A 72,089-nucleotide genomic window follows, 5' to 3' on the forward strand; every position below is an offset into this window, starting at 1 on the left:
TTAACGGACCGAACCACAACTCCCAGCAGCCCCGGTTCAGGCGCAGCGGGAGCAACGTCAACAACGCGCCCTGCGGCGCATTAAGAAAAGGGCACGCCTCCCGTCCAGCAGGACGCGCGCGGGCGGCGCCGGGCTGAGCCTGGGCAGAGGGCGGGCCATCTGTGACCATCAGGGGTCAGCAGAGGTCGGGTCGGGCCACCCCCCTTGGCTGCAAGATGGGGAAGCGTAAATTAAACTCCAGAGAAGGGGAAGGTAAGAAGGCCAAGGTGCCTCGAAAATCGGAGAACATTATTTCATATTTAACTTCTGCTGTGGGGGCATTAAACGATCAACTTGCAAATGTAGAGAAGGAATTGGGACTTGACTTACTTACAGACGCTGTGCCCACACAGAATGTAGAAACGTCTCCAACTACTGCACCCTCCACTCCCCTAGTACCAGACATTATTGTAGTTAACCCGCTCCAGTGTGCCCAGGACAACCCGGTCTCTGTAGACACTTCTCAGAGAGCCAGCCCGAGGGTGGCAAGGACACGCGATGAAAACACAAAAATGACTAATAAAGGTACCAAAAGGAAGAAACCCCCTAACCAGACCAAAGGGAGTGTGGCTACTACATCGAACCTTGGCCTCCCAACAAATGTTTTGGAGTTGATGGAGGAACTAATTGAATCTCATTTGGAGCCTGTGCTTGTGAACATTGGCAAGGATATAGTGGACTCCTTGAATCTGTGTGTCGCAAATATAGTTAAGAAATGCCAAAACATTGACAAATTCTTGAAGGATCTAAGGGCTCATCTTACAGGTCCCAATGAAGATAGTGCCATATGTGTAAACCATATTAGGGCGTCTAATCGGGATATAGACTCGGAACCCCCCTTGGGTGAGGACATGCAGACTAACTCAGAAAGACCTAGACATCAAGAAAAGAAAATAAATTCTACCCCAGGGGTTCAACGACATACCTTACCCGTTGAGGTTACACAACCAAGGTCCCCAGGCAAAGATCGACACACTCCTGAACTGCGCACCTCAAAATTACCCACATTACATCTTCCGCCGCAAGCTGCTCCTTTAGTGGTAATTCTGTCTGGAATTCCATCCCTGAAAAATGGTGTCGTGGAAAATGAGAATGAACTTCTGGACAGAACTAAAAGGTGGTGCTCACAGTTTAGCAGTGGGAGCATTGATATTTCCTCGAGTATCATTACGGCCAGAAGGGTTGAGTGGGTGGGGAAACGGAAAAAGACCATCCCAGGAGATTGTGTAGTTGTTAACTTTCAAAGAGCAAATATTGTGACACTTTGTTATGGGATGGCTCAGAGCTTGATGGCCACGGCATTAGGCCACTTCCTCTGGGTTACTTCTATCCTCCAACTTCCTTCCCACAACCCATAGCACGTCTGCCATTAGTCCCTTTGACCCATTGTTCTACTTTGAATGATAACAACACAAAATGCTATTCGTATCAATCGGACCAGGCCTCTCTGAGGGCACTAAAAATGGTCACGACCGGTAAAATTGGTGTAGGATCCAATTCAGAACTAATACTGACAAATAGATTTTCTGCTTTATCGAGTCTGGACATAAATGATTGACAACTACCTACTTAAATTGTTAACACGCCCAATATTGTTAATAATAACCAATTGCAACCCCACTCCTCGTACAAAATAATTAGCTGGAACGTAGCGGGGCTGGGTAAGAAAGTAAAAGATGATAGATGGTTACACTTTGTGGCACAACATGAGATTATTGCTCTACAAGAGACTTGGGACACAAGTGATCTCTTTTATTTAGATGGTTATTGTAGTTTCCAAGTTAAGGCTATTCCTGGCCTGGGAGGGAGACCTAACGGTGGTCTATGTATTCTAACTTCACTTAGACTCCCAGGCTCCTTTACCAAATTGGGGATTACTTCAGCAAATTTACAAGGAGTAGAATGGAGTCGTCCTAAATATCCAAAGATTTTAATTTTGAACTTCTTTAACGCGCCAGAGAAGGACACACAAAATATACACCTGAATACACTGGCATCCTTTTTAGAAGATTATAAGTCAACACAAAACGCTTTATTCGATATAATCCTAATGGGAGATTTTAATATACACCCCTGCGCCTGGGATTGTCTAGTTAAACACCACATAGGCCCAGCTAGCTTAATCTCCACTCACTTCGAACAGTCGCCTCATGGTGAGTTGCTGGAAGAACTCCTTGCACACATTAATCTACATGAAGTTGAGGGAAGTGGAGGAGAGGAAAGGGCTCCGACCTTTATAGGTAGAGAGGCAGAGACTGTAATTGATTATATTTTCGTCTCCCCTGGCATAGTTCAGGTGTGTCCCTCTGTTGAGGTCGCAATTTCAGCCTTCAGCGACCACAACCCTCTGATTCTGTCCTTACATAAGGGGGAGGACGCAGACAACCAGAGGGAAAATGAGGAATCTAACTCTGACAAATTTACTCCTAGAGACCAGGGGAGGAGGCTTAATTAGGCCAAGGTGGTCCCAGACACTTTTATGCAAGAGCTAGAGCACGAAGTAAAAGAGGACATGGTAATATGCCTAGATAACTTGGCGGATGGGAAGGAGGTCATAAATTCTTTCACCACTATCTGCGATCAAATCAGACTTGACCTGAAGTGTAACAAGAAGAGGCATGGTCCAGACCAACCAAGGTGGTTTGATGAGACGTGTTCAAAAGCCTATAAAGAACTAATATATGCATTAAAACAAAAACCCAGAAATCGGGAGCTGGTGGCTGTACTTAGAAAAAATTACAAACTTGCCATGGCTAATCGTAAAAAATGCATAAAAAATGAGGCATGGGAAAATCTTATGTCAATTGACGTACTTAAAGATAGTTCTAAATTCTGGGCTGTAATCAACCACCCTTACTTTTCTGGTACAAATAACTTGGTGCTGGACTGTGTGATCCCCGATGAGACATGGGTCGCCCACTTCAGTAAAATATACAATAGCGTGGAGGATTATATTTCAATGGTTGACCCCACAGAAAACGGAGTAGCCTCCCTCTCGCGCTTTAAGGAAGTGGAGGTACAAAGGGCTATTGTAGAGATGACAAAAAATAAGGCTCCGGGCCCAGACGGTGTGCCCGCAGACCTTTATAGGACCCCCTTGGAGTTTTGGACCAAGATACTTACAAATGTCTTCAACTCCACAATTACTTCGGGGTTCCCTTTGTCTTGGGCTACATCATCTATAATACCCGTCTTTAAAAAAGGCTTAAGAACTGACCCTGCCTGTTACAGGCCGATCTCTCTGATTGACTCTGCCGTTAAAATCTTGGGCAGAGTCATTCTGCAGAGACTCAGTGAACACCTGGAAGAGAGGAGGGTCCTTTCTGAATTACAATACGGGTTCAGGGCCAAAAGGGGTACTCTCGACCAATGCCTTAACCTCCACATGTTAATTAGCAAATACACCTTGGCTAAGGAGGGTCTGTTATGTATGGCCTTTATGGACTTATCATCGGCCTTTGATTTGGTCAATTGTACCAAACTCTGGGCGATTTTAATCAACATAGGGATAGACCCGCCTTTGGTGAACTATTTAGCGGCACTGCATCAAGATCTGCGTGCCTCTATTAGAACCAATAGAGAGGGTGGAACTACTAGCTTTTTTAGATCAAAATGAGGAGTAAGGCAGGGGTGCATCTTGGCACCCCTCCTATTCACCTTACATATAAATTCCCTCAAATCAGCCTTGAAGGGGTCCACATCCGACGTCCCACATGTGGGGGAGTACATGGTGCCGGTACTCCTCTACGCGGATGACGCTGTACTGCTGGCCCGCACCGGGGTAGGGCTGCAGAGACTCTTGGACGATTTTGGGGTATTTATGTCCTCCCTGGATCTACAGATAAATAACTAAAAATCGCACGTCATGGTTGCAGGGAAACACCCAAAAACTGTAAAGATAAGAAAGTTTCTATGCAACGGCGAAGAAATCTCCAGGGTCCCGGTTTTTACCTACTTGGGCGTCTTATTTGACGAAAGGGGTACTTGGAGGCCACAATTAAATGCTAAAGGCTTAGCTGTCACCAGATCAACTTCTGCTCTACTGAACTTTGCAAAACGATTGGGATCGTGCCCAGTAGAAGCACTGCTGACAGTTTACAAATCAAAAAGCCTTTCAATAGCAAGGTATGGTGCTTCCCTATGGGGTTATCTTCCACAAAGCAAACTCCAGGTGGCGGAAAATAAGTTCCTTAGATCCTTGCTAGTGGTCCCCCAATCAACTCCAGTACTTTCAGTCCATACAGAGCTGGGCCTTGGGTTCATCAGTGACCAATTACAGCTGGCACCTCTGACCTGTTGGGCCAAGACCTGGCTGAACCCCGAAATTACCTTAAACCATTCTATCCTCAAAGACTGTATGGCACTGGAAAAATTCAACAAAATCCCATGGTTGGTTACATTAAAAACACTCTTTGTAAACTGGGGAGGCCAGAACTATACTTCGCCCCGAGTACCATCAAGAAGGGTGATGTACTGTGGATTAAGAATAACTTTTTGGGACGTGTGGAGATGGAACGGGAGGAAGCAGAGGTCAAAAAACCGGGAGTTAGAGCTAATTACATACTTCAGACTACCCCGAAACTGGAACCCTACCTGATCATTGTGACCCGGCCCTTCCATCGTAACCTCCTTGTGAGATTTAGACTTAATATCATCCAGTATTCCTTGGGGCATTATCGAGTATGGGGAAAATCAGATCCATCTATCCCCTGTAGCTGTGATAATTTCTCGGAACAGACACTGATGCACTTTATTATGTTTTGTGGCCATTATGAAGAATGTAGGAAACAGTTTTTATGACCTATTCTGAGAGAAGCAGGGTTTACACAAGTCCGACCCGCTCTCCGTTACCTACAGCTCTTGAGTAGCATCAGACTAATATTTGGGGTCGCAAGTTTCTTGGTTGCTGCTATGCGTATTAAGTCTAAAAAACTGAAGGTAAATGTTCCCTGATATGTATTAATAATTACTATCCATTAGTTCTACTGATAAAATGCCCCATCCTATGTAAATATATGAAATTGTTCTCCTAAATGCTCTTTTTAATGTAAATTGTTTTTATATATGAATTGTTTTTAACACATGAATTGTCTTTTTTACATATGTGATGGAATTGCTTTTATGATTTTAATTAATCGAATAAAGCTTGTATTGACTTGACTTGACTAAGTTGTTAACTGTGTGCCAAAATCTGGCACTGTTGTTAATTTTTACATCATATAAAAGTGTGGCCCATATCTTCTCTGCAGATTCCTGTTTCAATTGCCAGATGTATTAATTTTTTCTATGCTTTAGCTCCCTCAGTTCTTTCTGTATGCCAACGTCCTGGCCCATCCAGTGCAGTTTGCAGATCATTCTATTAAATTCACTTTTTATTTGCCTTAACTTGCAGCTTTGACTTGTTGAAAGATTTAGTCTTTGATCATGTATATGCCAGCAGGGTGTGTGTTCTCCATTTTTATTGGCATGTTTTGCTTGTGTTGATCTTGAGATTGAACTAGCTAAGCACAAGTTTTTTATAACGTTCTCCCAGTTGTTGATTCCATTACCTTCTTGCTGTTTGTGAGCTTCCCAGCAAATTTTTGCATCATCCAAGTGTTTTTGGCGGTCAGCCGTTTCTCATTTAATCCTCTTGAAATTTGATGTTATTTTAAGTTTTGAGATTCAGTTGGGGATGTTAATGCAGGTCCATGGGCCATAAGTGTAAGCTCCTGTGTCATATGATCACTGCACTCTTGCGTCCTGATGTTGAAATCAATAACTAGTGTGAAAAGTTAAAGAGACAGGAAGATGTAGTCTATCGCTGTATGTGCCGTTGAGTTGTGGTAAGTAGCTGATTGAGGGCGGTCTCCAGGGAATATGCTGTTTGATGCTATCAGGCCTAGATTTGTTAGCTCCGCCAGTGGGTCTTTAGATGCCTTGGTTTGTTTACCCCATTAACACTCTTCTTGGGGTGGAATCCCACAATCAAAAGGATGATCTTCGGCTAGCTGATCGCTCCCAGTGTTCCCCGAGAGTAGCATATTAACGTCTTCTTAAACAATATAATTCGATGTCTCCTCTCCAGTAATAAGCCTCGTTAGTTCCGACACTAGAAATTTTGCACCGGATTTCTTTCCACTCGGAGATAGATAGGTATTAACCAGAATTAACTGTTGTTTGTTTTGTCTTGGGCCTGCTATCTCCATCTGTATTACGTTAATTCTGTTATTTGAAAGATTCTTCTTCAATCATTCTTTAGCTGTCATAACTGATTTTATTGAGGCATATATGGTGAGGCCTCCTTTCAGGTGTCCGAACTTAGAGCTTCAGCTGGCTGGAAGATGATACGACTTATAGCCTTGTAAATGGAAAGGATCTGCTAGCCAAGTTTCTTGGAGTAGGATTAAGTCAAACTGCTGGAAGTACATTAATATGTCTACGTTCATAGATTTTGATCCTAGGCCGTTTACATTCCACAAGCAAAACTTTAGACGTGGGGCATTCTTTAGATGTTCTGTAGTCTGTCATTGGCTAGAGTGTCTACTATTAATGGCTTTAGCTACCTAAGATGAGTCTTTTGATGTATCCATCTCGCAATTATCCCCAACCATCGAGATGACTTTGTGGATTCTACAGTGGTGGCATGGGTACCTTTTAGCACAGATTTTGTAGGTGGGCCTGCCCCTGAGCTTCTTGCAAAGTTTTCATTACGGTCATGATAATTTCGCAGTAATGGCTCCGGGTAACCAGTTTGGTGAAAGAGTTTTATGCAGATCCCCCAAGCTTCTAACTGATGGACTTCCTTTAATATTTTTTCCACTATTTCCCAGGTGGTTTAAGTGTTTTTCGTTATTTCTTGCTCTGATAGATGTATGAGTCATACAAATTCTACGGAATCCAGATATTGTGTAACAATTCCTGCTGAATTACTAATGGAGGTTAGCAATTGGAGAATATTACTTCTATTTAGAATATCTCCCGCCCTTTAGACTTAAACTCTGGGATAAATAGGATTGTTTTTTAATCGTTCCACCAGAAAAAATTCCAGGGTGTTGCAGTTCTAGAGACTAGTTTGTCCCCCTGAAACTTTTGGCTTGATTGAAACTCATATCCTGTCTGATTTACTTTGTGCATTTCATGATTTATGTCGACTGATTCTAATTCAGCTGGTGTTGTAAATGTGTTTTCTACTTCAGACTCCTGGGTATCGGTTTACCTGATTTTTGCCATTTCCATATGCCCCCCCTCGTTGATCTATCAGGCTTTTAAATGCTGGGAGTTTGGTTTCAGTGAAGATTTTCTTACCTGTGTTTCCGTTATAGATAATTTTCCCTGTTTTTCCCTATTTGTTTTGCTTACGTTGGATGCTAAAGAATTTTTGGCCTGTGGAGTCTTTTTTTTTTGCAAAGCTGTCTTGTTTGAATACGAGGATGGATTTCCAGCATCTACGGTTCCCCTTGGGCAGGGTTCTTTGCTAATTATCGGCTTCGCTTGCGGAGTTGGTGTATCGTTAATTTTGGTTTTTTTCCATTACGTGGGCTTGGTCAGTATTTGGAAGAAGATTTTTATGGAGGAGATTTTGTTCCTCCCTTTTCTCTTCATCTAGTGTTGTTGTTTAGATGTATTCCATTTGAAGAACTGTGCATCCCCTTCATCTGAGTTATTTTGCTGCTCAGCTTGGCTGCACAAATGCTGCTTTTCTAGTAGCGTTTTGTCGAGGGGCCCTGTTTGCACCGACCCCGTGGGCGTGCTCCCCCAAAAATCGCCTTTATTCCGGAGTGATTCTTCTTTTGTAGACCAAAAAGTGTCTCCTTGTTTAGTGAGTAATGTGTTTAGCTCTTCTCTTTGTGTTTTTGATTCATCTTGATGCAAAACTTCCTCTGTTAAATTGAAATGAGGTTCCCTTTCTAGTGAGCTGCCTTCTCCATCTCCTATGCCTTCAATTTTTTGAGATTCATTGTGTTTGTTGCTATTGCTTTCATAATATCGGTATAGAACGTCTCCCATTACTACCAGCAGTGTGGCTAGTTTGTCTATAATTATGTAAAAGGCGCAGCTTCGGGGGCTTATTGATGTTTAGGATTGAACCCTATTGATCAGATTGTTCAGTACGATAGTTTATTGTCAATACTTGTGACGTGCATTGCTAGGCAATTGAGAACGGTTAACGGTTAACTGGATATCCATCTTATTCAAGTGATATTCCGTGGCTTTTGTTGATAATTGCATGGTGTTAAGTAGGGATTTCCATCATTTATTCTCTTCTATAGGTAAGTCCTTGGTCTTGTCCTTGGAGGAGTTCCCGGTATCTTGATGTTTTTTTGTCACCATTACCTATTGAATACGTGGTAACAATTTTTTCCCATTTCTCAAATGTGAGAGAAGATAGATTGCTTTTTTGGTAACTGGGAATCTCGTCTTGTTCCGCTCCAATCGTCTCTGCTCTGCTGTTTGGGCGGGAAAATTGATTTCTATCCTTCGGCTCTTGGACGTCGGCGCTAATGGTTGATGGGGCGTTTCTCGGATACTGGCTGTTTTGTGTTTTTATATCCAAACTAATATGAAAAAAGATCATTCTCCTGGGGACTTTTGAGGGTCCATTACGTTCTCAGTAGTTGTCGATAGGACAGCTAACATCCTGAAAAAGTATCAAAGATGAAATCTGTTGCTCTTACGTCTGAGTTTATCTCCTCTGCTTCTTGCTTTAATTGAATGGAAGGCTGGGTCATTATGACATGCTTCCATTGGGAGACTTGACGCTTCTGGGAAGTTGGTGATAAATAAGTTTCCTAATATTTGCTTCGCATCATTGTTCCCATTTTCGAACATTTTCATAATAGAGTCCTTCCACGACTTACGAAATTTGTTGTTAGTTACCTGTGTTGGATCTGTATCTTGATCTAGGGCTTGATCGTGGCTAGTAATTCCCCATTCAACTCCTTCTACTCCATCTGTGTTTAAGGCTAGGCACTGCTGATTTCCATTGTCGTTTCTCTGGATGGCCTCTGCTGGTCGGCCTATTAAGGCTGTTGTCTTTTTCCCTTTTTGAGGGATTTTTTTCTGGGTCTAGTGGGGAGGGGAGTCCCCTTTGTGTTTTGTTGGAGAAGTTTAGCACTGCCTGTGCGTCTTTTACATAGGAAAATTTAGAGTAGATTTTGGGTTGGAACAGTGTTTTGGGTGCTTTTGCTGCACCATTGATTTCGCTATTCAAATCTACTAGCACTTCACGCTCCCAGTTGGCCATTGAATCTGTTGCTACCGCTCCAGCTTTTTCATGGCTGCTAATGGATGCGTTAGATGGTTCTTTGAGGTTCCTATTTTTCTTTTTTTGATTGTTTATAACACTTGTGAAGCTCCCGCATTCTTTCCCTGACCTCATTTCTATCCGGCTATCTCTGTTTCTTTGTTACGGCTGTTTGTTGGTGCTCGGTTGAGTAAATTAGTTTTTGGATACCTTCCGTTTTGATTGGAGGATTTTGGAGCCTCTGCTTTTCGTTTGGCCTTGAGCTGCTGATGGCTGGTGGAGCTTTTCGAGTGAGCAGGGCTCACTGGCAGCCCACAGGCTGCACCCAACCTAGTCAGGGCACACACTCCATAACCACCCCTTACTGTTGGTTGCGCTCACTGTGTTTACTATTAGAATATTTATTCAACTGTTGTGGCTGATTGTCCAATCAACTATTCCAGCATTTTTCAGTAATCACAATATTGAACTCTGGTCTCCTATCTCTTGCCTCTCTGTCACTGAACACTTTGGCTGTCTGTCTTGGCGGTCCCTTGTGGGTCCTGGGCTGGCTCACTGGTGGGCAGCTGGCTGGTTGGACTGTGAAGGGTAGGTTGTGCTAATGGGGGGGAGGGTGGAGGAAGGGGGAACGAAATGCTGGCTCAGCGTTGCTCACCTCTCGTCTTTCCACCTCCACCTCTTTGCCTCTCAGTCACGCCTCTCCGTCTGTTGAGCCAACCTCACCTGACTTCACCAGCCTGGCTTGTCTCCTGTCACTTGTCCAGAATCACTTGGGCAGCCGCCAGCAGTGGTGTGTCTGCTCCTCACTGCTCCATAGCACTGAGCCCCGCACGATTGCCCACTGTGCCCTCTGCACCAACTATGCATCAACCACACCCCAGCGAACACAGGCTCGGTGCACAAGGGAAGCAGGGAAGCGGTGGCAATGTTGGCAGCAGTGGGGAGGTGGGCTGGCTGTGGGCAGGGGCGGATTGGCAAGGCGGGCATTCGGGAATGGGCCGAAGGGCCGGTGCCTCAGTGCTCTCTGTGGGCCGTTTTTTTCTCCCCTGTCCCAGTCCACAGAGAGTGGACTAGGAAAGGGGAGAAAAGAAACGGCCCACAGAGTGCATGTAGACAGACAGAGAAAATGAAAGCAGCCTCGCTGTGAGGCGCTCTCCTTCACCCCTGCCCTGCCAAGCAATCAAGCTGAGGCTTGTTGTTGTTTAGATGTATTCCATTTGAAGAACTGTGCATCCCCTTCATCTGAGTTATGTTGCTGCTCAGCTTGGCTGCACAAATGCTGCTTTTCTAGTAGCGTTTTGTCGAGGGGCCCTGTTTGCACCGACCCCGTGGGCGTGCTCCCCCAAAAATCGCCTTTATTCCGGAGTGATTCTTCTTTTGTAGACCAAAAAGTGTCTCCTTGTTTAGTGAGTAATGTGTTTAGCTCTTCTCTTTGTGTTTTTGATTCATCTTGATGCAAAACTTCCTCTGTTAAATTGAAATGAGGTTCCCTTTCTAGTGAGCTGCCTTCTCCATCTCCTATGCCTTCAATTTTTTGAGATTCATTGTGTTTGTTGCTATTGCTTTCATAATATCGGTATAGAACGTCTCCCATTACTACCAGCAGTGTGGCTAGTTTGTCTATAATTATGTAAAAGGCGCAGCTTCGGGGGCTTTTTGATGTTTAGGATTGAACCCTATTGATCAGATTGTTCAGTACGATAGTTTATTGTCAATACTTGTGACGTGCATTGCTAGGCAATTGAGAACGGTTAACGGTTAACTGGATATCCATCTTATTCAAGTGATATTCCGTGGCTTTTGTTGATAATTGCATGGTGTTAAGTAGGGATTTCCATCATTTATTCTCTTCTATAGGTAAGTCCTTGGTCTTGTCCTTGGAGGAGTTCCCGCTATCTTGATGTTTTTTTGTCACCATTACCTATTGAATATGTGGTAACAATTTTTTCCCATTTCTCAAATGTGAGAGAAGATAGATTGCTTTTTTGGTAACTGGGAATCTCGTCTTGTTCCGCTCCAATCGTCTCTGCTCTGCTGTTTGGGCGGGAAAATTGATTTCTATCCTTCGGCTCTTGGACGTCGGCGCTAATGGTTGATGGGTCGTTTCTCGGATACTGGCTGTTTTGTGTTTTTATATCCAAACTAATATGAAAAAAGATCATTCTCCTGGGGACTTTTGAGGGTCCATTACGTTCTCAGTAGTTGTCGATAGGACAGCTAACATCATAATGTTCTGTTTAAATCCTGAAAAAGTATCAAAGATGAAATCTGTTGCTCTTACGTCTGAGTTTATCTCCTCTGCTTCTTGCTTTAATTGAATGGGAGGCTGGGTCATTATGACATGGCTCCATTGGGAGACTTGACGCTTCTGGGAAGTTGGTAATAAATACGTTCTCAGTAGTTGTCGATAGGACAGCTAACATCATAATGTTCTGTTTAAATCCTGAAAAAGTATCAAAGATGAAATCTGTTGCTCTTACGTCTGAGTTTATCTCCTCTGCTTCTTGCTTTAATTGAATGGAAGGCTGGGTCATTATGACATGCTTCCATTGGGAGACTTGACGCTTCTGGGAAGTTGGTGATAAATAAGTTTCCTAATATTTGCTTCGCATCATTGTTCCCATTTTCGAACATTTTCATAATAGAGTCCTTCCACGACTTACGAAATTTGTTGTTAGTTACCTGTGTTGGATCTGTATCTTGATCTAGGGCTTGATCGTGGCTAGTAATTCCCCATTCAACTCCTTCTACTCCATCTGTGTTTAAGGCTAGGCACTGCTGATTTCCATTGTCGTTTCTCTGGATGGCCTCTGCTGGTCGGCCTATTAAGGCTGTTGTCTTTTTCCCTTTTTGAGGGATTTTTTTCTGGGTCTAGTGGGGAGGGGAGTCCCCTTTGTGTTTTGTTGGAGAAGTTTAGCACTGCCTGTGCGTCTTTTACATAGGAAAATTTAGAGTAGATTTTGGGTTGGAACAGTGTTTTGGGTGCTTTTGCTGCACCATTGATTTCGCTATTCAAATCTACTAGCACTTCACGCTCCCAGTTGGCCATTGAATCTGTTGCTACCGCTCCAGCTTTTTCATGGCTGCTAATGGATGCGTTAGATGGTTCTTTGAGGTTCCTATTTTTCTTTTTTTGATTGTTTATAACACTTGTGAAGCTCCCGCATTCTTTCCCTGACCTCATTTCTATCCGGCTATCTCTGTTTCTTTGTTACGGCTGTTTGTTGGTGCTCGTTTGAGTAAATGAGTTTTTGGATACCTTCCGTTTTGATTGGAGGATTTTGGAGCCTCTGCTTTGGGTTTGGCCTTGAGCTGCTGATGGCTGGTGGAGCTTTTCGAGTGAGCAGGGCTCACTGGCAGCCCACAGGCTGCACCCAACCTAGTCAGGGCCTCCACCTTGGGGGTGCCCAGGAGTGGACGCCTCACAGGGAAAGCCAGGATGGGTTCCACAGCGGTATTCGTACAAGCGCCTTGAGACCCTTGCGGGTGAGTAGTGCGCTATACAAGTATCAATTTACATTACATTTACCCCAGCTAACACAGGCTCGGTGCACAAGGGAAGCAGGGAAGCGGCGGCGATGTTGGTAGCAGTGGGGAGGTGGGCTGGCTGTGGGGAGTGTGGTAGGGCCGCAGGAGACTGCGGAAATAGGATGGCGGCTTTGGCTTTGGTTGTGGTTGTACTTGCCGCTCGTCAGTTCCTCAGGTGCTGCGGTCACTTTGGTTGTGTGCTGTACTTGCCGGCCATGGCTGGTGGATGGGGTCCTCCGTGCCTCCGGTGTCGCCGTCCCGGCAGCCTCCTCCAAGATTCGCGTGTCAGCGGTAAAACCAAGACTCCGCCCTTGCCTTCTCCACCAGTCTGCTTTCACCTATATATCCTAAACATTTCATATACTAATGAATTCCTCTTATTTTAAAAGCATAGTCATGCATGGACAGGGTCCACTGAGAGTCATCTTACAAACCTGTGTGATTGTAAGTTAAATGATAGCTGGAGGATTTTTACTGGCCGCAAAAGAGAAGAAGTCACGGTATACTTTTGAAACCGTGAAAAAGTGGCTAGAATTTACAGAAAATTCTTATCCTAAAAACGGGAGATATAAGAAAAAAGAAAAAGAAAATGTAAGATGGTAATCGTCATTTCACCGAATTGAGAAAAATGGAAGCAGTCCATATATACATGATTCTAAAAGTTACCTTTGAATAGAGAAATACCCTAGTACTTTTCTAATAAATCTTGATCTTTTATCGATAAACTGAGGGAGGTGTTACCTTACATAACGGAATAGCTGAAAAGCGAAGCAATGTTTACATGAGTACAATGGGCCTCAAATGTTATAATCGGATACATAAAAACACGTATTTATTATGCACATGGTTTGGAGGCAACGGTATACACCTGTCAGATTCAATGACTCGAGGGAACTGATGATGAAGCTTCTATTCAGTAGAAACTTCATAAGCATATGGCACTATATAGCAGAGAAACAGAATAAAATAAAAAAAAGAAGGAGGGTAAGGAAGGGGACTAAAGAGAGGATTAGCATAACGCTGCTGATAGATGCGCCAATAATAGATGGTAAATTAAATCATCCCTATGGTCCGACCAAATTACCTGATATGTTTAGGATGAAGGTTCAGAAAAAAAGGAACCCCCTGTGAAGGGTTCAGAGACCTAGTTTGTGTATATGGTAACTGCTAAATTTTAACAGTGTCTGCCATAATGGGAAAGAAAAATGTCTTTCTAGAGTCCCCTCACTCACCGGGGTTTCCCCACGGTGACATGCTTCATCATTGGGGCTTCCCAGTTCTCTACAAAAAGGGGCGTGCTGCGACTAGCGGACTACGCAGGAGCACTATTATTGTGACAGGCTATGTGTGGTGCAAAGTGTGGTGATAGTGGAGTGGGTGTGTGATTAAAAATACCGTGCTAGTGGGCCTCAACAATTTATTCTGCTCCTAGTTTGGTATATTAAAAAGGGGTGACACTTTTATCTGGCCTTAAGTTAGGGCTAGATCAGTGTTCTGTGGTCGACATGTTTCAAGCTCCCCCAAGCTTTTAATCAGGACCATACAGGGTCCAGCCCTGTATTTTCCACTCCTATATTTAAATAAATAAATTTGTCTCAATACAATTTCTTTTACGCTGTTACTTAATAAACATGCGTGTTGCATACATACGATTTTATGTCTTATTGGCGTATATGTATAGGTGCTAATTTGCACTTCATGGTCTCAGGCGAGGGCAGGATCACCTCGTAGAAACATTGTTCCTATCGGTAAACCCGCTCGGTATTACCTACTCGATCCTCACCCGACCGGATGAAGGTTCCCATAAAGGTGAACGCTGGATTTAGTTATCGGCAATCTAGCCACAGAATCGTACATATTGTCCTGCAATGAAGGAGGCATATATTGGCATTAGGAAGATGTTATCCCCTTACAATAGAGAACTGACCTAGATGTAGTCAATAAGGGCAATTCTATTGCTTACCTTTTAAATATTTAAAGCCAACGTCTCAAACGTGGAATGTCTCCCTTCGTCTTTGAGGGTATTGTTTAAATGCACATGCGGGGGGAGGGGCACAGAATGAATGGAAGTAATTCATGTGTCGTATTTTGACGATGGCTGGGTTAGCGCTTAGCTTTGCTACACGTTTCCCGCTTAAATTAGCTATACATAGAAACGCCATTTTGTATGTAGTGGCGGCCATCTTAGATCATGAGCGGCCTCGTGGCCAGCGTGCCCTTTAGTCCTTTGTCCGTTCCACTGACCACTCGAGTCTGCCCAGCAACAGGCTATTTTTAGTATTGGTCAAGCTCACACATGCGCAGTTCACACTGACCAGTCACTCCTTAGGAATGTGCCGCAAACTGACCAGTGGGTTTGAAACCCTCCAATGAGCTGGCAGTATTCCAAAACATGCCCTTATATGTACATAATGTTCTGTAACTTTGTGCCGCGTGTTCATTTTATTACCTGTAGAATTGTATAAAAGAGGGGGTCACACCGATGTTCGGTGTGATACCTCTTGCATTACCGAAGGGTGCTGTATGAGTGTACCACCACCCCATGGGGTCTTAATAAACTTGTTCTTTGACTTTTACAGTTTCCGTGCCAACCGTTCTTCCAATGTATGTGGGTTATCTTCGGAACATGTAGGCCTTGGGAACCCGATACAACAAATTGGCGTCCACGAAGGGACTCATCGGCGACTCGGATGCCCGAAGGAGAGGTCGTGACGAAGGTTGGGACACTCGCCATGGACGGGCGCTGCCACTAAGTGACCCGAGTCTTGGCTCCCACGGTGTTTTTTCCTTTCCTTCCGATCTGACCTTCCAGGTGGCGCCGGTCTCCGACTGAGTTTCGATCGTCTGTGTTGCTGGATAAAGTGCCGTTTGGCTGATTCGATTAAAAGACCTTGGCAGTTGGAATCTGGACCTTTGAGATTTTGGGTAAGATTTGTGATCGGTAAGGTAGTCTGCGGACGCTTACTGGAGTTCTATGATTTGTGATCGGTGAGGTAGTCCTCGGACACTTGCCGAAATTTTGTGACCTATGACTTTGATTTGAGTTAGCTAACATTTGTGAATTTGTGAATTTGTGAACTTTGAATCTATATGTGTAGTGCACTTCACATAGGCAGGCATGTAGAGATGTTTCTCTAACTTTGTTTTTTTCCTCTGAGCGGCACATTTGTGTGAAGTACTGTAAGTGCCTTTTTATACGGTGTCACGCTTTCGTGATACTCTTTGAACATGCCTGTTTTTAGCACGCTTCGAGGGATGTGCTGTCTTGGAAATGGTACCACAATTAGGTTAGCGGAATCAAAGCCGGCTCCCCCAGAGGGAACACCAAATCGCGAAATGTATATTAAACATGGCCTTCCCCCTATAATGTACAGTAAACTCCGGCACAAGGACACCAAGTCGGATCCTGAATTGCAATGGCCACTACATGGGTCGTTCGATTTGCAAAAAGTACAGTTTGTGGAGCAATGTCTGTTTCAACGCAGGTCTAGACAAAACATGTTTGATTGTGTGCGAATGTGGGAGAAAGCGGTGTGTGAGCGAATGAAACGTGAAGTTGCCTTGGCGGACAAAGAGCAGCGAAGGCTGCTCGGGATAAGGCTTTACAGCTTGAGGAAAAAGAGGCTCAGGAGAAAAGAGAGAGGGAGGAACGGGAACGTAAATTGCAAACGACGGGTCAATTCCCTATTCGTCGACCGCTTTATCCTGTCCTTAATAATGAAATTGATGATTTTTCGTTGCTAGATCGGTCACCACCACCGTATGTTTCGCCGACGGCTCCAGCTGAAGATTCGGGTGATGATGGGCAGGATAAGTCGGAAAAGAAGGGTATAACTGCTCTTAGGTTTACTGCGGAGAGGTCCGCGCAGTTACGTAGTTGGGCTCGTAAAGTGAATAAGAATTGTGTTTCTCAGGCTGAGGTGGTTGCGGAGAGGAGTAGGTGGACGGATCATGAATTACTGTATTTTCTGTCTAATTTGGCGGATGAAGTTGTTGCCGCGTATCGTCAACTTTCAGATGTGTTTGAACCTAAAGCTGTGTCAGTATATCGGGAGAATTTGGATAAAGGTGTATTTGATCTTACAGATGTTGATGACCTTTTCAAGCAACTGCTCCAGCTGCGAGATGAAACAACCAGATTACGGGAAGAGCGGAAAAAAGAAGCAAAAGGAGTCTGAGTCGGAGAATAGCGAGCAGATTAAGGAGTGTTCTCTCCGGGGTTCAGATAAGAATTCTGCAATGCATGTTATGCCTATGCGTGAAGCTGCGCCTTTGTATGTTCCACCGAAAGGGGAAGGTACAGATGATGATAGAAGATCGAAAGATGCGAAGGGGTATTTTGTATATAATTGGGTGTATACGCCTTGGAACAGAGCGGATGTTATGGCACTGAAAAATTCTTTACCTGATCTCCGTAAGAATCCGGCAGCATTCTACGAGGGGGTGGAAGGGGCTATTTCATCTTGTGTGATGACTCTGGTTGATATAGATTTGTTCTTTGGGTTAATACTTCCGCCTGATATGTGGAGACAAATTCGTAAGAATAATGATGAAACAGTGCTAGGGGGTACATGGAAAGAGATTAATGAAGCTGATTTAGAAAGGAAACCAGCATGCAAACCTTGTCAGTTGATTTTAGATCTTCCAGCAGCTATTTTGACTAAATTAAAAACGCTCGTTCCTTCTAAAAAGATCGATTGGACTATGTTAGCTTCGTGCAAACAAAAGCCTGATGAAACGGTTTCAGATTTCTTTACACGCTTCGAGGAGGCATTCCATGATTACAGTGGTCAATCTTTAACAGACGATACGGGCCGGCATTTGTTTGTAGATAAGTATGTGACTAATCTCCTACCGGAGATTGCAAAACGATTGAAAACGAGTGAAAGTTCCTGGGCCACGGCGACCCCTGCGTCTTTGTTAACGATGGCTCAGTATTATGAGCGGCAGGAGATAGAGGCTAAAGAAAGTGTTGATAAGAAAGCGAAAGAATTGAAGACGAAGGTGATGTTGGCACAGGTCCGTGGGACTCAGTATAGAGGGAGTGATAGAGGAAGACGAGGTGGAGGTACTACGTCGTATGGTCGTACGGATATAGCGGAGGATCAGTGTGCCTACTGTAAGGAGTTTGGGCATTGGGCTGATGATTGTCCGGTACTTCGTGAGCAGCGTAGTCAGCGTGGTCGAGGAGGTGGTAGGTCGAGAGGAGGTTATACGGGAGCAAGAGGTGGCGGAAGTGATCGTGGAAGGGTTGAGGGCAGGGGCCCTGGCCAGGATGAACGAAATACTTTCGATAGACGAAACCAATATCAGATATCGGAAAGTGAGAATGTGGAACACCAGGATTATGTACATGCATAGGACTGCGTAGGATGGGGTGCGGAACCAATTGAAGTGCCTGTAGATCAGGAGGGTCCATATGTAACAGCGGGTATTTTGGGTTCTACTGATCAATTCCTAGTTGACACCGGAGCTACCCGTAGCGCTTTGTCTAAAAGGTTGGTTCCGAGGGCTCCCCTGTCTGGCGAAATGATTACATGTGTAGGGTTTGATGGCACACCCTCCCCTAGCCCATTGTCAAAACCCCTAGCACTTTGTCTCGACAAATTTTTTAGTTTTGGTCAATTTTTGTTATCGCCCTACACCCCAGATAATATCCTGGGCATTGATTTGCTTAAATATTTTCGAGCAACGATACGATGCGCTCCGGAGGGAGTGCGTGTCATTCTCAATGACAACTATCCTGACCCAAATAGGTTCTATACTATACAAGATATTTCAGCTTTGGCCTCTCTCCCGCACACGTTATGGGCGACCTCAGACACGGATGTGGGAGAGATGCGCATTCCACCTATTCACATTACTGTTAAGGAAGGGGCTTCTCTGCCACGTGTGCCACAGTACAAGATTTCGAAGGAAGGAGAAATTGCCCTGACACTCATTGTCCAAGATCTGATTGCGGCTGGGGTGGTGGAAGAGGTTTCTTACAATGTTTGTAATAGTCCTATTCTGCCGATTCTGAAGAGAGATACTGACGACAAAATTTATCGGTTTATTATTGACTTGAGAGAGATCAACAAAATTGTCGTTCCTCAATACCCGGTGGTGTCTGATATTACAACATTGCTTACGATGGTACCACCAACGGCTACGACCTTTAGCGTAATTGATTTGAAGAATGCTTTCTTTTCTATTCCTGTCCATCCCGATAGTAGATACCTATTTGGCTTTACGTAAAATAATAAATCGTATAGATTTTGTCGTGTTCCTCAAGGATACTCTGAGAGCCCGAGTATCTACAGCCAGGCTCTGAAAAGACAGCTTGACTCTTTTGTGTTGCAGTCGGGGGTTGTCCTTATCCAATATGTGGATGAACTCCTGCTTGCTGCTGACTCTTATGCACAATGTGAAGAAAGTACGATTGCGCTGCTTTCTTTTCTGGCACAGAATAATCATAAAGTTTCCAAGAAAAAGCCTCAATATTGTAGACCCAAGGTGACCTACCTCAGTCATCTTTTGTCTAAGGAGGGGCGTGCATTGACATCAGATCGAATTCAAGCAATTTTAGACACACCAGTCCCCCGCACGCAGAGAGATGTACGTGCCTTCATAGGGTTGACGTCCTTTTGTAGACAATGGATCATGGGTTTTTCACACATTATAAAGCCCTTGCTAGCGTTACTGTCTAAAGCTACACCAATGCCCCTTGAATGGACAGATGAATGTCAGAATGCTTTTGAACAGTTGAGACAGGCCCTTTGTTCTGCACCCGTGTTAGGCACACCAGACTACACGAAACTTTTTACATTGTACGTGCACGAGAACGATGGGTGCGCGTTGTCAGTGTTAGTACAAGTTCATGGGGACAAGCAGAGACCATGTGCGTATTTCTCTGCCATTCTTGATCCTGTAGCGCGAGGATTGCCTGGGTGTTTCCGAGCGGTAGCAGCCACAGCAGTAGCCATATGGCAGAGTGAGGGAATAGTGTTATCACATAAACTGTTGGTGTTAGTTCCTCATGCAGTAGATGCCCTGTTAAACCAAACAAAAACCCAATATCTCACGAGTGCACGGTTAACAGGATATGAGCTTACACTGTTGGCGCCACACATTACACTGAAAAGATGTGCTACTTTGAACCCTGCCACTTTATTGCCCTATCCGGTCGAGGAGGGTCAGGAAAATAAACATCACAACTGTGTTTTCCTGACCGAGGAACAGACAAAGGGTCGTATTGACTTACACGATATGCCACTTCCAGATGTGGATGGGGAACTGTGGGTTGATGGATCGTGTTTGAGGCTGCCAGATGGCACGACTTCCGCAGCTTATGCGATCACCACACTTAAGACAGTGGTGGAAACAGCTAGAATACCACAGAAATCGGCTCAGGCAGCAGAGCTGATAGCCTTAACAAGAGCCTGCGAATTGAGCGCTGGTTTATGTGTGAACATATACACAGACAGCCGGTATGCCTTCGGAGTAGCGCATGACTTTGGGCTACTCTGGAGAGAACGTGGGTTTCTGACTTCTCATGGAGAACACATTATGCACGGAGAACTGGTGCGTGATCTCCTAAATGCGTTGCTTTGTCCAAAGAAGGTAGCGATCATAAAATGTAGTGCCCACAAGAAGATCACTGATAAAGTGGGTCAGGGAAATGCCTTTGCGGATAGCATAGCAAGACAAACGGCTATGTTTCGAACTGACTCCCCCATGTACGTGACAAAGTCTCAAGCTGAACGATGGAATGATGCTAGAGCTGAGATATTAGATATTCAAAAATCAGCAACTGAAGCTGAACTTGCGGCATGGGCAGTAGATGGGGTGCTAGACGATGAAGGATGTTGGAGAAGCAAAGACATGGAGAAATGGAAGTTGCCTGCAGCTTACTTGCAGGTGATGGTCCAAATGGCACATGGGTTGGCACACGTGGGGGCTCTTGCAATGACTCAACTGTTGACACGAGTTTGGGAGCATCCCGAGATTGCCAATACTGCTAAGAGAGTAGTGCAGACCTGTCTGATATGTTTGCAGCACAACCCTGGAAAGGGGACCCATACTCCGAAAGGAGGGTTCGTTCCACCTTCTGCACCATTCGAGGTACTCCAAATGGATTATATCCAGCTTGAGCGTTGTAATAACCTGAAGTATGTTTTAGTGGTGGTATGTGCTTTTAGCAAATGGGTTGAGGCTTTCCCCACGAAAGACAATACTGCTTTGACAACAGCTAAGGTTTTGCTCAAGGAGTACTTCCCTCGATTTGGAATTTGCAAATATCTGTGGAGCGACAATGGGCCTCATTTTGTCGGGAAAATTGTGGAATATGTGTTGAAGGGGTTAGGGATTCAGCAGAAGTTCCATGCTGTGTTCCACCCTCAGTCGGCAGGTCTTGTTGAGCGGTACAATGCCACGTTGAAATTAAAACTGGCTAAGATCGTGGCGTCCACGTCATTAAAATGGCCGGATGCCTTACCGCTAGCATTACTCTCCCTCAGATCAATACCCCATTCTCAAACGGGCCTCACACCATATGAAGTGGTGTTCGGAAGGCCGATGAATATCTGGGGGGTGCCTAAGCCGCGATTGATACATGATGTGCCTTGTGTAATGATGAACGACTATTTGGCACGATTAACAAATGATTTGCTTTCTATTCATCAACAGGTTTGAGAAGCGCTCCCTGACAACTCTACTGGAGAGGGCCATGATCTTCGTCCTGGGGATTTTGTGATGATTCGGTCGTTTGAGAGGACGAATAGCTTAGAACCGAGGTGGCGTGGCCCTGAGCAAGTCCTTCTCGCCACTCGGACAGCTGTACGAGTGACCAACAGGAAGCGGTGGATACATTCAACCCACTGCCGTCGTGTTTCTCCTGATCTGGCAAATCCTGTTGTGTTGACCGATTATAAAGAGATTTTGAAAAAAGAGAAGAGCCCAGCTGTGACGTCGGCCGAAGTTGAGGGAGCCTTCCCGGACCACACTGCTTCTGGACGAGAGCGTTATAATCTACGGCCACGATAAAGAAGAGTTTCTTTTTGTGTTTTTTTTTTAATGACTGGTTGGTTACCGCTCCAGGTTTGTGAAACGGAAACCGGGAATTCCAAGGGGGGGGGATCAGTTCTGCCAGTGTAGCGACACCCGTCTTGGCCCGGAGAAGAAAACAACGGCTACCTCGGAGTTCAGCACCATATTTTTCTTTTTAGGTATACACGCATGTGTATTTGAGACTTTGTGACCAATTCGAACTATTTGAGACTCTGCAAAAACTTTTCTGAACTATGGCATCATCAGCATCACGAGATAAGCGACTCTTGGGTGCCATTCTCTTTGTCTTGACTATTGTGGTGATTGCTGTAATAGCCTGGGTAGTTGAACTTGTGGTGCCTGCACGTGAACATTTGCTGCCGACTACCCCGGCTCCATCTGAACATTTTCATTTCACCCTGCCCTATCACGAAGAATGGCACCGACAGACTTATCTGAACAATAGCTTTATTCAGATCCTACATCATACGCACAATATGACAAATACCTCAAATTGCTGGGTGTGTGGGATGTTGCCTGGGCACCAGAAGAAAGGGGGTACTCCACTCATTCCTCTCCCGTTTTCGCATAATGGATCCTGCAATGCATTTTACACTCTCCTCTTTACTTTGAGATGGCCCACAAAAGGGGGAGTGCTTTTCCGTTTGAATAAATTGTGTCATCATGACCGGGATGGGTATCCACAAGCTGAGGGTACTCGATTTGAATGGGAGGAATACCCCCCTGATAATGTGTCTGCTTCACGAATTTACAGCAACCAGCGAAATGTCAATGTATCGAATGCACATGTCATTAATGTTATTGCCACTAAAGCAGACCTATGTATACGTAATAAAGGTGTAATTTCTGTTGGGAAAAGTGAATGCAACACCACACTCACGTTTGATAGTCCTACTGGCATATCGTTTGTGACATCCCGAAATACTTACTTCATCTGTGGAACGAAGGGTTATCACCAGCTTCCTTTGGGATGGTCAGGCACTTGCTACGTGTCTTTTGTATTACCGCCTGTATTCATTGCCCCACCAATGTATCACAATAACTACATTCTATATCATGACTTTGTTTTAAGCCGTGATAAACGCTCTGTTGTTTTGGATGATATAGATCAAACGGACACTACTTTGCAGCAGTATGTGGACTTTAATTTGGGTCTGTTCTCCTTCGTTGGGGCAGCTTTGAACAGTCGAAAGATCCGACGACTAACTCGTGTTGTTGAGGCTGTGGCTAATGATACTGCCATAGCACTTGGAAATATCACTGAAGAAGTACAGATTTCTAGAATTGTTGCGCTCCAGAACCGGATGGTTCTAGATGTAGTGTTAGCTGACCGTGGGGGGGCATGTAGAATCATCGGAAGTAGCTGTTGTGTCTATATACCCGACAATTCACCATCTGTATATGATGCTATCACTAAACTACATAAGATAGCCGCTGAAATACATCCGGATAATGGTACCTGGACTTTGTCAGGATGGTTCTGGTCAATACTCACCACCTGGGGATGGAAACTGTTAACGATTCTATGTATCATTGTGGGAATTCTGTTCTTCATTTGCTTATGTATCCAATGTGGCCCAGCTTTATGTTCTATGTGCTTATCAGTTTGTGTACCATCGAGACGAGCTCTTGCTCATGACAAAATGATGCTTCATAAAGAAGTAACACAAATAATGCTAATTGATAGAGAAGATGAACACCCCGATTATGTCCACTATGAGGTAGCTTCAACTTAACGCTAAAAGGGTCGTCTGTCGTATTTTGACGATGGCTGGGTTAGCGCTTAGCTTTGCTACACGTTTCCCGCTTAAATTAGCTATACATAGAAACGCCATTTTGTATGTAGTGGCGGCCATCTTAGATCATGAGCGGCCTCGTGGCCAGCGTGCCCTTTAGTCCTTTGTCCGTTCCACTGACCACTCGAGTCTGCCCAGCAACAGGCTATTTTTAGTATTGGTCAAGCTCACACATGCGCAGTTCACACTGACCAGTCACTCCTTAGGAATGTGCCGCAAACTGACCAGTGGGTTTGAAACCCTCCAATGAGCTGGCAGTATTCCAAAACATGCCCTTATATGTACATAATGTTCTGTAACTTTGTGCCGCGTGTTCGTTTTATTACCTGTAGAATTGTATAAAAGAGGGGGACACACCGATGTTCGGTGTGATACCTCTTGCATTACCGAAGGGTGCTGTATGAGTGTACCACCACCCCATGGGGTCTTAATAAACTTGTTCTTTAACTTTTACAGTTTCCGTGCCAACCGTTCTTCCAATGTATGTGGGTTATCTTCGGAACATGTAGGCCTTGGGAACCCGATACAAGAAATTGGCGACCACGAAGGGACTCATCGGCGACTCGGATGCCCGAAGGAGAGGTCGTGACGAAGGTTGGGACACTCGCCATGGACGATTGAGCGGCGGCCTGGCTGCTTCCACTGCACTGTGGTGATGCTAAAGTCAGTGGTACACCCTGTTGTTGCGTCTCGCGTGACGTGTGCTGTCTTGAAGGAATGGCGGAGGGATTTGCGCCCATACCACCACCCTGTGTGTCACCAGCCGTCAATGCACCGGACACGATTTTTAAAATAACAACAACAGAGGTATTTGCGCCTAGAGAGATTTTTGGGCCACAAGTCGGAAATGTAATTGAGTGCGGTGTTGGACGTATGCAGCTACAAAGATTTTTGAGATCGTTCCATGCCGATTAAAATATTGGATGGAGATTGACCGAGCAATCAAACTGACCGTCCCTTAAGATTGAAAAGCCAGGCGAGTGTCAGGTTCGTGGAATGCTGATGACTTCATAGATAAGAAATTACTTCATTTCTCATGGTAATTGCGGAGCTGCCAAGCGCTTAGACCTCGGAGATCAGATTGCTTGATAAAGGTAAAGTCATACATGCCTCCCTCCGGGTGAGGGACACGGACACCCCTGCAGGCGTCAGTGCATACTTGCCTCGTCGCCGCGCGCTCTTGGTGGGAACGCGGCCTCGCGTTTCTGCCTTCTCAAGCATCACCAGTCCGCCTTTGCCATTACATACTTTATTTAACCTTTGCAGCAATGTTTTCTTAGCACAGCTGAGCAGTTCAACTAAACTGCTTTCCCATGACTATTTTCTGGTGTTATTTACTGTTTTAAAAAAATTACCTGCTAGAAGCATTTTGAGGTCGTGAACAAACATATTAATGTAGAGCCGCTTCGTTAATTAGGGCAATAAGGCACAACACGGCGAGTTTTTTTTGGTCATCGAGTATTGTAACATGTTTTTTGAAGGGCGTTGAAAAAGTAATATTATGTGCACCCTAACATATTGACCTGCTGAACTCACCTTGCTCTGTATGGTCGAGAGGGCGCTGCTATTTTCAGGATCGTCCTTGTCCAATGGCCGCCCTCCTCTGTCATGAGTGTTGCCACGAGCTGCAGCTGATGACTCTTCCAGCAGACGGTCACACTGTGCCTCAATTGGCAACTCACATGTAGCCATTTAGGGCCCTGGGTGCCATGCTCTGCTCCCGCTTACTCACACTGACACTCTCCAACACTCACTCTCTCACTAACTAACTCTCCCACTCACTCACTAACTGACTCTCCCACTCACTCACTGTCACTAACAGACTCTCACTGACCGACTCGCCCACTCTCACTCACTCACTGTCCAGACTCTCACTGACCGACTCACCCACTCTCTCTCACTCACTTACTGACTCTCGCACTCACTGACTGACTCCCCCACTCACTGACTGACTCCCCCACTCATTCTCACGCACTGACTCACTCACTCTCAACACATATTGCATTACAAATGCAATAATTGTCACATTTGCAACATTTTAAGCTATTGGCATTGTAAATGACAATGCTATTAATGTATCTATTTTCAAAACCAACACATAAATACAAAATTTGTCATTTACAATGCCAATAGCTCAAACTTTCCTAATGCGAAACCTATTGCATTGCAAATGCTTGTTAATTAACGTTGGGGTGAAAGTATTACAGTTATGTTACTTTTTCTCTTTTTTGTAGTAGTTGCAAAACAAACACTGCCCATCAAAACAGACCTCTTACATTTAGACATGAATACAAGAAATATATTTACAACAGACAAGATCCGATATATCAGTGAATTATATACAGTGCACAGAGATGTCTGACTTTATTGCCCAGTGAGAAGTCTTCTGAATGTATCTCTAAGCACGAAAAAAACACTGTTTAATTGAAGAAATGGTTTGGTCCAATGATGGACCTGATTCCAATTCAGCTTAACTGAGAACTTCTCGCCTACAAGCCAACACATTTCGGCCTTCCTGTTGGCACAAGTTTGATTAAGGTCTTCGTCAGGGGGGATGTGTTTTCAAGGACTTGTGCACCTTACTTTTTCTTGCAAAGGTACCCGGGATCCTTAAGGGGAAATGTCTCGGTGATGCTGTGGTTGTGCTCTCGCTGAGTCACGGCAAGTCATCTTTGTTGTTCAACTGTACGCCGGGGTCCGCTTCTCCTCACGGCGTTTCCGGAGTTGCTCCCGATGTCCGTGAAGCTTTTAATTAGTTATAAAGCATCACTCATACCAGTGTAGCACTTTGCATCACACACAAATTACACAGAGACAATCAATCATGTGTGTATAATTTAGCATACAGGAAATGTTATATAAGACAGAAGACTTCAGGGTGTAGGAGTCGCAAGTTATGCATATTGGTAGGCATCATTGCTAAAGAGTGCTGGGGCCCCAGTAGTACAAACTCAGAATTGAAAATGTAACACCATAGTTGGGGGTTCGGTCAAGTAAAAGAAATCCAATTCTATCCAGATGAACCCTTTTTGCAACATTAATATCTTCTCTCATCTATACTTTGCAGTGTGTATGCAGTTCTTTGATGATAGTTCTAAATTCACTGTTCTATATTAAGATTCTAACTTATAAGTTGCAAATAACAGAAAAACAGTAACCCACTGACCTATTTACATTGTATGCTCTTTGGGATCTGCTAGGTACACTTTCTTTGCTGCCGGCACATTAACCCTCTGCGCTACATTGGGATGAGTCAAAACTTCTTCCACTAGATACAACTCCAATCCCTCCTGAAAGAACATTAATGACCGGAGTTATCTTGACAATTTTTTTGTCTGGAAAATGCTGGAGGCCAGGAACTTTGCAGTCAGTGCTTTTAAAAGCGAAACAAACACAAAAATACTGCCCCTCTAAAGTCTGCATTCTTGTGCTGCATTTACTTAATGCAGTACATAAAAATGCACATTTATAGGGGACATTCTTCAAGCAGCGTCTCGATGAGGTGGTAGTGAGACCAAAGGTACAGACGGTGCCTGTGATGTTTTCCAGAAAAGGGGCAAGCGGCAGACATGCTAAGAACTTGCTTAGGGTAATTAAACCCTCAGTGCAGGAAGGGGATCTAGATACTGCAAATGATTTACCTATGACACCGCCTGAGAATATAATACCTGAAGTCTCTAGTGCCCCCAGTGCTCTCAATACCCAGTCGGGGGATGCTCATAATATGGGCTCAATGAAGGTGGGGAGCAGGAGGGGACGGCACTTAGTGATATAGCTCAGACGGACAATACTGATATGGATGCATTGGCAGAGGCCAACGATAATAGTACCGACCTAACCATTACAGCCACGGCTGAAGATAAAATCCCAGGTACACCCGACGGGGAAAGCTTTTTCTCTTCAACTGATGAATCGGATCACATTAATGGTAGTGATCCTGATAACACTGAGCTTGATGCTTCCGGGGATGAAAGTGACCCCCCCCCCCACAACAACAGATACTCTGAGGAGGGTAGTTTATTGCACCAAGAGAAATAATTTTAATGGTTTAGAGAGCAGAAGCTGCCACTCCGAAACCAGCCAGCATGAGCATTGACAATGGGACTATTCCGCCACCTTGCTTGAGGCAGGAGGTGAGAAAGAATGCACAAATGGGTCTCTGTTCAAGGACAAGAAAGCTACTTGCAATAAGACCGATCTTGTCCCTTCTATGTGATTAATCTATGCCACACTTAAATCAATGCAGGTAGAGGCCCGTCAGGAGCATACCAGAGCACAGCTTCGCGAATAAGAAAATTCAGGGAGTGATCCGTAAAACAACGAAAGTTTGCACAGAAATTGTTGAACAATCTGCCTTGGAGGAACGTGTGGTGGGTCTAGAGGCTGGACTAGAGAGTTCTGAGCAGAAAACCTCTGCAAACAATGCTAGAATGGCTGATATGCTCTGGAAATTGGAAGAATCTGAAAACAGGCAAGGAAGAAGCAAGTTACGATTGTGTCATGAATCCCTCTTTAGGGCCATGACCTAAAACCTTGGTTCATAGAAAAAACCCACCCCTTTCCCGTGCACCAGCACTACCAGTGTGTTAAGTGTTTAATTTGTAATGTATGTATGCAGAAATAATGTTGTTATACATTTCCTGGATTCAATTCCTGAAGTGATTTAAACTGGTATTTCTTTTTCATTTTAAACTTTGGCTTTAGTAAATATTTCCGAAGTGTAGTTTAATGTGCTGCTTTGGGAAGGGCTGCCTGTATTACGATCTAGTGTTAAAGCCGCTCTGAGTGTTTTCACTAGCAGCGGCTTTAACGTTGCGTGCGCAAGTTATCTCCTGGGTGCGGTCTGCTATTTAAACCGCACCCAGGCTTCCAGAATCTGCTTTGCCTCAAGTTTCTGCAGGAAGAAGGTCGCGTCTGAGGTCTGCTCATCGAATCTGCATGTTTTGAAGTTCCTACTTCGTGGAGCTTCCTCTGAACATTGTCAGCTTTAGGAAGGAATCTGTGAGAACAAAAGACATTATTAAGATAAGTGTTTTAAATGGAAAAGTAAGGCGCCCATCGCAAGAAAGTCAAAGACTATTTTTTGAACACTCTGCTTCTCATAAGAAAAGAGGAAAACGACTGGAACTTTGTAACTTTTGGAAGAGAAACCTTTCAGGACATTTTAAACTTGGCACAGGATTAGAATTATCATTACAAAAATACATTGTAATGTTAATGTTTATTTTTGTTTAATTTCTTATCAGCCTAAGTCTAGAGGTAATTTAGAGGTGGTTGTGTGGGAAGTGTTTTCTTTCTCTTCGTGTTTTACAGCAGGTTTTGAGACACAGGAGAACTCACTGAATCCTCATGTTATCACCTTATTTGAGAAAACATTTGCAAGTAAGTCCTATTAACGTAGGGGAATTAATCTGATGTCTATTTAGATATTCTCTAAGGTTTATTTCTTCGTTTTCTAGAATACAATTCAAGAACCAAGACCCTAAAACCCCATCAAAGAACGCCTGATCTGATTATCTGACGACTACACCACAGTGCAAGATAAAGAAATACTGGACTAGGACTGTACAACTCTGATCGCAGGTAGGAACAACTTTGGCTACTTAAATCATCATCTTTCAGAGGAGAGTAGAGTAGTTAAGAAAGGAGGGACGTAAGGATCTGATTTAACAAATCCTTCCCACTTGTTGTTCGCAGGTCGACAGCAAGATAAAACCTACACACCAACGTCCAGTACCGGCCCTCCTCCCAAATTCTTAGTCTTATTCTTGGCAGTAATATTTGAGTCAGCCAAGTTTATTGTTAGTTAATTGGGAAGTTGATCAATTGCGTCTCTGCAAAATCTACTACGTCATCTTCAATTAATCCACTACAGTTAAGGTAAGAGAAGACGTAGTGTGAACTTGACAGATTGCTGGGCGTAGAAGAAAATGCAGAAGGGGATGATATTTGTGGGTTCATGCTGAAACTGTTTTAAAGCTGCCTTCCCCGAACTATCACATTGGAACTTGCGAATCTGAACTTCAGGGGGTACATCGATTCCCGTTGTTGTTAAAAAAAAATAATACTGGACCAAATACGAAGCCTTGTGCTATTTTAATTTTATTTGGGAACTTTTTACTGTGTCAGGCAATATTCAAAAAAGCAAGACGAGATGCCAAAAGATCGGCCGAGGGATTTCTGCCACACAATGGTACTAAGAAGGTGGAGGCTTTGTCAAATGATAAGTCCCTTCCAAAATCAAGGTTGTGAAGTATATCTAATGAACCCAGCACGTTTTAAAGTTATCTATCAGAGGAAAGTTAGGGTATTCACCTCAGAGATCCAAGCGCTGAATTAATTGAGGGAACTTAAAGGTGGCTGAAAAAAGTGTTTGTTTGTCAAAAGATGGTAATATACTGACTATGGGGTTCTAGCATTTTGGCTTTTTTAGGGAGCAACATGGGAGCACAGCGGACTGCATGGGGCATCTCATGGGTCTGAAGACCTTTTTTGCCTTAGTCAGGGGAGGGGGTGGGGGGGAATCGTGGATCCAAACTATATAAAGTTATTTTTGCAAGGGAAAACATTTTTGGAGGGGATTCTCAAGATATGTTAGATATGGTTTTTACATATTTGGATCTGTTTTTTATTTTTGATGAGGAAACTTAGAATTGCTTCTATTACCATATGTGGGTTAAATGATCCCACTGATAGGTGTTGGAACAAACAGGAGCTTCGGTTCTTGAAGGCAGATATCATCTGCCTCCAAGGGACCCACATTGAAGCTGGTAGAACCAAGGGAATGAACTTTGATGGGTACTAATTGAATTCATGGACTAAACAAGATGTTAGAACTAGAGGTGTGGCAACATTTGCCCAGCGGGGTCTTGCTAATTTTCCACAATCCTTTGTGGATAAATTTGGTCGATGGGTAATTCTTCAATGTATAATTGATAATAACTTATTTGCACTATGTTCGGTCTATTGAACAGTAATAGATGACCCAGCAATATTCAACTGACTGAACACAGAATTGGCGGGCTGGCCTCTACCAATTATCTTTTGTGGGGATTTTAATTTAAACTTGAGCTGATCGATTTCTAACCATCCGGAGATAGCATATCTGGGGCGGAAGCCCAGAGTTTATAAATCTCTAACCAAATTAAACGAGCTTCATGGATTAACAGATGTTTGGGCACTACTAGAGAGAGATGACCCGGGGTTCACATACTTCTCTGCCCCACATAGAACCCATGCAAAATGTAAGACTGGATTATTTCCTGGTCTCTCAATGCATCGTCCATGGGAGTAAAATCTCAAACTTTCCGATAGTAATGTCGGAACATAACCCTCTGGTATTATATTCAACATATGGAGAGATGGATTCCTAGGTTTATAGAGGAAAACTTGGGCAGTACCAGTATTCAAAATGTGTGGTATACTCTCAAAGCTAAGATCAGGGGTGAAACATCTAAATATCAGCTTGGAGACCCAAAAAGAGGAAAAAATACTTAACTTAAAGCTTAATATATCATATGACACATTAGGGAAGGCTGAAACTCAATTGGTTAAGATTTTATCTGGGGGGGGGGGACCAGATATTGCGCAAACAAGGATTGCAATTGCCAAATTTGCTATAACCTAAATCTCACTTACTAAATCAGCTGGCAGATACCTGGATTGGCGGACGAAACTCTATGAGAGTAATGAAAGGATGGGACATATGCTGGCAGTACGGGCTAGAGAAAAGAAGGTGCAAACACGTATTACTGAGATTTTGGGTCCGGATATTGGCTTAGTTAACAACCCAGAAGCTACACTTTTGGTATTTCAAACGTGTTATCAAAAACGATATACTCAAGATATAGAAGATAACTGTGGGATACAAGAAGGGATGGATAGATACCTCAAAGAGAGTAAATTTGAAAAACTTAGCGCCCAGGACAAAAATGTGTTAGAGGCTCCAATTAGACTGGAGGAAATACATATAACTATAGAATCTCTCGTCCCTGTTAAAGCGGTTGGAACTGATTTTTTACCAGGTGAATTCTATAAGACATTTCCGACTCAATTCATTCCTCTAATGACTGAGATTTGTAGTATTACTGAAAAAAAGGCAAACTGGCAACTGACCCTGGGTCATACAGACCTATTACTTTGATCAATAGCGACACGAATATCTACTCAAAAATGTTTGCGAGTAGATTGGCATTGGTCATTAAAAAACTGGTTTCTCCGCATCAACATGTCTTTGTTCCTGGTCGGAAAACTATTGATCATATCCGTAGGACAATTGCCCTTTTCAACTACACAAAGGTTACAGGAGACCCTGTGGTGCTAATTCTGCTGGATGTAGAAAAGGCATTCAATAGGGTCTCCTGGCCTTTTTTATGGGCTGCCATGGCCAAAAATAATTTAGGAGAAGGATTCATAAAAGCTATTTAAAGTATGTATAAAGATCCAACTGCTAAGATAGCTAGGATGGGGGCTGTGCCGGGGTCTATCATGATATCACGGGTCACGAGACAAGGGTGCACGTGCTCCCCTTTACTAGTCGCTATCTATATTGACCTTTTAACCACGAAAATCCTGAAAGACCAAAGAATTCGACCGGTATGCGCTAAAGGGGGGGGTAAACATTCTAACGTATGCTGATGACTTAGCCATCATTACCCCTGCCCGCTGCACTGCCCTGGCTGAACTAAATCACCTAACCACCCAATTTCGTAAACTCTCCGGTTATCATCTCAACGAACATAAAACCAAAAGTATTATTTCGCCCAGACGCAATGGACCAAGTTACCTTACAAGATATAGCTGCAGTACTGAAAGATTTAAAAGATGAAAATGCATCTATTCGTAGAGACATGTCAGCTTTACAAACAGCTTTCCAACAAAAACCAATTCTAAAACCTGCAACCTTTTTAGGTTCAACTTCAGAGTCAGGAGCTCAGTCTCAGATTCAAGTTGTTACGCCTATTCCTACACCTTTAGCTCAACCAGAAAGGTTTTACGGAGATGTCAACAAGTTCTCCATTTTTATGCAACAGTGTCATTTACACTTTTTAGCAAAGAAATCTGCCTTCCCTGATGATTCTTCCAAGGTGGCTTTTATGTTATCATATTTTGGTGGTGATGCAGCTCTTTGGTCTGTTCCCTTGGTGGAAAATGATGATCCTCTTTTACATAATTTTAACAATTTCGAACGAGCTTTAAAGAAAATCTTTTCTAAACATGTCTTCGTTCAATCTGCTGATAATGAGTTGCTTAACCTAAAACAAGGGTCTTCTGACTTGCTTCATTACATTTCTCAATTTAATCGTTTGGTTTTAGAAGCAATATGGCCTTACGATAAAAGAGTCTCAATTTTTTATAGAGGATTAAAGAACAAATTAAAAGACATGGTTACACAAATTTTGGAACCACCCGACTACATAAAGGATTTTATAGACTTAGTGTTAAAATTGAACCACCGTTTAGGTGAAAGAAAAGGCGAAAAAGGGAAGAGTGATCACAAGTTTCTTTTTGTAAAAGAGAGAAGTTCTTCTTCCCGAGAAACAGCCCCCAAACTAGACCCTGTAGAACCGATGCAGATAGGTTCTATTAGAGGACCTTTATCAAAGGAAGAAAAAGATAAGAGACGTAAGATGAATCATTGTCTTTATTGTGGTAAGACAGGACATTTTGTAGGGATTGTCCTGCGAGACCCAATAAAGGAAAGTCTAAGACTTCTGATGTGGCCTTAATCCAAGAGCTATCGGAATACTAGAAAACTCGGTGAAGGTTAAGGTCAGTTCATCAAGTGCAATTCCCAGTTTGGCCTCTACTGTTCCCCCTATGGGATGTAAACATTTCTGTATTTTAGTGGAATTAAAGAGTTTACTTCCTTCTTCACAATCTAAAAGAGTGGAAGCAGTAATAGATTCAGGTGCTACAGGCTATTTTATTGACACACATTACTTCTCCCAATTACGTTTTAAATCCATTCAAAAAGATCATCCTGAAATAGTAAGAGCAGTAGATGGTAAAGAACTGACTTCAGGACCTATCAACAGACAATCAGAGTTATTGGAGATGGACTGTTCACCTATTCATAGAGAAAAGATTCATTTTGACATTATAAATGCCCCTCAGTTCAAATTAATATTAGGTATTCCTTGGCTAATTCAACACAATCCGATAATTGATTGGGTTTCTAAGACTATTACATTTAATTCCACTCATTGCTCCAATAAATGTTTTCTTTTAAAAAAGACTAAGGATGTGATTCAGGGTTTTGACTTTTGTTCTGACTCTACCAGTGTTTTGGCTTTGGATGGGGTCCCTTCCGTTTACTCTGATCTTTTTGACGTGTTTGACAAAAAAAAGGCCAATACCCTTCCACCACACAGGGATTTCGACTGTCGAATAGATTTAGTTCCCGGTGCAACTCTACCCTGTAGCAGAATTTACGCCCTAACTGAAAAAGAAAACATGCATCTTAGAGATTATCTTGACGAATATCTTGCAAATGTTTTCATTAGACATTCTAGATCACCTGTGTCATCTTCTCTTTTTTTTATTCTTCTCTTTTTTTTATTCCGAAAAAAGAAGGTGAATTGCGCACGTGTATAGATTATAGAGCCTTGAATAATTTAACTATTAAAAACAGATACCCATTGCCTTTGATTCCTACTTTTCTGGATCAGGTCAAAAAAGCAACCATTTACACCAAGTTGGATCTACGCGGAGCTTATCATCTTGTAAGAGTCCGAGAAGGCGATGAATGGAAGACCGCTTTTCGCACAAAATTTGGCCTTTTTGAATATCAGGTCATGCCTTTCGGACTCTGCAATGCTCCAGCTGCGTTCCAATTTTTCATAAATGAGGTATTACACGGATTCATTGATGTTTGCTGTGTAGTTTACATCGATGACATTTTGATATTTTCTAATTCAGAAGAAGAACATGTACAGCAAGTTCGTGCCATTCTTAAAAAAACTGCTGTCTAATTCACTTTTTGTCAAATTGGAAAAGAGTCAATTTCATGTCTATAAAGTGGAATTCCTTGGTTATGTCATCAGTCCAAAGGGAATAGAGATGGACCCAAAAAAGGTTGAGGCAATAGATTCCTGGGCCAGTCCCACAACAGTAAACAGGTACAAAGCTTTTTAGGCTTTGCAAATTTTTATCGCCGCTTTATTCAAGATTTTTTCCAAATTATCACTCGCATCACTAAATTACTTCGAAAGGGAGTAACATTTATTTGGTCAGATCAGGCAGAAAAAGCCTTCCAGGACTTAAAAAAAAAATTAATTTCAGCTCCGATTCTGAGTCATCCTGATCCCAATCAACCTTTTATTGTAGAAGCAGATGCTTCTCAGTTTGCTCTAGGAGGAATCTTATCCCAAAGGGATAAAAACACAGGTCAAATGCATCCTATTGCTTTTTATTCCAAGAAGTTGTCTGAAGCAGAATTGAATTATGCAATAGCCGACAAGGAACTTTTGGCAATAAAAGCAGTTTTTGAAGAATGGCGCCATTACTTGCTAGGGGCTCATCATCCAGTAACAATTTATACTGATCATAGAAACCTTCAAGCGTTAAAATCTGTAAAGGCGTGGTCTATGTTTTTCAATGACTACAATTTTGTAATCACATATCGACCCGAAAAAGAAAATTTAAAAGCTGATGCTTTATCCAGAATGGGTTACAATTCTCCGGAGTCTTCAGTAGAAAGTCAACCCATTTTACCTATGTCTCGATTTCAATCCTGTTTAACCTCTTGTGATATCATTGATGAAATCAAGAAAGAATTTGACAAGAAAGGTTTGGATCATTGGAAAAAAGAACTACCCTTTTTGCAAGAAAGAGAAGATTTGATTTTCATGCATGATTTAATATTTGTACCTACAGATTCAATTAAAAAGGATATACTTCATTTTCATCATGACACTTCTCTTTCAGCTCATCCTAGCATAATTAAAACGTATGAGTTAATTAAGAGAACTTTTTGGTGGCCATCTATGTTTAAAGATGTTCAGCTTTTTGTGGAGACCTGTAGTGTTTGCATTCAAAATAAACCTTCTCATCAAGCACCAAGTGGTTTATTAACTCCACTTCCTATTCCTCCTCATCCATGGCACACAATCTCCTTAGATTTTATAGTTGAACTTCCTGCAACCAAGAAAGGCTATTCTACTGTACTAACAATAGTGGATCAATTCTCTCGTATGGCTCATTTTATTCCTCTAAGGAAGTTACCAACTGTAATGGAATTAGCACAACTTTTAATGATTAATATCATTTGGTTACATGGTATTCCTTCTGTGGTGATCTCTGATAGAGGATCTCAATTTATTTCTCGTGTATGGCAGAGTTTGAGTTCTCTGTTAAATATGGAAATACGGTTATCTTCAAGCTATCATCCTCAAACGGATGGTTTAACTGAACGTACCAATCAGACAATAGAACAGTTTATTCGATGTATGTTAACATCTGAAGAAGGAGATTGGTCAGAGTTGTTGAGTCAATTGGAATTTGCTTACAACAATGTAGATCATACTTCCTTAGGAATGTCTCCATTCTTTTGTATTTTTGGTTATCATCCTAAATACTTCCTTAGTGACATAAAGAAAGTTTGCTCTGTGGCAACAATTTCAGATTATGTTTCCAAATTGTCCTCTATTCAAGAACAGGCCACTTTCAATTTGGCACAAGCCAAAGAATATCAAAAGAAATCTGCAGACAAGCATCGGACAAGACAACCAGACTATGTTCCTGGAGACAAAGTTTGGTTAAGTACAAAGAATCTAAGACTTAAAGGCCAGCGTAAATTCAACCCAAAATTTATTGGTCCATTTCCTATTGAAAAGATAGTAAATCCTGCCTGCGTGAAATTAACTCTTCCCAAAAGATACCAAATTCATCCTGTGTTTCATTTATCTTTAGTTAAACCTTTTAACCCTCAAACACGTTTCATCAAACCACCTTCATCTGTTATAATTGATGGGAACCCGGAATATGAGGTAAAATCAATCTTGAATTCCAAAAGAGTTCGAGGGAATTTTTTCTATCTTGTTGATTGGAAAGGTTTTGGTCCCGAAGAAAGATCGTGGGAACCTTTGGAACACTTAAAGAATGCTCCCAGACTAGTAAGATCATTTAATGTAAGACACCCGGACAAACCAAAACCTAATTACCGGTTTTGGGGGGATCTTGAGGAGGGAGTACTGTCATGAATCCCTCTTTAGGGCCATGACCTAAAACCTTGGTTCATAGAAAAAACCCACCCCTTTCCCGTGCACCAACACTACCAGTGTGTTAAGTGTTTAATTTGTAATGTATGTATGCAGAAATAATGTTGTTATACATTTCCTGGATTCAATTCTTGAACTGATTTAAACTCGTATTTCTTTTTCATTTTAAACTTTGGCTTTGGTAAATATTTCCAAAGTGTAGTTCAAGCGCTGCTTTGGGAAGGGCTGCCTGTATTACGATCCAGTGTTAAAGCCGCTCTGAGTGTTTTCACTCGCAGCGGCTTTAACGTTGCGTGCGCACGTTATCTCCTGGGTGCGGTCTGCTATTTAAACCGCACCCAGGCTTCCAGAATCGGTTTTGCCTCAAGTTTCTGCAGGAAGAAGGTCGCGTCTGAGGTCTGCTCATTGAATCTGCATGTTTTGAAGTTCCTACTTCGTGGACCTTCCTCTGGACATCGTCAGCTTTAGGAAGGAATCTGTGAGAACAAAAGACATTATTAAGATAAGTGTTTTAAATGGAAAAGTAAGGCGCCCATCGCAAGAAAGTCAAAGACTATTTTTTGAACACTCTGTTTCTCATAAGAAAAGAGGAAAACGACTGGAACTTTGTAACTTTTGGAAGAGAAACCTTTCAGGACATTTTAAACTTGGCACAGGATTAGAATTATCATTACAAAAATACATTGTAATGTTAATGTTTATTTTTGTTTAATTTCTTATCAGCCTAAGTCTAGAGGTAATTTAGAGGTGGTTGTGTGGGAAGTGTTTTCTTTCTCTTCGTGTTTTACAGCAGGTTTTGAGACACAGGAGAACTCACTGAATCCTCATGTTATCACCTTATTTGAGAAAACATTTGCAAGTAAGTCCTATTGACGTAGGGGAATTAATCTGATGTCTATTTGGATATTCTCCAAGGTTTATTTCTTCGTTTTCTAGAATACAATTCAAGAACCAAGACCCTAAAACCCCATCAAAGAACGCCTGATCTGATTATCTGATGACTACACCACAGTGCAAGATAAGGAAATACTGGACTAGGACTGTACAACTCTGATCGCAGGTAGGAACAACTTTAGCTACTTAAATCATCATCTTTCAGAGGAGAGTAGAGTAGTTAAGAAAGGAGGGACGTAAGGATCTGATTTAACAAATCCTTCCCACTTGTTGTTCGCAGGTCGACAGCAAGATAAAACCTACACACCAACGTCCAGTACCGGCCCTCCTCCCAAATTCTTAGTCTTATTCTTGGCGGTAATATTTGTGTCAGCCAAGTTTATTGTTAGTTAATTGGGAAGTTGATCAATTGCGTCTCTGCGAAATCTACTACGTCATCTTCAATTATTCCACTACAGTTAGGGTAAGAGACGACGTAGTGTGAACTTGACAGATTGCTGGGCGTTGAAGAAAATGCAGAAGGGGATGATATTTGTGGGTTCATGCTGAAACTGTCTTCCCCGAACTATCACATTGGAACTTGCGAATCTGAACTTCAGGGGGTACATCGATTCCCGTTGTTGTTAAAAAAATAATAATACTGGACCAAATACGAAGCCTTGTGCTATTTTAATTTTATTTGGGAACTTTTTACTGTGTCAGGCAATATTCAAAAAAGCAAGATGAGATGCCAAAAGATCGGCCGAGGGATTTCTGCCACACAATGGTACTAAGAAGGTGGTGGCTTTGTCAAATGATAAGTCCCTTCCAAAATCAGGGTTGTTAAGTATATCTAATGAACCCAGCCCGTTTAAAAGTTATCTATCAGAGGAAAGTTAGGGTATTCACCTCAGAGATCCAACCGCTGAATTAATTGAGGGAACTTAAAGGTGGCTGAAAAAAGTGTTCGTTGTCAAAAGATGGTAATATACTGACTATGGGGTTCTAGCATTTTGGCTTCTTTAGGGAGCAACATGGGAGCACAGCGGACTGCATGGGGCATCTCATGGGTCTGAAGACCTTTTTTGCCTTAGTCAGGGGAGGGGGTGGGGGGGAATCGTGGATCCAAACTATATAAAGTTATTTTTGCAAGGGAAAACATTTTTGGAGGGGATTCTCAAGATATGTTAGATATGGTTTTTACATATTTGGATCTGTTTTTTATTTTTGATGAGGAAACTTAGAATTGCTTCTATTACCATATATGGGTTAAATGATCCCACTAAAAGGCGTTGAAACAAACAGGATCTTCGGTTCTTGAAGGCAGAGATCATCTGCCTCCAAGGGACCCACATTGAAGCTGGTAGAACCAAGGGAATGAACTTTGATGGGTACTAATTGATTTCATGGACTAAACAAGATGTTAGAACTAGAGGTGTGGCAACATTCGCCCAGCGGGGTCTTGCTAATTTTCCACAATCCTTTGTGGATAAATTTGGTAGATGGGTAATTCTTCAATGTATAATTGATAATAACTTATTTGCACTATGTTCGGTCTATTGAACAGTAATAGATGACCCAGCAATATTTAACTGACTGAACACAGAATTGGTGGGCTGGCCTCTAACAATTATCTTTTGTGGGGATTTTAATTTAAACTTGAGCTGATCGATTTCTAACCATCCGGAGATAGCATATCTTGGGCGGAAACCCAGAGTTTATAAATCTCTAACCAAATTAAACGAGCTTCATGGATTAACAGATGTGTTGGCACTACTAGAGAGAGATGACCCGGGGTTCACATACTTCTCTGCCCCACATAGAACCCATGCAAAATGTAAGACTGGATTATTTCCTGGTCTCACAATGCATGGTCCAGGGGAGTAAAATCTCAAAATTTCCGATAGTAATGTCGGAACATAACCCTCTGGTATTATATTCAACATATGGAGAGATGGATTCCTAGGTTTATAGAGGAAAACTTGGGCAGTACCAGTATTCAAAATGTGTGGTATACTCTCAAAGCTAAGATCAGGGGTGAAACATCTAAATATTGGCTTGGAGACCCAAAAAGAGGAAAAAATACTTAACTTAAAGCTTAATATATTATATGACACATTAGGGAAGGCTGAAACTCAATTGGTTAAGGTTTTATCTGGGGGGGAGGGGAACCAGATATTGCACAAACAAGGATTGCAATTGCCAAATTTGCTATAACCTAAATCTCACTTACTAAATCAGCTGGCAGATACCTGGATTGGCGGACGAAACTCTATGAGAGTAATGAAAGGATGGGACATATGCTGGCAGTACGGGCTAGAGAAAAGAAGGTGCAAACACGTATTACTGAGATTTTGGGTCCGGATATTGGCTTAGTTAACAACCCAGAAGCTACATTTTTGGTATTTCAAACATTTTATCAAAAACGATATACTCAAGATATAGAAGATAACTGTGGGATACAAGAAGGGATGGATAGATACCTCAAAGAGAGTAAATTTGAAAAACTTAGCGCCCAGGACAAAAATGTGTTAGAGGCTCCAATTAGACTGGAGGAAATACATATAACTATAGAATCTCTCGTCCCTGGTAAAGCGGTTGGAACTGATTTTTTACCAGGTGAATTCTATAAGACATTTCCGACTCAATTCATTCCTCTAATGACTGAGATTTGTAGTATTACTGAAAAAAAGGCAAACTGGCAACTGACCCTGGGTCATACAGACCTATTACTTTGATCAATAGCGACACGAATATCTACTCAAAAATGTTTGCAAGTAGATTGGCATTGGTCATTAAAAAATTGGTTTCTCCGCATCAACATGTCTTTGTTCCTGGTCGGAAAACTATTGATCATATCCGTAGGACAATTGCCCTTTTCAACTACACAAAGGTTACAGGAGACCCTGTGGTGCTAATTCTGCTGGATGTAGAGAAGGCATTCAATAGGGTCTCCTGGCCTTTTTTATGGGCTGCCATGGCCAAAAATAATTTAGGAGAAGGATTCATAAAAGCTATTTAAAGTATGTATAAAGATCCAACTGCTAAGATAGCTAGGATGGGGGCTGTGTCGGGGTCTATCATGATATCACAGGTCAAGAGACAAGGGTGCACGTGCTCCCCTTTACTAGTCGCTATCTATATTGACCCTTTAACCACGAAAATCCTGGAAGACCAAAGAATTCGACCGGTATGCGCTAAAGGGGGGGGGTAAACATTCTAACGTATGCTGATGACTTAGCCATCATTACCCCTGCCTGCTGCACTGCCCTGGCTGAACTAAATCACCTAGCCACCCAATTTCCTAAACTCTCCGGTTATCATCTCAACGAACATAAAACCAAAATTGTAATACATGAAAACATTATCCTAGACAGCCATCGAATAGTTTAAAGTGTCAGATATATGGGTATAGAGATTAGCTCGAAAGTGGAAGATATCAATCTTACCTTACTGGGGAGGAGCAATGTAATCAAAATGTTATTTTTACCTAAAAATCTTTATTATGTAAGAGCAATCCTACTTTTAAAGTGAACCAGTTAATCTCATGGTTTTCATGGGCCGGACAACGTCCTCGCAGGACTCTTAAATATATGACCTTAAAAGAGATCGGGGGGGTTGGTCAATTCCAAAGTTTCAATTTTATTATTGGGTATCAGCTCTGAAACAAAAGGTTGAGCTATTGAAAGGAGAAACTCTGGGATATGGCAAAATATCTATTTATGTTGTATTTGAGCTTGTATAGAGCACAGCTACCCGCAGTGGGTTTCCCGGCGCTTGCTTAGGGAACCCGTCCTGGTATTCCCCTGCGCGATAACCCATTTCTGGGCATCCCCAAGGTGAAAGCCAGGCATCCCGCCGCGAGGAGCCCTTGTGGAGATTAAGCAAGCTATTGCCCAGAGTTACAGAGTGGGACTCCATGATTGGAATAGGCACCGAGGCGAGAATTTTCAGGTCCGGGGAAATTTGAGCCCAATACCCGCCGAGGCGGGGAATTGAACCCTGGTCCGGGCCAGACCTCTGCATCAGGGTCTGCCGCTCCAACCACTTGAGCCACACTTCTCCACGATTCTCCACGATATTGCCTAATCTGTGGGGTGTAAGCCAAAGGATTACTTATTTGAAATATAGACTATGCTTACTTCAAGAGGGTTAAGTTCAAGGTGTTGTTGGGTGCGTTCAGTGTCTGGATTACTGTCCGGAAAAACTTCTCGATCGGTCGGATTCATAGATACACTCCCCTCGACAATAATAAGCTACTCCGGGAAATATATCAGGATGAATATTTTAAAAACTGGAATAAGAAAGGGGTTTTAATAGTAGGAGACCTACTGTCTGATACCGAAATATCCACATTTGTTGATTGATTGATTTATTTATTTGTTGATTAATTAAAACCATTACAACAAAGAACAGAAATAAATACAAAGACAACACATTACCAGATTGAATATTCCAGGATACAATGCATAATGTTGACCACAATCAAGTTAACTTTCTCCAGATCGAGATGATTTAAAATTAATATTTCATTTTAAAAATAGACTATAGGGCTTGGCATTTTTCAGGGATAAAGAGCACGTATATCATTCAATAAAAATAGTTACCATAATAAATAGAACATTATCTAAAAAGTAGTACTCTAAAAGCAGACAATTAATACAATAAAAAGAGCCAAAGAAATAATTCATCATAACCTAAGAAATAGCAGCCTCCTCTTTTCACAACCATAACAAATTTAACAAATACTTTGGGTGTCAACTTTACCTAATTTCATTTCCACTAAAGCATAAATTTTACCAATCGGTGTATTATATGGACGTTGCCACCACTTAAGCAAAATATTAATGCCGATCTACATGTCCTAATTCCCATTTCTATAAAAATAGGTTTTAAAATTGTTTTCCTTTCCTTCATCATTTTTGGGCATAGTGTTACCATATGCAGCAAGGTTTCATCATATTGCCCACATAGCCGACAAATATTTGATGCCCATTTGGACTTCCATTTGGGGGTTCTATCTTTGGTTGGATACATTCCAAACCTTAATAACATGAATTTGTTCTTAATTAAGGGTTTTGATGAAAAAATAAATAGGGTTGGACCATCATTTTATCGAACCAATTGGCAATGGTCCAAAAGTGTATTTTTTCCCCCAACTCATATTTATCCAACACTTCTGACAGCAAGGCAACGGTTGAATTAATAAACTTTTTATAAACCACTTTACTCCTTGTTTCGTCTTCCAGTTTGGGACATTTGAATTTTAGGAGACACTCTGCTAAATAATCCTGCCAGCTTCTAGAATATTCACTTGTTGAAATCTCGATCCAACACATATTGGCCAACGTACCCTCCTCGGCTCGAGATAGTGCCAATAGTGTTTTAACAAATGCAGCTTTACATACCAAGAGCTGTTGCCGTAAGCCAAATTCCAATCTTAAATTGGCACGTGAAATCTGCCTAGGAATCCTAAATACTGATTTATATGTCCTTGCAACTATGGCCTCCGAAACTTTCACGTCTCTACCCTTAAAAATAATGGATCCATAGTCCAGGGAGGGGATAAGTTTTGCTTTCATGACTTTAAGTAGGTGGTCATAATTGGGGCATACTAATTTATCTCTTAATTTACGAAACGCGAAAGCAAGTGAGGTACCTTTAGCCTCTAAGTTATTAAAATGCTGTTTAAATGAGAGTCGATCATCAAATGTAATTCCCAAATATTTTTCAGTTTTTACACATTCCACAGACAAACCATTGATATTCAATTCTTTTACTCCAAGTTTGCCTTTCCCTATTAACATTATTTTTGTTTTTTTTAATATTAATTGTTAAACCATTTTGGGTTACATATAAATTAAAAGAATTTATTAATCTTTTTAGTCCTATCATAGTTTGGCTAAGTAAAATAGTATCATCCCCATACTGTAAGTATTTGATTTCTTTACCCATTACAGAAGGGGAATGTGAATTTACGTCATTAAAATGGGTTGGGAGATCAGACATAAATAAATTAAAAAGACAAGGAGCGAGCACACATCCTTTTTTTAAGCCTAGAATTGTTTTAAGGCGGCGGGTAGTATGTCTACCGTCGCCAATTTTGACCTGCACCCAAGTATTTGAGTACAATAATGTAATCAAGTTCAGGTTTAAATACTTTATTCGACAACATTGTCATAAAAGCTTTCATCCCTATCTAAACATAATAAATACTAATCTAACAGTAAAAAACATATTAAATAACATGCATTAGTGCATAGTTGGCGAATAAGAATCTATAAAATTTACACATTATTTTTTTTTTTAAAAAGTATCATCACAAGCCAAAGGAAGTTCATGTAGTTCATGGGGGTTTTAAAGTGCGCGTGCGTATTATCCAAGCCCATCCCAGGAATTTGGCCACTGCAATTGCAAGTTGGGGGGCACAATTTGATTTCAAGACCCTGAAAGCCTCGACACATCTCCTTGTGCCCAGATTTCTACATGCCGGCTTCAGCCACCTCTTCCTTGGGGCAGCATATAATGGACATACGAATAAAAAGTGCAAGATGTCTTCTATATGAGATTTACAATGGGAGCATGTGTTAACATTACCAGGGGACCATTTTACAGTAAAAGCATTTAGGGGCAGGGTGCCAACTCTGAACTGGAAAAACAGTTTCCTATCTAGAGGCTTGGAGATAATATCCCAGTACTGTTCAAACATGGGGAGAGTTTTTATCTCTAAAAACTTGAATGTCAAGGCAGGAGGTTGGCTAGCGACCAATGCGGCATTATTTATCATTTCCCAGTATAACTTTTTTAATGTGTTCTTTGAAGGAAAGTCATCTGGGTCAGTTACTGTCCACAAGTGTTCAAGGTGCAATTTTTGAAGTAGTTTCCTCACTTCTTTTAACCAAACTACTTTATGGTAGATATCAGAGTTGTCAACATCCAATAAGGCAGCAGCATAGTGACTCAGTTCCGGGGTAGATTTTATACGCCTCCAATATAAAAGGGGGCGAAGTCTGATCACATCCTCAATCCTTTTCCTCCCCAGATCATAATGGAGGGGGATGGAGGGGGTACTCTGTGGGACTCCGATTAAGCCCCGCAGGAATTTATTTTCAGCTACTGATAGAACATTCAAGTTGGTAAAACCCCAAAGTTCTGACCCATAAAGGCATGCACCCAGCACTTTCATGCCGTAGATCTCCAATGTTGGCTGTATTGGTTTTGTAAATGAAGTTTTATACTTCTTGGCTATTGCCCCTGCCAATTTATATTTTAACATTACAAAGTCCATGTGGGATCTCCAATTCATACTGGCTTTCAGAGAGATGCCTAGATAGGTAAAGGCATCCACTTCTTCCAAAAAAGCCCCGTTATATACCATTTTCCCCTTGAATTTCTTGATGGGATTCAGGTTCATAAATTTTGTCTTTGATGTATTTATTTCTAAGCCACGGATCCGACAGAATTCTCCAAAAGCGTTTATTGTCTTTTGCAGACCGCTTGGGGTCCGCGAGACCAGCAGAGTGTCATCCGCGAACATAAGAACTGGTACTCGCTTCCCATCTAGTAGTGGAGCATCCGTTGGAACTTGCTGCAGAAAATCCACAATGCCGTTTATGTAGAGGGAGAATAGCGTGGGGGCCAGGATACAGCCCTGTCTTACTCCTCTCTCCACAGGGAAAGTTTCCGTGACCTCCCCCTGGGCTCCCCATCTAATCCGGGCATAGTTGTTCTCGTGGAGTCTTACAAGCAAAGTTAATAGTTCCGGGCTTATTCCTAAATCCCTTAAAACATCCCAAAGTTTTTGGCGGGGAACTAAATCAAACGCGGCCTTTAGATCTACAAAAACAGCGAACAGGGGACCATTTAGCAGGGTGACGTTTTTCCAATATAAAGTCAAAAAGTGAAACACCTGGTCAACAGAGCTGGTTAAAGGGCGAAATCCGGCTTGATAAGGTGAAAGAATGTCCTTGTCAACTATCCAGGCTTGAAGCTTATTTTGGACCAGCCTACCCATCAATTTTTGGGCACAGTCAATGAGGCTGATTGGCCTGTAGTTGCTTGCTAAAGCCTTATCTCCTTTTTTGTAGACAGGAATGATTTCTGCTCCTTTCCACGTTGGGGGAATCTTTGCCCCCTGTGCGATAGCATTCCCAAGCCATACAAAGTATTTACACCAGTTATCTCTGTCTAATAAAAAAACGTCAGCCGGTATACCATCAATGCCTGGTGCCCTGCCTCTGGTCACTCCATCCATTGCCTCATGTACATCTTTTAATGTGAATGGTCCATTTGCAAAGAATATCCTATCAGGAGGAGGGACTGCCTGAGGGCCTGCATTGTCAGCATATTGGGGTTTGAAGAAGTCAACCCAGGACTCCTTCGGGACATGATTTTTTGGGCATTCCGCTACACCCCCTGTGCCCCATTTTAATATGGCCCAAAACTCTTTCTGGTGTTTGTCAGCGCATGCCTTCTTCAGCTCTAACCAAAGATTCTCATCCCATTGCTTTTTTGCTTTTGCCTGGGTTTTCCTATATTCATCCCTGGCTTTCAAAACTCCCGTTTTGGATCTTAGAGCATTACTAAGGTTATGCCTTGCTGCTCTACATGATTGATCGTACCAACCCTTTTTTTGGGGTTGTCCAGTAGCCTTCTTCTTCTTGCCCACTTTCAAGAATAACTTCTGAATGCTAGCAAAAAACATTGGCTGTGACTCTTCAATTATCATTTTAAAATTTTCATCATTCATTAAAACCTGCAGTCTGGCAACTTCATCCATAACTAGCCCCTCGAGGACCTGCCTATCCTCTGCATTGGCTACTAAAGTTGTCCATCTAACATGATGAGCATTGTTTGTTGAAACAATATCTGAAGTCATAAGGTTACTAGCTAGATTTTCTGTCATTATTTTTTGTTCTAGGTTGAATATTAAAGACAAGGGATTGTGATCACTCTCCAGCCTAGATATGACCTGCATATCGATCACTTTGTTCCAAACTCTAACATCTATCAGAATATAATCAATTCTACTACTTGATCTTAGGTTGTCAAAGGTATGCCTACCCTGAGCATCAGAGGGAGTGCGGCCATTTGCTGCCCTCAATCCTCTGGCTAGGCATAAGCTTTTCACCTGAATAGCTACTTGTGTCCATTTTTTAACCACTGGAATGTCTAACTGGGGAATTCCCCATTTGGTGTCTTCTTCATATGTCAGATCATTATCCTCACAACCTAGAGGTTCAAATGTTGTATTTAGGTCTCCTCCTACTAGGATGTTATACTGGGTGGGTAACTTTTCTAGGTCAGCGTCTAGATCTACTACTATGTCTGAGGGTATACCCCCTGGGGTCCCCCTAGCATAGATGTTGTATATTGCCAACTTGCAGCCATCGTTACAAGTAAGCAATATAGAAAGTAGGTCGCTGTTAGAAATGAGGTTCTGCTTAATGGTGCATTGCAGAGCTTGCCGTATCCATATAATTAAACCCCCTGAAGGGCGTCCCTTTACATTCTTTTTCGCGGGCACATGAAAGTTTAAGAATCCCTGGCAAAACACTGGTGACACTGACCATGTCTCTTGTAACAGTACAATGTCATAAGAGTCTATAAAGTCACACCATTCCGGGGTCTCAATTCTATGTTGGATACCTGCAATATTCCAAGAAATGATCCTGATGGAACTTTCTCCTTCCATACTCCTCTTATTTAAGGGAGTAGTCAGGTTAGGGGAAGGCTCACCGGGAGGGAACCTCATTTCAACCAGTTTAATACCTGGTTGGGCAGCAAATAAGCTGTTCTTCCCTGGTTTACTAGTATGGTCTCCAGGGTCAATTATCCTACGATCTATTGTTTCTATCATAGCGGGGCTAGAATTCCCATGCTGAACCTCTATAAACTTTGGTTGCCCTACACCCATCTGGTTACCCAGTCAATCACATTGGCTCAATCCTGATATGGCAGAAAACCTGTTTTCTAGCGTAATTCCCCAGTTATTTTTGTTTGGCGGGCATTTGGCTTTTCTTAATACAGGGTTCCATTTAGTTTTTAACAACGTTGGATTTATAGTATTTCCCTTTTTTGTATAAAAGAAATCCAGCGTTAATGGCACTATTTCTGTAGATCTTCGCTGAGGGGGGTATATATTTGCTAGTATGTTTGGTAGGACTTCAGGATCTGAGAGGTGCAACACCACGCAATCCCCCCTAAACTTTTTAATGCCACCCCCAATCCATTCGACCCTTCTAGCTTTTACTACTTCCTGTGCCAACTGATCCCTGCCACCTGGTTTAAAAGCCATGTTCTTTGATAACCAATGAAGTGATTTGTTTATCAAAGAAGGGATATTCTCCTCTTGTCCTGATTCTAATTGGGGAACATTTGCTAGAACCAGTATTAATGGGGAAGCTTCCACTACTAATTCTACAGGACCCTTATCTGTACTCTCTAACGCATTGGTATTTCTGATAACAGGCCCCGTTGGATCCTCAACCCTGGGAACTGGATTTAGAGTTCCCATCCCTTCTCCCCCTTGTCCAGGTTGATACATGATGTTTTGGGAAGTGCTTGCGGCACTATCTGGACAAGTTATGATTTTAGTATTTATAGGGACTGCCATAGCCAAGTTTGTTGGAACAGACCTAGGTGTTTCTGTTATTGTTTTTTGCAGAAGCGATCCCAATCTAGTGTCCTCTGCTGTGAGCAAGTCGATTTTACTTAAAAGTGGTTTAGTAATTGTTTTGATTTTGTTTTCTATGGCGTTCAGTAGCTTTTTGTATTGATCTTCGTCTAGATGGATTCCACCTCCCCCATTATTCCCAGTGTCGTCCCCATTTTTATCCTCGGAGGAGGCCTCAGGACACTTTTTACCTGATCTGAGTCCGCCCCTTTTTGGTATATTTTTACCCTTATTTTTCGTTACTCTAGGGGCTGGCACTGGTGTGGGGGCTTCCTCCTCTATGGTGTTAATTTCAGGATCAATAGTACACTCGGGAACAGGTTCATTAATTTCAACTAATAATTGAGTCAGAGAATTAGTATCAGGGATTTGAAAAACCTCATTACTAATGTCCAGGACTGAAACTAGTGGAGGTGTATTGTCGATAAGCAAGTCCGGTGAATAGCTAAGACCCAAAGATGACCTCCTATCGTGGTTAATTTTGGCAACTTTTTGTACCATGTAATTTTCCATTGTAATTAGTGGAGCAGAGGATGCTTTGGCTTTAGTCATGTTGATATAAGCAAAGGTAGTCCTTTGGATGGCAAACAATGTGAAGATCCAGACTAATATAAGAGTAGAAGGGTGACAGCACTTACTTAATTAAAATGGACAGCGTTCTCAGCCCTGCTCCTGCCTCTTCGTGCCGATGAGGGCCGTAGAGGGCCCGCCCTTTGCCCGGGCTTCGCCCCGGGCGTCCCGCTCGCGTCCCGCGGAGCTGGTCCTGGTGCGCTTATGAGCACCTCCCCTGGCGCTCTCGCGGTGTAACTGCGTGCGCCGCCGCGTAGGCTGCCGGGATTCGTAGTCCCGGAGCGGCGGCGCTTCCTGTGTCCAGTGAAGGTGACTCTCGGCGGTGGCGGCGTGGACAATGGCGCCTGGCAGGCTGTGGCGTCCTGTGCGTTGCGGCGGCTTCAGGTAGGTTTCCCGCTGTCTCCCAAAGCTCCGCCGGTCCTGGTGCGCTTATGAGCACCTCCCCTGGCGCTCTTGCGGTGTAACTGCGTGCGCCGCCGCGTAGGCTGCCGGGATTCGTAGTCCCGGAGCGGCGGCGCTTCCTGTGTCCAGTGAAGGTGACTCTCGGCGGTGGCGGCGTGGACAATGGCGCCTGGCAGGCTGTGGCGTCCTGTGCGTTGCGGCGGCTTTAGGTAGGTTTCCCGCTGTCTCCCAAAGCTCCGCCGGTCCTGGTGCGCTTATGAGCACCTCCCCTGGCGCTCTCGCGGTGTAACTGCGTGCGCCGCCGCGTAGGCTGCCGGGATTCGTAGTCCCGGAGCGGCGGCGCTTCCTGTGTCCAGTGAAGGTGACTCTCGGCGGTGGCGGCGTGGACAATGGCGCCTGGCAGGCTGTGGCGTCCTGTGCGTTGCGGCGGCTTCAGGTAGGTTTCCCGCTGTCTCCCAAAGCTCCGCCGGTCCTGGTGCGCTTATGAGCACCTCCCCTGGCGCTCTCGTGGTGTAACTGCGTGCGCCGCCGCGTAGGCTGCCGGGATTCGTAGTCCCGGAGCGGCGGCGCTTCCTGTGTCCAGTGAAGGTGACTCTCGGCGGTGGCGGCATGGACAATGGCGCCTGGCAGGCTGTGGCGTCCTGTGCGTTGCGGCGGCTTCAGGTAGGTTTCCCGCTGTCTCATTTTTATTAGGGTTTCTGATATACCCCAATTCATTAGCTTTTTCCAAAGAATATTTCTGGGTACAGAATCAAATGCGGCTTTTAAATCAATAAAACAGATGTACAATTTTTGTTTCTTACATATGGCTCTTTCTCCTAATAAAGATAATAAAATCAAATTGGTAAGAGTCGATTCTCCCTTCCTAAATCCGGTTTGAAAGATTGGGATCAAATCTTCTCTTTCCGCCCAAGACTCCAACTCCTCTAACAGACAACTTGCGAATATTTTAGCATCTACATCTGTTAGGGTAATTAAACGATAATTTGCAGGATTGTCCGGGGGCCCACTTTTGTAGATCGGCTGTATTATACTTCCCCTCCATGAATCCGGGATACAGCCAGTTTTACGAATTTCATTAAAGAGGGACGTTAATATCTCTGGCCAATGCTCAATTTTAGCTTTAAAAATAGCGTTTGGCATTCCATTAGGACCAGGTGCTCCATTTGATCTAATTTTAAATAAGACTTTTTTTACTTTATCTACCGACCATATCTTAGTAATCTTAGAGCCTGGTGTATCCCTTGTGTCGGGAGGGTCGTACTCTTCACCTGGCTCCAATTCACACTTGGTGTCAGAACATTCAAGCTCCTTTGTCGTGTGGCTTTGGGAAGTTAATTTATTAATAAAAAAATTTATCCAACTTAATTTGTCTATATTGGCGCTTGTATTTCTAAAATTACCATTTTCTAAGTTATTTAATATACTCCAAAACATTCTTATATTCTTAGACTTACATGTGAAGTGGAGTTTGGCCCAGGTCGCTTCATAATACAATTGTTTAGCCCTCCAGATTTCATTCTTATAACCCCTCTTTACATTTCTAATTTTAAGCGACGTTAAAAAGTAGGAAGATCCCTTTGCTTTTTTGTACACTAATCTTATTGTTTTGTTAAGAGACCGTTTCAAATATAATAAGTGATGGGAAAATCAGCCTGGCTTCCTAGGATTCAAAATTATACCCCCAGATGGTTCCCTATTGGGAAATGTATTCAATAGGGATTCGCATAAGGTGGGCCATAGGGCAATCATTGGAGATCCGTCACAGTATTTAACCTGCGCATCAAGGATTAGAAGAGAGAGAAAGTCAATGATATCTTTCTCTGTTTTCTCATTCAAAATTAACCTTTTTAAATTAAAAGCGACCGGAGCCGTTCCCAATATTTTAGTCTCTGGTAAATACTGGAAGGATAAATTGATCGCAATAACTTGCGGATTATGGTCGCTCTCCATCCTTGGCACAATCTCATAACTTTGGACTTGTTCTGAGAGTTTATCTGACAATATCGTATAGTCAATTATAGAAAGACAGTCAGCTTTATTAAATGTTGGAAAGTGCTCTCTATCATATAACATCGTTAGATTATATTTAATAAATTCACAATTAGACCATTGGGATAAAAGACCTGAATGGGTTGCCTGCTTTTTATACGATAAAAGGTGAGTGTTAAAATCTCCCGAAATAATCATCTGAGCATCCCTATTACCATAATATAACACTTTCACCATTTCCCATAACTGGGTAAGTTGGAGTGATCGCACCTTTTTTTTCGAACTTAAATAAACATTTAAAATGATCAACGATTGACTGGCTATTAATTTAACACATTGAATCCATTTAACTTGGAGGTCTATTTCATAATGATCAACATTAAGACTTAAAGAAACATAAATTGAGAGTCCCCCACTATGTCGACCATATGCAGTGTCCCTGCATGCTGCATGAGAGTCCCCCACTAGGTCGACCATATGCAGTGTCCCTGCATGCTGCACATTTGTTCTAATAAAGGAAAAGTTCGGCACCCACACAAGTGAGGTATCATTTTACTCGGGAGAACAAGGGGAACGCTGGGTGGTAAGACATTTTTGCAGGCATGGAGATCCCACGCAAAAAAGTTTCGAAAAGTGATTTTTTTTACAAATGTTAAGGTTTGCTAGGAATTCTGGGTAGGAAAACATTGGGGGACTCACCCATACCATACCTCCTTGGACTCCCCCGTGTGTCTAGTTTTGAGAACTGTTTGGGTTTGGTAGTTTCCAAAGATGGCTGCAGAGCCCCGGGCCAAAAACTCAGGTGCCCCCCCCAAAAAAATCCAGGTAGTTATGCAAAAGGGCATTTTAAATTCACCACCGTACAATTTGGACCTTTTCCTGTTGCAGCCACTATGCCTACCCACACAAGCGAGGTACCATTTTTTTCGGGAGACCCAGGGGAACGCTGGGTTGGTGGAAATTTGTTGATCCACGCAGATTCCAGAACTTTCCACCACAGAATTGTGAGGAAAATGCATTTTTTTTTGTCAATTGCTTAGATTTGCATGGGATTCTGGGTAACGGACCCTGGTGGTAGGCAGTCGAGTCACCCCATCCTGAATTCCCCTGGGTGTCTAGTTTTTAAAAATGTATAGGTTTGCTAGGTTTCCATAGGTGCCTGCCGAGCTAGGGTTCAAAAACAAAAGGTAGTCTTTTTGTCCAAAAAGGGCACGATTTCACTGCAAAATTGAGCTGCGACCACGTTGCGTTTTGCGCTGTTTCCTGTCGCAGGCACTAGGCAGACCCAGGCAAGTGAGGTACCATTTTTTTGGGGAGACCCAGGGTAACGCTGGGTGTGTAGAAATTTGTTGATCCACGCAGATTCCAGAACTTTCCACCACAGAAATGTGAGGAAAATTCGTTTTTTTTGTCACTTTCTTAGCTTTGCAAGAGATTCTGGGTAACAGAACCTGGTGGTAGGCAGTCGAGTCACCCCATCCTAAATTCCCCTGGGTGTATAGTTTTCCAAAATGTATAGGTTTGCTAGGTTTCCCTAGGTGCCAGCAGAGCTAGGGTTCAAAAACAAAAGGTAGTCAATTTGTCCAAAAAGGGCACGATTTCATTGCGAAATTGAGGTGCGACCATGTTGCGTTTTGCGCTGTTTCCTGTCGCAGCCACTAGGCAGACCCAGGCAGGTGAGGTACCATTTTTTTTTTTTTGGGAGACCCGGGGGAACGCTGGGTGGGTGGAAATTTGTTGATCCACGCAGATTCCAGAACTTTCCACTACAGAAATGTGAGGAAAATGCTTTTTTTTGTCAATTTCTTAGATTTGCACTGGATTCTGGGTAACAGAACCTGGTGGTAGTCAGTCGAGTCACCCCATCCTGAATTCCCCTGGGTGTCTAGTTTTCGAAATTGTATAGGTTTGCTAGGTTTCCCTAGGTGCCAGCAGAGCTAGGGTTCAAAAACAAAAGGTAATCTTTTTGTCCAAAAAGGGCACGATTTCACTGCGAAATTGAAGTGCGACCAGGTTGCGTTTTGTGCTGTTACCTGTCGCAGCCACTAGGCAGACCCGGGCAAGTGAGGTACCATTTGTTTTGGGAGACCCGGGGGAACGCTGGGTGGGTGGAAATTTGTTGATTCACGCAGATTCCAGAACTTTCCACCACAGAAATGTGAGGAAAATGCATTTTTTTGTCAATTTCTTAGCTTTGCATGGGATTCTGGGTAACATAACCTGGTGGTAGGCAGTCAAGTCACCCCATGCTGACTTTCCCTGGGTGTCTAGTTTTCAAAAATGTATAGGTTTGCTAGGTTTACGTAGGTGCCGGCAGAGCTAGAGTTCAAAAACAAAAGGTAGTCTTTTTGTCCAAAAAGGGAACAATTTCACTGCAAAATTCAGCTGCGACCATGTTGCGTTTTGCGCTGTTTCCTGTTGCAGCCACTAGGCAGACCCAGGCAAGTGAGGTACCATTTTTTTTGGGAGACCCGGGGGAACGCTGGGTGGGTAGAAATTTGTTGATCCACGCAGATTCCAGAACTTTCCACCACAGAAATGTGAGGAAAATGCGTTTTTTTGTCAATTTCTTAGATTTGCACTGGATTCTGGGTAACAGAACCTCGTGGTAGGCAGTCGAGTCACCCTATACTAAATTCCCCTGGGTGTCTAGTTTTCAAAAATGTATAGGTTTGCTAGGTTTCCCTAGGTGCCGTCAGAGCTAGGGTTCAAAAACAAAAGCTAGTCTTTTTGTCCAAAAAGGGTACAATTTCACTGCGAAATTGAGGTGCGACCACGTTGCGTTTTGCGCTGTTTCCTGTCGCAGCCACTAGGCAGACCCAGGCAAGTGAGGTACCATTTTTTTCGGGAGACCCGGGGAAACGCTGGGTGGGTGGAAATTTGTTGATCCACACAGATTCCAGAACTTTCCACCACAGAAATGTGAGGAAAATGCGTTTTTTTTGTCAATTTCTTAGCTTTGCAAGGGATTATGGGTAACAGAACCTGGTGGTAGGCAGTCGAGTCACCCCATCCTGAATTACCCTGGGTGTCTACTTTTTAAAAATGTATAGGTTTGCTAGGTTTCCCTAGGTTCCGGCAGAGCTAGGGTGCAAAAACTACAGCTAGGCACTTAGCCATAAAAGGGTCAATTTTTAACTGCAAAATTGAGGTGTGACCACATTGCATTTTGTGCCGTTTCCTATCACAGGCACAAGGCCGACCCACACAAGTGAGGTACCGTTTTTATCGGGAGACTTAGGGTAATTCAGATTTGTAAATCAACTGTTATTATCTATTGAGTTTTCATGCATTTCTCCCTTCCCAACGAAAGACATTGTGTAAAAAAAAAACTTTTTCAAAAATGACCAATAATTCTCATGCTAGTATGAGTATTCCCAATTTTGAAAATGTGCAATTATATACTGTTTCTAAACTCTATAATTTGTACCCAATTCAGAAATACATAGGTGTCTCTCATACAGATTTTTCCATGTATACATTTTCCAAGAAAAAGTGCTCTATACCCAGTAATTAAAAAAATACCATTGCAAGTTGCTGCTCAGTTTTTGGATCTGGGTTCGTTGGGTTCTTGGTGAAACTACAAGTCCTATATATCCCCACAACCAAGAAGGTTTAACGGATGTAACAGTATATTGCTTTCCAAGAGCTGTCAAAATTACAAGAAGTTATAGGTGAAAACGTTGAGACAAAAGGCTGTTTTTTTCAACAAATGTTCAATTATTCCAATATTTAACTGTTAGTTTCTATAAAGAAAACTTCATGGATTTAGACAAATGCCCCCTTTCTGAATTCAGAATTCTGTCTACTTTTTGAAAATGTATAGCTTTCCTGGATCCATTATTGCTTTCAAACTCATTTCTACCATTAACTGGAAGGAGGTGGAAAGCTGTAAAAATAGAAAAAATAGGCTATGTCCCAGAAAAATGCCAAAACTGTGTGAAAAATGTTGGTTCTCTGACAAAAGACTGTTATTTCCTAAAATCTGAGAAAACTGAGATTTCAGCCCCACAACCCCTTTTTTGATAACATTTGCAGGGAAAACCCCAGAGGCTTTCATTTGCAGCCCGTGTTTCCCATTTTTCTGAAAAAAACAAAAAAAGCACTATATTTTGGTTAATTTCTGGGACCCCTCCAAGGGAATCCACAAACCCTGGGCACCTTTAGAATTCACATGATGTTGGAAGAAAAGGATGCAAATTTGGCATGGATACCTTATGTGGTCAAAAAGTTACAGGGGCCAAAGCGCGCACTACCCAAAATTGCCAAAAAAAAGCTTAGCACAGGAGGGTAAAAAGGCCTAGCAGCGAAAGGGTTAAGTGTTGGTTTAATGGAACTGAAACAATGCCCTGTTTTTAAGTAGCGGTTTACCTTTTTACATGGTTTAGAGCTGCATCAGCTAGAAGGATAGAGCGGGCTGCTGCTGGCTTCCGAGCTGGTTGGTCTTGATTTTGCATGGACGAGGGAGTGGTGGTTTAGCAATCTATATATCAACGAAAAATGCAGTCTCCTCCTGGGACCTGTTGGGTTCATCACATTGTGTCCAGTGCGTGGGAATCTCCTACACTTCTAATAAAGGCCAACGCGGGACCTTGATCTTAATGAACGCCTATGTCCGTTCAAACACACCTGCAAAGCAATCCTTTGTAGAAGAAGTTATAGCAACAGTAGTGAGAGTGAAATTGGGACTTCATGACCCAGATATTTTACTAACAGGTGACTTTAATATGTGGTTAATGTCAGACCTACAAAAAAATGAGGTCACCAAATTACATGATAGTATCTGGGAGATACCACAGCAGGACCGGCCAGGATGGCACAAGGACGACCCAAAGAGTCGTTCCCTACAAGATAACCTCGAATATTTGGGGCTCAGAGCTCTAAATGGGCGTTTTCCCCTAGATAAGCCTCCCCGCTTCTCCTACTTATCAAAAAAGGGTACTTCACTAATCGATTATACCTTTGTTAGCCTTTCACTATTCCACCAAATAACATGCTACCGCCTTGGGAGCAGAACAGAAAGTGACCACTGTCCCCAAGAGATATCACTGATGACCAGTCTCGTGCAATTTGAAGAAGAAAGGGCATTGCCATCTGAGAGTTTTACAATTAATCTAAAATGAATGAAATGCTCCTTCAGTAATTTTCAACAGATAGCAACAGAGGCAAAACAACCTATCGAGTGTCACAGCAGGTGTCCGGAGGACACAATCGCCAACTGGTCAGTATTTGCAACCGAATTAATCGACAAACACGGGAAACCAATAAGGCATATAGCCCAGACTAGGCAAATGTACCTGTCTTGCTCAAATCCTGTGATACAATCCGCAACTAGATCCATGAATCGATCATGGCGGGCGTTAAAAACTGATCCAACGGATCCCACAAAAATAAAAAAATTGAGAGAGGCCCGTAAATACCTTAAGAAAGTCAAAAGTGAGCTGCGCAGAAACCAATGGAACTCGTTTTGGGCCAAATTACAGCAAGACATCAAAACAAACAACTCCGCCAGGTTTTGGCTCACAATTAACAGTGCATCCAGGCGCGCATCTAAAGTCGCTTCTTCATGCATACTGGAGTCAGAGTGGGTTGATTTCCTCTATCTTCATTTCAATGAACATCAGAGCTCCCCCTCCGATGACAACGTGGCACAAAAAGATGCTGATCAGGTAACAGTCCGAAACACAACAAACCCCCTAATGAATGAACGCCTTAAGGGAGATCAAAAAATTGAACTATTAAACGAGTGCCCTTTGACTCACAATAGCAAAGATCTAACAACTATCGACAAGGCAGAAATTGGGAAACTGATTAAAAAGGGTCGGAACGACGGGGCACCAGGTCCAGGGGGAATCCCCCAGGCCTTGTACAAGGAAGATGTTACCTTCTGGGCTGAGAAGTTATGCACCTTATTTAACTCAATCTTGTATAACATCATACCGCCTGCTTGGCGGGGATCGATCCTGGCACCAATTTTTAAAGGCGGAAAAACAAATTCCCCTGGGAACTAACGCCTCATTGCCCTTATCGACAATGAGGCTAAGTTCTTCAAGGGTCTGCTGCTCAACTCACTTAGGGCATGGGTGGACGACAACTCTGTCATTCGTCCAAATCAGACTGGTTTCACAATCAACACTGGCACTTCAGTCAATCTCATGACCCTCTCCTGCCTGATTGACCAAGCAAAATTTAGCTCCTGCCCACTCTACATAGGGTTCATCGACTTTCAAGCGGCCTTTGATAATGTGAACAGAGCAAAGCTATGGCAGAAGCTGTCCAGACTCAATATTCCACCTGACCTCTTAAGAGCCATACAACTTCTACATCAAGATACATGGGTCAGGATTAAGATCGAGATTATCACGCCCAATTCCAACGACAAAAGGCTTAAAGCAGGGTTGTGTTCTGGTCCCAATACTTTTTCATCTATTTTTATCTGACCTTCCTGACGCCCTAAATAAGGTTAATTCTCACGCCCCTAAAGTGGCTGATCTGTTGCTGTCAAACCTTCTATATGCTGAGGACGTGGTCCTCCTCAGCAAAACAAAGATTGGAATGCAAAGGCTCCTGGATGCGACCTCTCAATACGCAATTAAGAACGAGCTCCAAATCAACAATAAGAAGACGAAAATTTTGGCAGTCCGTCCAGGGAAAGCTAAAAAACTGTCTTGTAATTTGAACATGGAAAGCATTGTGGAATCACACAGGCATAAGTATTTGGGAGTTATTTTCAATACCAACGGTAAATATAAGTCCCACTTAGAAGAACAAAAAAGGAAGGGTGCTGCACTTGCTTTTTCAGAAGAAACTACAAGGTCCAACCTTCGCACAAACAATACAGGTGGCACAGGCAAAAATCATCCCTACTCTAACCTATGGTAGCGAAGTCCTAAAAGGTCTGGACAGCGGCCAATTGGACAAAATCATCACAAAAATATATAGATCAGTATTTAAGCTACCAACCCAAACATCACTGGCACAAATCAGGTTGGAACTGGGAATTTGCCATCAAACACTTGCTAGGGCTATGAGTTTTCTTGTGTGTTGTCACAAACTGAGGTCGTCAAAGGAAGGCAGCCTAGGACATCACTTGTGGGCCACCCTCCAATCGAACACATGGCGAGCAGGCCATGATTACTGGTTAAAAGGGCTAACAACCCTATGCCTAAAGGATCTTTGGAGCATGCACGTAAGTCAGAAGGAATTCAAAAGGCTGGCGAAAATAAGCACCAAACAGCTTTCAATAGTCGAAGACAAGGCACGCCTAGCTAAAAGAAGTCACGGGTGGCTGACTCTGCAATCGTATTCCTATTGATCCCACAGCAGTATCTAACCGTATCCTTCACTGTGTTGAAATCTAGTTTGCGACATCAACATTATCAGCGCCATCTTGCCCCCTTTTTTAGGCCCATTCATGCGCGTAAGTGGCAGCCATTTTGTGTGCCATGGCCTCTCTGCCCACTGCCGATAGCCAGCACGTCTCTCTCTCTCCTAATCTCGCAGGCATCCCCTGTGCGCTGACAGCCCCCGCTCTCACATGTTTGGGCCATAAACCCCTCTTCAGTGCAACTCTGCCTCGGAACCCCATCCTGTTCCTGGCTCAACACCTCTCTCCATTCCTTTCATGATCCCGTATCCTTTGATAAACCCCCCTTTTCCTCTGTGCCCGATTGTCCTGCTCACTCCCAGGCCGCCACCTGGTCCTGCGGATGCTATTTATTGCCCCCTCCCCCATACAGTAGGAAGCTTCCCCTATCAAAGGGTCCACAACTGATCAATGCCCCCACCCCATGAGATCCGATCATCCCCATGCCTTCCGGGAATCGACGGAATGCCCAGCTGCGTGACAATCTTCACCTATTGTGACCGGGGCGGGGACTTCTACTGTAAACGAGTGTGGGAACGGGCATGAAGCGGGGATTCCGAGGATGTCTTTCCGTACTTCAAAGTATTTTCAGGAATGTGCCACATGTAATAAACTGTAATAAAGATCATAAACCTGTTTATAAGAGGCCAGGCCTCAGAGATGCGGTTAGAGCACCTCAAGAAGATACCCTGTTGTCTGAGTTGACGTGTTCTGCTCCGTCGGAATAAAAACTTCTGTTTCCTGCCTTCCCGTCTCCAGCGCCTGCCTCTTTGTTTGAAAGATTCGAGTGGTATGAGAGGTGGTTAGCACCGGGCAATACTGAAAAGGGTTTTCAGTCAGCATCAGCCCTACCTTTTTCTACAACTGGACGAACTAAATTAAGTTTTTTTAAATTGAGACTAGGAGTTTTTAACTTGTTGGTTCATTTGCCAAAATGGAAAAGAGAGCAAGGACGAGACTCATGCCGACTCGGCTGGGAGCATAAAGAAGACATAATACACATCATTTGTCTTTGCCCAAAGCTGTTGACTGAAAGACAGGCCCTCTTCAAGCACCTCTGGAATACAAAAATAATAGAACATGTAGGGCAGCAGTCCTAGCTTGCTTCGATCCGAGGAACACTAAACTAAACTGTGCCCTTGTAAGATTTATGGATCATGCAGCAAAAAAACTTTGTGAGGGGCCCACAGTCTGTGGTCACTCGTTAGCATAATGTCTTGGCAGGCTTCACCTGTCATTCCTACCCATATCGGACATTACTTATCCCCTCTGTTAAATGAACTTTTAATGTATTTTAAATGAAACTTTTTGATATCTTCTAAATTCTGTACTTGCAATGGTTTTTTAAATCACGCAATAAAGTTATAAAAAATAAAAGTCCTGCTCAGGGGCACCTCCCTCCTTCGTATCAGCTTGTAGACAATGCAATGCTTGGATGGCAACAATTAGCATCTCATTATTCATGTCATTTCCAGGAATAAATGTAGAGAAGGACACACAGATCTTGGCACATACCCCATCCTCCATCGTAGTCATCAAGTCTAACACATACTGATGCTGCATCACCATGAAGCGAATCGCTCCTAGTTCTTCCTTGATAACATTTAGGCTGAGGTCAGTATTGCTGATCATCTTTAGAAATGCCCACTTGGTTATCTGCAACCAGCAGGCATTCATTGTTGGGTGCACAGTGAAGAAGGGGATGGACCCTACTGTGCTTACTTGAGTGTCAGAAATCAGTTAAAATTCTTCCTGAATGTCCTTGTACTGAGCCTGGCTAAAATAATTAGCAGTTCTTTTTTCTGGAGCCTGATGTGAAGGGTAGTTTTCTTCTGTAGCGGATGTTTGAACAACTCAGTTTGGTCTTCTCCAGTGATGAGCAGGGTTACGGTGTGAATGGTTACGAGAGCACAGAGTCCCTTCCATCCGGGGATGAACTGATAGTAGGCAAACTGCCAGCATTGTCAGTAGATATGCATCAGCTTGGAGGTGCCCCATTGAATATTTGGTACATGTTGTAGTGCTCCACAGTTCTCACAGTTGTGCCAAGTGCATCATTCCTTTGCTTCTGAAACACAAGCAATACAGTGTGACTTTCAATACTTTTAGTGGCTGTACCTTCCCATCCACGCGCTGTGAAAAGGTACAGTGCTCTGGGGTAGGTCTCATACCACATGATGTTAACTACCACTCTATGGGCATCTTACTAACATTGCAGCACCTTCCTCCTTGGAAAAGTCTATCGGGCCAGACAACATGCCGTTTATGCAAGGAAGCTAACGAAAGCATAATACACCATTTTGTGCATCTGCAGAGAATTACAAGCAGAATGGCAATATTTTCTGAAGTCACGTTTCATAAACGAGGGGATAAGAACTTGTAGGCAAGCAGTAATGGAATGCCTCGGAGGAGGGAACATCCAGCTGGCGTGTCGCTTTGTACAATTCATGGAAGCAGCTGGCGATAAACCACTAGAATCACCCTCCACTGCATTATTGTTCAGTTCTTCCTGCTCAACAAACAAGACACACTCAAATTGCCCCTCTTCTGGACAATAGATGTTCCAGCATGTCTCTTAATTGCAAATTACTTCTACCACAGGCAAAAAGCAATTGGAATATTGTACAACCACTCCTCTAATCGAACTGCGGATGTGTGTCATGATAACTTTTAATCTTTTAGCCTTATTTCTCTCATAAATATGCTTAGGATCCGAAAATCCGCCAAGAAACAGAACGACTAAGTGCCATATGTAGGTAAACTATGAATACCGATTCCTTAATACCAAATATTACCGATTCGGTATTAAGGAATCGGAAAATACGATGTACGTAAAAAATCTGTAAAATGTACAGATTCGCTAAAATTCGGTAACAAATACCGATTCGGAAGGATTCGGTTAAAAAAAAAAATGAAACACCAATACCGAATCTGTTGGACTTGGCCCTTCTGGCAGGTTTACCCCTAAAACATTTGGCTTATGAATTTGAATTAGTGGTCATGTGGCCCTGTCTTGTACATATCCCCTGTAAATTCTGCCTGTGCCTGTTGGCAAATTGTAAAGTGTGTGTTTCTATATAATGTGTTTGGGTATAATACAAAGGCTATTTTTATATATAACCTTGTGTGGAGTTTCCTTTGTGGTGGGCCTTGGGTGTTGTTGCTGGGTGCACGCGCACACACTTAACCTACATAACCTCCAAGTTTAGCCCTGCTGCTCGCGCCATGGTACCTAGAGGGTGAGCAGGGGTTATCTTGGTGTGTAACTCCCTTGCCCTGACTTAGGAATGGTGGTCTCTGACTGACTTTGGCACATGCCCTGGCCAGCCAGGGATCGCATTTCTAACATTGGTGGCAGGCGGTGAGGATCCGGATATGTGTTTGCATTGTACCGCAGTGGCAACTGGACACACTACAAAGCTCTGCATTTTAGATGACCACATTTTGGGGATTATTGTTTTTGTGAAGTTCCATATTTCTCCTCCTAAAGGTATCATTGTGTAATTGTGTCCAGTACATTTTTACCCCGCCCTGCGCCCAGAGTTGGTACCTGTGTCACGTGTGGTCAGGTTGAGGAATCAGGGGTGGTAAAAACTGCCTTACCAGTCCGAAGGGGGGGCTGTGTGTGGATGAATGGTGTGTTGCACTGGACAAGTGAGTGTGAGTTCTCTGGGATAGAGAGCTTGCTAAATCCTTTGTGAATTGTGTTTAGCTCAGACCCCTAGGTTCCCTGTGTAATCTTTTCTCTAGAACATCCGCCAAAATGGAGCCTGGTTTTGATTTCAGTGATCTAGATACTTACAGTACGTGGGAGCTGGTAAGGTTCTGTGAAGAGAGAGACCTAGGGAGGGGTGAGTCAAACTATTACGACCTTAGGGACCATCTGGTCAGATGGCAAAAGGATCAAAGGGATCTTGAGCACAGTGACGAAAGGGCCTGGGCCTCACACCATGAGGGTGGTGGGTCTGTGGGGAGCCCTGAAGATTCAGAAGAGGAGTGAGAAGACGACAGTACCTGGACGCCAGTAGAGAGTGAAGACCCCATAGGTAGGGAGTCCCTTGCTGAGTCCAGCGTAGGAGGCAGCGCCTCATCCCTTCCCCTGTCCCCAGAGGCGAATAGGAAGTTAGCCTTAGAGGAGAAAATGGCGTTATTGGTTCATGAGTTGAGTCTTACGACATTGGCCCTTGAGCAACAAAGATTAGAGACTGAGAAGGTCTTAGCGCAGGAGAGGATAGAGGAGGCTGAGATGGCCTTCACCAGATAGAAGTTAGCTCTGGAGGGTAGCCTATCCCCCGCGCGCAGTTGTAGTTTTCTGGACTCCCCAGGCCGGGTTGAGTCCAGTGGTGGCAGCTATATAGAGCCCAGTGCAAGAAGTTCCACCCCCAGTTCCCACAGCCTCGTACCTGTTTCCCTAGAAGAGGAGTATAGGTTGAAGTTCAGGGACAGTAGGAACTGTCTCACCAGTCTTGCGAGGAGTTTGCAGGGGACTGTCAGTGTGCACTGATTGAGTGGTTAGAGGTTCCCACGGGACCTGATTTTGACAAACTGTTTGATCTTATTCTCAAGGAACAGGTGCTCAGTCGTTGTTGGAAGGAGTTGCGGCAACACCTGTTGAGGTTGGAGACCTTTGATCCTTGGGAGCTTGCAAGGGAAGCAGACAGATTGGAAAGTACCAGAGGTTCTCTAGAGTCATTAGGGAGTGATTCCAAAAGTAGTGGTTCAGGAATCTTCCAGCCCAGCATGGTGGAAAAGGCTCAGTGTAGCCCAGCTAGGTCCCAGGATAGCGAGGAGGGTGTAGGGGCTCACTGCCTGGCTCAGTGGAGCAGGAGTGAGTGGGTGACGGGAGGTCCCCAGACGCACGAAGCCCTGCCTCAGGACTTGGATGGTTTCGGTAGGGAACACCAGGTTGGGGAGCTAGGCTGTCCTGTTACTCCATTTGAGGAAGATCTCCTAGTGAGTAGAGGACCTGGAGCATCTGTAAACAGAGCTCCTGTGGTTTTAGAGTCTGGCAGTACCGCTCCGGTAGGGAGGATACAGGAGTCCAGCGTGAGGAGTGATTGGGGGATGAGTTCCCCAGTGGAAGAACCAGTGGGTCAGGGACTACCCAGTTGGGCTAGGATCCCGTGTAGTGACCATGGTGACACCACTTCTGGTCTGGGGGATCTTCGCGCACTGTCAGGTGGACAGGGGATGGGAGATCTGCACCAGACAGACAGTCACACAACATATGTGTCATTTGTTAGCCTCAGGGGGGTGGTTTGTAAATCCCCAGAAGTCCTGGAGTGCCAGGCAATTATTCCACCAAAGGTTCTAGACCCGAAGCTGGAAGGCCAGGTTCAGGATCCGCCTGACCTGAAGGGTAGGACGTCCGTAAGCAGCGTCCTGACCGGTTCACCTTCCAGGGGAACCGCTCCAGTTGGGAGGGTGCAGACCTCTGGAGGGGGGTGCAGAGGGTGGGAAAGCCCACCTCTGACCCTGGTGCAACCTGAGGGGTTAAACCCTAGGTTGGGTGAATGGTGTTCTGAGGGTACCCCTCGCAGGAGGCGGAGGAACCCTAGGAGAAGAGGTAGAGGGAGGAGAGCCTTCCCTGAGACTCCTGGTCCGTCTGAGGTTGTAGACCGTAGGCTGGAGAACCAGTGACAGTCTAGTCCTGTCTTTCAGACAGGAAGAGTGGAGAATGGCTACTATGTGCCAGGGGTCACTACCCCCCATTCTGCGAATAGGTAAGGACCGGTCGCACCTGGGTTGCCTAGTGTCTGGTCCTGGCCGAGGACAGCTGGGGAGTACCAGTGGGGTAGCCCAGTTAGTCCCTACACTAGTTTTAGAAGGAACCCCAGGGGTTCACCATGGTGTTGAACCAGAGGGTGTCCCTGCAGTTGCGGGCCCGCGTCCGTGTTCTATCGCCCCAAGCAGGGAAGTCCATCACGGTGGTAATTGGTCTACCCTGAGTTTTGGTTGGAAGGGGGTTGTGTTGGACTTGGCGCTCCTGGCAGGTTCAACCCTAAAACATTTTGCTTATGAATGTGAATTGGTGCTAGTGATTTTTGGTTTCTGCGCACTTTCACTGTGTCCCAGTGGAAAGTGCGTGCGCACTCTGAGTGCTTGGAGTAAGGTTGGCCTGCCCTCCCATAGGAATGCATGGGGAATGTCTGTGTCCCTGGTAGTTCCTGATGCGTGAGGTGTGCAGGCTCGAGTTTGGTATGTATGGGCTTGTGTGATTGAATGCTGCGCAATGATATGTGCGGTGTGTATGTGTCTATTGTGGAAGTGCCACTTCTAGACATAGGTGTGCGTGTGCAGTGAGTGTGCTGGCACGTGATTGGCTGGAGCTGGCTTGTGAGCCTGGCTCCAGGAGTCTGGATGGGTCTGCCCGGTGGTGAGTGTGGAGATTAGCATGCTGATGCCCCAAACTGTAGTGTAGTTCCTATTTTCCCTATAGGCCCTGCGCATTGGAATAACATAAACAGTAGTATCGACGTAGAAGTGCGGATCTTCCAGGTCTCTACTGACTATGCTAAACTTAATTGGGTTTGTTACCAACTAGCTCAGAGGTCACTGGAAACTTTCTTGACTGAATAGGAAGTGATCAGCTTCCTTGGCACAGCCAAGAAGGGATTCAGTTTTCCAACAACCGCAAACATGACAACATTGCTCCTTAGAATAAGAGCCAATCTCTAGAGTTGTGTGAAACAATAGACAGTTATTTTACTCAGTCAGTTTGTGCAGCTTACTTTCACTAAGATGCAGAGAACAGAGAGACAGGCGTTTTCAATAAAAGGTATTATTTATTGAACAGTCTTTCTTCTCATACAAGAGAAATGAATTGCCACAATTGCAATACTGGTTATTATATAAAGTGCGTACAGTAAAATGAGTATTGCAAAATAATACTGTAAAAGCATTGATATGGTTTCTTAGCCATACAATGGTTAAAATGAATAAAATATATACAATCATATATACATAGGCTAACGTACTCAACTGGTGTTTCTAACTAAGCCTACCCCAGTGTGCCTGACCTAAGCCTAACACGTGGAAGGGAGTAAGTAGCTTAAGTTAAGTTGGTTTTGCCAAGGTTTGCTTCAAGAATTCTCTCTAAGGGTTTAGTCAACACCATACCTCTGGAATAGAATGTTGGAGGTCTTGTATCTCCTCTCAGGACTCGATATCCCAGTCACCCGCAAGGGTAGGCTGGAAACGCCGGAGCTGGATTTTCTCGGGAGGAGAAAAGACAGCGTCTTTCTCAGCGCGTCAAGGAGGAGGAGGAGGGGCAGCGTCCGTGGGCTGGTTGCACCTGCTGGGCTCTGCAGGGGACAGCTGTTCGGCTCCTCTCTTCAGCACACCATCGGTCGCTAGTTATCAGTAGCAACTGCAGCGATAGCATCAGCGTTTGCTTAAGGCAATGATGGTATTATTTATACCTGAAAGGTGCCTGGTTTGACGTAAGTTTTTGGACATAAGACGTCAATAAAGATGTCACTAGGAAGTGATCGTCCTTTCAGTGCTCATTAGAGTTCTATTACTAATCAAAACATAGCAAGCGGGGCTTTCCCAGGTTGCTGAGTTTTATCTTGTTGAAGAACTCGGAGTGTAATCTAGGAATCTTAGATAGGGGCTTCTGCTGTGTCATTTGCTCTAATGAGCTGCAGAGGAAGCGATTCTGAAATGTGGCTCTGATCGTGTGAGGCCAGAGACGAGTTTCTGAAATATCACATTTGAATGTTTATGGTATTATAGGGGAATACATGGATTATAGCCGTATTGGGGCATAAGGTCACAGTATTTATCTGGGTTCTAGATTAGAACGCGACAAAACAGCCAAAAAGCTAAAGTACAAAAATGGGGACTTAGTCATTTTCATGGCAATTTCCAAAATCACTCCATGCGCGCTCTGCAGCTAGGCCCTAACTCCCCTCTGCCACCATGGATTTGCTTCAAACCTCTTGCAATCAAAAGTATGCATAGCCAGCAGTGCTCCCAGACCCCGAAACCCACCCACAAACACCAGGAAGTCCCCCAAACAGGCCCCCGAAAATGCTACTTTGACCGAAATGTCAGAAATAGCAAAAACTTTTCCCTCATGGATTTTGTCCAAACCACTTCTATCCGGTATTAGACCTTCCCAGCAATGCCCCAAGACCCGCCAACCCACCCGCAAAAAAGCACTACACCCCCAAACAGCCAAAAAGGAAAATCTCATACTTACAATATTTAACGGCCTTCGGTCCAAATGCGCTGTGCAGCAAGGTCATAACTCCCGTTTTCCACCACGGATTTCCTGAAAAGCAAATGCAATCAAAATTAGACTGTCCCAGCAGTGCTCCAAGACCCTAAAACTCACCCAGAAACACCCGGAACCCCCCAAAGAGCACCTCAAAGGCAAGCAAGTCAGCAAAAACTCAAAAAAAATGTCACCTCCGTTTTGGTCCAAACCACTTTTATCCGGTATTAGAGCTTCCCAGCAATGCCCCAAGACCCGCCAACTCACCCGCAAAGAAGTAGAACACCCCCACAAGTGCAGAGTCTTTCTTCATTGGGCATAATACAGCCCTCTGCTTTGAGGGAAATAGGAGTCTGGAGAAGGAGGATTGAGGAGCATGTTGTTGTGAACTTGTGAACCTGAGGAATGCAGACTGCGGCACCTTCAAATCAATAAGCAAACAAATGAAGACAATTCTGCTGATGGGCTGTGATTAGGTGATTAAAGTTTTAATTATATTAACTGTGCAAAACAAAGAAAGACAGACACACAGGAATAAAAGTGAAAAAGGATGAAAAAGAAAGTTATTGATTCATTGGCTCATTTTCAGGGCTCGGTGTCAGGGAATAAGAATAAGAGTTCGTCCTCATACTCTGCGAATTCAGGCAGGAGTAGGTCAGTGTCACCTAACAGAGAACAAATTCCCTCATCTAAGTTGCTGTCCACCTCGTCTTCATCCGGCGTTTGTTCTCGTACGTTGTAATCTGGTGGTATGAGGTGCTGATTCATCTTGATCATTGTTAACCTCTCCACATTTTTGGGCGAGAGGCGGGTCCGTTTGGAAGTTACAATGCCACCAGCAGCACTGAAAACACGTTCAGAAGACACGCTTGCGAGTGGGCAAGACAAGTAGTTTATAGCCAGGTTGGAGATTTGTGCCCACAATTCTTTTTTCCCATGCCAATACGCCAATGGGTCAGCATTAACATAGACCTCTGTTGAGTCATTCAGATAGTTCTGCACCATCGACTCAAGGTCCTCCAAGGTTCCTCCACTTTGCTTACTTTTTGCTGGGACCTTTTGAGAACCAAACCCAAGGAAAGTTAGCCAATCCTCTTCTTCACCCAATGTTACTGTTGTGTCTGGTGCAGATGATCCGGTTGCCGGTGTCTTTAATGGCTGAGAGGTCACGTGTGCCACAGCCACAGGTGCAGAAGTGGATTCTTTTGACTGGGGATGGCCTGCTGATGCTGATGTACTGCCTTTTCCTTCAATTTCCTGCCGTTCTCTTTCAAACGTCATGGCTGACAAGGCTAGCCAACGTTTGTACTTTGTAACATGTTCATCATCAAAAGGAAAGAATGCTCGGCCTGCCAGCGCCTTTTTGTAGCGTTGTTGGAACCGGCCTCATGGCGTGGTCCCGCTCCCCCCGCCTGGCGGACCCTGGCCAGCATCGCCCCTGTCCTCCGGGCTGAAGAGACCCTCTCCAACCCTACATGAGCGCCGCCACCATGGGCAACCCCCGTTCTCCCCCACATCCAGACATGGTGACCCCGACTCGCCCACACTACGGGCCCAATACCTATCCTGGGCCACCCTCACAGGCCTCGACTCCATCTTGGGCCTCCCGCATCCAGGCCTCATGGCCTCGGCCTGACCTCAGCCGCGGCCCCAACGCAGCCCCAACATCGAGGCACCAAGATCCGCCCAGGTGGTAAATCGGCCACTTGGCACCTCACGGAGGACAAGAGTTTCGATGGGCCTTCAGCCACCCCCGGATGCCGGGTTTCGATCGCCCTCCTGCCTCCCTGGGCGCTGGCTCCACCCCCCTGCTGAGTGTCTGGTCGCTCTCATCCCGGCCCCTCTGGCCCCCAGGTGCGAGGGTCCGGACATCAAAGGACTTCAAACCTATATCTGGGGCAGCTCTGGAATAGGTCGGGAGTTGTATCCTGGAGTCGAGAGACACCGAGACAAACTCATTTGAGACCTGCTGGCGCTGCCGCGGTCCAACCTCGCTGAAACCACCTTTGGGGCCCTGCTGGCGCTGCCAAGGCCCATCCTCGCTGAAACTGTCTTTGAAGACCTGCTGGCGCTGCCGCGGTCCAACCTCGCTGAAACCATCATTGGAGACCTGCTGGCGCTGCCGCTGTCTACCCTCGCTGAAACCATCCTTGGAGCCCTGCTGGCGCTGCCGTGGTCCATCCTCGCTGAAACCACCTTTGAGGCCCTGCTGGCGCTGCCGCGGCCCAACCTCGCTGAGAACATCTCCGGAGCCCTGCTGGCGCTGCCGCGGCCCGACCCTAAGTAACCCCCCGGCTCGAGGATTGAGAGCTGAGTGCTGGGTATTCCCGTACCCGACTGGTACCAAGACTGATAACGCTACCCGACCCCCCCAGCTACCGAAGACTTTGAGGGTCCCTCGATCCCCTTGTATTGTACTGCTAAGATAACCTGCCTAGTTTACTGATAAAGACTTTGAGAACCTATCCTTGTGTGGTGTCCATCTGTGGTGGTGTAGCATTCGACCTGTACGATCCTAAGAGGGGAACCTCACTCGGAGGCCTGTCGACCACGCTCGGCCAGTTCTCAGAGGAGGGGTGAGACTGGGGGTGGGCTGGCAGGGAGCCCCTGCCCTCCCCCCGAAAGTCGCCTTTCTAACATTGGTGGCAGGCGGTGCGATCCGAGCCGACGCAGATCGTACAGAGAACGACTCGACCACTACTAACGGAAAAACACGACCATGACTACCAAGGAAACCAGTCCAACTGCAGAATTCCAGATGGAACGGCTGGAAGACTACAGCCACAAAGAATTAAAACAATTCTGCAAAGACCTGGGCATAGCTACCACTGGACTAAGCACCAAGGACGATTTCAAGCAGGCCCTGCAAACTTGGGTAGACACAGGTGTAACGCCACCCCAGAACGAAGTTATCATGATCCCAGATATCCAGCCAGAAACCATTGCCACTCCAGCGGAGGAAATAAATGCCAACATGAACATGGGCCTCTCCCACGAAGACGCCCGAGAGTGAGAGAAAAGCCGGCTCCATGAGTTGGAGCTGGCCCGATTCCGTCTCGATGGAGAATTACAGTTGGCCGAGAAAAAGATAGCCCTCGAGCAATTACGACTACAAGGGGACCTGGAGGAGAAAAGAAGGCAGAGGGATTTAGAGGTGAAGAGGCTGGCGTATGAGCATGAGCGGGGTTTGAAAGAACTCGAGATCAAAGCCAAAAGCGGGGTGGCCAGTGCCTCCGAGAGCCGGAGCCCACCTCCTCCTGCAGACACCAAGGTCCACATCCCCAAGGATGTCATCAGAGAGTACTATAAAAACAACGACATCCAACAATGGTTTAAAGCCTACGAAGTAGCCATGACCTCACACCGGATACCGCAAAAAGACTGGGATGCCGGATTGTGGGGGAGATTCGTCAACGAAGGGAGAGACGCCCTACTACTGCTTCCCGACGCCGAAATGACCTCCTACGAGCACATGAAAGCCACCCTTCTTACGCGCTACGGACTCACTCCCGAGATGTACCGGCAGAGATTCCGAGACTGTAAGAGAATCCCCGGTACTACCTGGGTGGAGTATGTGAACTACTACAGCAGAGCCTTAGAGGGGTGGATTAAAGGCAGCCAAGTCTCCACCTACGAGCAACTGTTTAATCTCATCGTATGGGAGCACCTCTCCAACAACTGTTTTGTCGAGCTCAGGCAGCATCTCCTGGACAGCAAACTGACCGAGCCCCGTAAACTGGCCATCGAAGCCGATCGCTGGGAAAGCGCCCGGGTCTTCAGAAACTCGATGGGAGACCAAGGCAGAACCCCCCAGGGGGTCCCCCTGTCTGCGAGGCGGAGGAGCCGGACAGACACGGAACCGGGACGCCCCCGCGGTGCCGTTCCCGACCACCACTTCGCCCTCCCTGGGCCGGGGAGGAGCCCCCTTAGCCCAGCCGGGACCCCGCTTAAACGTCATCTGCCACAGATGTCAGCGACCTGGTCATTATGCCAATGACCCCAACTGCCCAATGAACCAGCGACTCAACACAACTGGGCCGCCACACCGACAGATCGCCGCCACCACCCTGGTAGAGGAGACGGGCGAGGAAGACAACTATGATCCAGAATCGACCGAGTGGGAGCCCGCCGCCATGTCCCTGGTATGTCTGGGCGAAAGAGACATGGTCCCCCGGGCCCCGATCCCGGCCAACACTCAGAAGTACAGCCAGTGGGTCACCATTAATGGACACCTGGCCGAAGCCCTCCGCGACACGGGAGCCAGCGTGACGCCCGAACAGATCCTGCCCAATGTACTGTGCCCAGTACGGTCCGCAGACAATTCTGAAAGCCTGTGCCAGATGGCTCGCATTCCCTTCGAGTGGGGGGTCGTATCGGGCCTACTGAAGGTGACCGTCTGTGATGATGCCCCCGTTGACTTCCTCCTCGGGAAGGATCTGGAAAGTTCCCCCTGGGCGGACGTCGAGCGAAGAGAGCATCTGGGGATGCTCGGCCTCCCTGAATGGGCCTGTGCGACCACCCGATCCATGACTGCCCGGGCCATCCCCCCCCATAGAAGAGCCGGAGTGGCCCGAACCTCCACCACCCGCCGTCTCCGAAGACTCCGACCCTGCGGCCGGTCCCCAGGTTCCCAACCATGAAGAAATCACCCCACTCCACGGCCTTCCGGAACTAGGCCAGTGGCACCAAGAAGGTGGCCCCACACAAGAACAATTCCGACAGGAACAGAAGACCTGTCCCTCCCTAGAGGGGATCCGACAACAAGACACAGCTCAAAGCACCGGAGACTCCTCGGGGTCCCACTGGGTCTATTGGGACAACGACCTCCTCTACAGAAAGCAGAAAATTGCCGAGCTAGGGGCCAGCCGGGTGCTGGTGGTTCCCTTCCGGTTCCGAGACTTTCTCCTGCATCTGGCGCATGATGTGCCCCTCGCCGTGCACCTGGGGCAGGACAAAATGTACAGCCGCCAGGTGACCCACTTCTACTGGCCCAAGATGAGGAACAATGTGAGCAAGCACTGTCGGACTTGCCCCACCTGCCAAGCCAGCGGGAAGAGTGGCGGAAAACTAAAGGCCCCTCTACAACCGTTTCCAGTCGTCAACACTCCCTTCGAGCGGGTGGGGATCGATATC

This window comes from Lissotriton vulgaris, chromosome 4_2 (assembly GCF_964263255.1).
Source record: "Lissotriton vulgaris chromosome 4_2, aLisVul1.2, whole genome shotgun sequence".
Classification (NCBI taxonomy): Eukaryota; Metazoa; Chordata; class Amphibia; order Caudata; family Salamandridae; genus Lissotriton; species Lissotriton vulgaris.